The sequence below is a fragment of the Argentina silus genome, assembly GCF_951799395.1.
Source record: "Argentina silus genome assembly, chromosome: Y".
NCBI classification, from domain to species: domain Eukaryota; kingdom Metazoa; phylum Chordata; class Actinopteri; order Argentiniformes; family Argentinidae; genus Argentina; species Argentina silus.
In genome coordinates, this window is record NC_139654.1 from 26,780,046 (window position 1) to 26,852,134 (window position 72,089).

The 72,089-nt window shown below is 48.2% G+C and overlaps 1 protein-coding gene and 1 pseudogene across 2 annotated transcripts; both read right to left on the reverse strand.

Annotated features, from left to right (window-relative positions):
• Window positions 1–682: 682 nt before the first annotated feature.
• Window positions 683–4,409, reverse strand: LOC310824044 (leucine-rich glioma-inactivated protein 1-like; the record flags this gene model as incomplete). The annotated part of the gene is given in 8 exon segments (XM_083696935.1): window positions 683–912; window positions 915–1,445; window positions 1,633–1,797; window positions 2,049–2,218; window positions 2,743–2,814; window positions 3,826–3,897; window positions 3,990–4,061; window positions 4,405–4,409. Coding segments are annotated over 8 exon segments (1,317 nt in total).
• Window positions 4,410–14,352: 9,943 nt separating this feature from the next.
• Window positions 14,353–26,259, reverse strand: LOC310824045 (cone cGMP-specific 3',5'-cyclic phosphodiesterase subunit alpha'-like; annotated as a pseudogene). Its single transcript has 16 exons — window positions 26,209–26,259; window positions 25,807–25,960; window positions 25,181–25,270; window positions 24,909–24,979; window positions 24,298–24,376; window positions 23,863–23,937; window positions 23,667–23,735; window positions 23,265–23,360; window positions 23,158–23,206; window positions 22,876–23,025; window positions 22,384–22,527; window positions 21,517–21,582; window positions 15,448–15,569; window positions 15,236–15,257; window positions 14,873–14,980; window positions 14,353–14,452 (listed from the first exon to the last, which is right to left on the reverse strand). The product of its transcript is annotated as a cone cGMP-specific 3',5'-cyclic phosphodiesterase subunit alpha'-like (transcript).
• Window positions 26,260–72,089: the final 45,830 nt, after the last annotated feature.

A 72,089-nucleotide genomic window follows, 5' to 3' on the forward strand; every position in this document is an offset into this window, starting at 1 on the left:
GTATTTGAGGTTTTTGGCTAAATGCTCCTCTGGCGTATCCGAGGAGGAGTCCTCCGATGTATCCGAGGAGGTTGGTGATATTGGCGGGGGTGGTGGTGTAACCACCTTCTTTTCTCGAACCCCCTGGCTTTTAGTGGTCCTTCCGGGAGTTTTGCGACCCATACGTTTGTCCATCACAGCTCTCGGCCGATAGTAGGTGTGCCTGCTGGGCCTAGCATCCGGCCTATATTCAGAGGTATCAGAAGCGGACCCGGAGTCAGCCAACTCGGTGTCAGAATCAGTTGTAGAGGCCAGCCCACTGTGTCGTCGCGGTCCACCGGGTTGACGTGGCCTTAACTCGCGTTTAATGCTTACCGGTGCGGTATCTGTAGCCTCGTCCTTCATTGGTTTTGGCTCCATCTCCTGGGTGTTCAAGGGTAATTTCCCTTTCGCGGTGGATGTCCTCTTTTCACTAGGCCCGGCCTGTGCCTTCGTCTCCATCTCGAGTGGCCCTTTTTTAATAATGAAGGTGTTCCTTTCCTCCCCATCCTTCGGCATTTCCTCCAGAGTACACACCCATAGCATATACTCAGCGCGACCTGTAGCCTTACCCGTTGTGTTAGGACCCTTCTCAGGCTTTGGGCCTAGCCCGCTATAACCTTGGTAACTCTGGGAGTGATGTTCAGGCCGGGGAAAGGCCATACTAGACTCGCCCTCGGCGACACCGGTTGTCGATGGACACAGGCGAGAAGGCCCTGGGCGCCTGGATGTTGAGCTCCTGGAAGTGGACAAACTGGCCCTTCTTGGCATCCCAGCGGTACACCTGGGTGAAGGAGTAGTCGCTGCCCAGGATGGCGTACTGCCAGCTGCCCACGGTGAAGGGCTGGAACACCATGGAGCCACGTGACGGCATGGTCTGCAGCTCCCTGAAGAGGCACCATCCCACCGCATCACTTTGGAATCGCCGATGAAGCGCATCAGGCAGATGAAAAGCTCCCTTTTGACCTGGAAGTGCTTAACGGCGTACACGTCCTCCATTTCGGGGATGTCAGTGCGCCGGTCGAACAGCTTGGTTCCTTTATTCCACTGGTAGATGACGGGCCTCTGGGAGCTGCTAGAGAGGACCAGGTGGGTTTTAGAGGAGATCTCCATGTACTCCATGTCTGTGTCGCGGTTCCACGGGTGGAGGGACTGGTGGGAGTAGAACCCATTGCCGTTCCACTTATAGACGGTGGTGGAACCGGCCTTTGAGCTGTCTGCGATGACAAAGAACGTTTCCCCATCAATGCGGAATGTCTCCACGTCGTTGGGCTTGCGGATCTTGAGAATGTCAATGTCTTGGATCTTAATTAACTTGTTAGCGGAGATGTCGCGTTTGTAGATGTGGGAGCCGCCAAACAGCTGAGCCACGATGATGAACAGCTGATTGTCAATGACCAGGGGTTTGCAGATCACCGTGGAGGTGCCTAGAGAAAGAGAGATTGACGAGAGAGACGATGTCAGAGGGGGCATTGAGGAAAATGAAAATAAAGTCAGATGCCTTCATTTAGTGGTGAAAACGTAAGAAAATAACATCTCCTCCATCCTGCACTGTTTCAAAAGTATCTATGAATTAATTGATTTATATCACCATGACGGTGTCCTTTCACTTACTGCCGATGTCATCGTAATCCCGGAAAACCATCTCCACATGATCCCACTCCAGGAAGTTGCATTTGCCGATAAATGGCTGAGCAAACACCACATACTGGTCATTCCCAAATGTAAACGACTCCACTGATATAGACTCGAATTTTAGAGACTGGTAAGAGGCAAACTCTACAACAGAAACAATAACAAACACCACAGGAGTCATATTTGGCAGTTAAATACCTTGCTTAGTAGGTAGTGGTATTAAACAAAATAAATGAACATGCAATGGATCTTATGGACACATTTCCATTGACATACAATCTATGCCTTGCTCCATCTGAATTATTTGTTGCAGTAATCAGCTATATGACCACTTTGTTTCTTTCTAACCTCTTTGGTTACATTTTCACAAGTGATTTTCAATGATTATAGTTGACCTGTGGTAATGCAGTCGAAGGACTGGGGCACAAGGACGCTGATTTTCTTGTCCTGGTGGGAAGCGGGGCCTTTGCAGTAGATCTGATCCATGGTGGCGTTAGTGTGGAACATCCACTCCACCAACCACTTCAGCTTACAGTCACATGTGAACTGATTCCCCCTCAGGTCTCTGAAGAGAGTAGAGTAGAGTAGAGTAGGGTAGAATAGAATAGAATACAATAGGATCTATATTGTCAATTTCACAGCTGAAAATACTTTTGAGAGAGGTTAGCATTTAGCATTATAACATTGGAAACCAGTGTCGCTAATGACAGGATCACTCCAAAACCTCAGGGTTTGTGTTTAGTGCCTGGAACCACAGTAATTTCAATGCAGTCGTTGGAATTAATTTCCATTTCATGCCATCTGAGGTCGAAAACAGTGGACCATGACAGCCTTGGGCGCACAGTTAGCAGGGTGTTTCATTCGAAACACCAAGGGTGAGGAGAACTCTTGCTGTCTGTGGATAATACACTCTTATCTCTTGTTCAGAGCCAGGTCTCTTTTTTTTTACATAATGTACCAGCCACCCACGCATTAGTCCAAATACTTAGCTGCTATGGAATAATTATGAGCAGTATTCATGCCTCTTTGCTTTACTACAATACCCACTACCCACAGTGACTACATGTGTCCCAAGGAGTTGAGACTTACACTTTAGTCAAGGCCTCCAGGCCCTTGAATACATCTTTGGGCAGAGTCTCTAGATTGTTGTAGGCCAGGCTCCTATAGATCAGACAGAGAAAGAAAATAAGCCTACATCATTCGGAAATTATTCATATATTTACACAACTAACTTTACAACTAGACAACTTTCTATGATATGGCATATTTGCTGGGGGTTTTATATGCATCTTCATTTCTTTTGCAACATTTAACTGCTTAGTGTTATATGATGCCAGGAAAAGTGCTTCTTGACGCTATTGCTGTAGCAGAGTTTGAGGTAACTGCTTCTTGACGCAATTGCTATAGCGGAGTTTGAAGTAACAAAGTGGTTATTTTTAGTCCTGCCTCCTTTGCCATAATGTGGCATGCTCAGCTATACTGAGAAACCAGAGATATGAAGTTAATGGCCAGTGTAGTCAAAGCTTGTTTACAGTTAGGTGCTTGGATGGGTCAATTGTAAACTTAGGATAATTACAATTGCTAGCAGTACAGTATATGAGAGTGTGCTAAATTTCCCATATAAATGCAAGCATTATGTGCATTTTTATCACATTTGTTTGACCTTTTTTCTTTTTTTTTTCTTTTTTTTACAATTGATTGAAGTCAAGATATTTGTTTAACAAAAAAGATCTGGCCAATAATTAAATTTGAATCTGAGGGAGAGGTAGCTTTTGTCCCATTTGGAAGCAGTGAGATAGGAGCTCAACTGTAGGCTAATAACACCTGCTGGTGGTGGTGTTGTGAAATAAAGGCCTACGTGGGGGTAAATGTTCTGTAACAGAATTACTATTGTCTAAGCCAGCAATAAGACACAGCCACTGCACCTGTTCCCGGGGAACAATATTGACAAAGCACATACTTCTGGGAATATGTCATTAAACATGTCCACACAATGCCTTTACTGCATTTATTTTAAGACTGAATTTAAGACAGAACGTATTCAATTATTTGTTCTGTAAATATTAGTTTTAATAGTCTGGATTTTAGAAATGTATATATGTTTATATGCCTTTAATGCAACTGTATAGTAGTAATGAATTTAAAATAATAGGATAAAATTTGTATACTTACAGAGGTACTAAGGTTTTCAGCCCCCTGAAAGCATGTGGCGATATTGACTTGATTTGGTTGTTTTCAATGAATCTGAAAAAGGGTGTATAAATTCAGAAGTGTAAATTCAATTAACGAGATTTATGACAGACAGGATAAAACTCAGAGAAAAATAATGTACTCACAGGTACTCCAGGTGGGGAAGACCAAGGAAGGCATCCTTGTTTATCGAGTCAAAGGTGTTGGCTGTGAAAAGGCTGTGAAAACACAGTCGACAATGCTCAACAGTGGTCAAATTATAACATCAAAATCCTTTTATCTTATCCTTTATCCTTTCTTAATATACAGTACACAGAAATAAACTACAGTACACTGGCAATTCTAAACAGAAAGGAACAACTCACATAAAGCTTTTACAATACAGTGCTACCCTGTTCCAATTCAAGAAAAGCAATCCCTGTCATGAAGACCTTCGCAAAAGCTATATTTCAAATGGTTTCAAATATTTCAAAAACTTGAGGTGTGCTTGATTTAGCTTGCCTTGCACCTCTGAGACTATTCCAGTGCTTCCATTGTGCCTGACAAGGAAATCAAGCACACCTCATGTTTTTCTCATATTTTTCTAATATTCAAATATGTATTTTGCCCAGTTCTGTTGTCATCTGTGTGAGGTGTGTAGTGGACAATAAGCAGACCTCTCTCTCACACACCAGAGGCAGCCTTCATTTTCTGTCTGTCTGTATGTCTGTCTGTCTGTCCTTCAATCTTGACTGATATGCATTGACAATCAATAAAAATACTCTATGTAACAAACGGGACAAATAAGCTGCCTGTATGCCAGTCCATTCATATTATGCTGTAGCTATGAGACAAATAGGTTTGTGCTCAGGGGCATGGTGACTAAGTCAATACCCCACAAGAGGCTGAGCGATGGGGATTCCCCTTATCCAAAGAGGGATTCCCCCTAAATACAAGGAGGCTGAAATAAACATGGTCTCCAGATACCTAAGGTTTGTAGGCAAATTGTCTATAACAAAGACACATTTTTCGTGCCTACTGTTTAAGATTATCTGTCAGGTTTACAAAATATTACACATTCATGTATATCAATATATTGCAAAAATGTCTATCAACAATGATGTCCTTTTAACAAATGAACAAATAACAGATCAACCCAGATAGAGATAAATCAGCTTCAATGCACGCAGAGCATTGGCCATTCAATTTATAATAATTTCAGTTCAAATATAAAATATTATTGAGATTTCATGAATTGCATTATACATGGATTTATAATGTGTATTCAATGTAGCATGCATTGACTTACAGTGAGATGACATCGGATGGAAAGCTGCGAGGAATCAGTCTTGCGCTTTCACACAGTGCATTATCTTTGGTACATGTACATGAAGTGGGACAACGGGGCTGTCTCGCTCTCTTGCTGTCTACCGAAAGTGAAAGAGACACAAGCAAAAGTAAGACGGCGAATCTCTTGGAGATTGTGTTTGCATACTCCATCCTTCCGAACCGCTGTGGGCACTACCTGTGCGTCAAATAATCCTGAACATGAACCAGGGTCTCTGTTTATAGTCCTACTATCTGTTCCTGGAGGCCAAGCGACCGTTTTTTTCGTTCGTCCGACGTCCGATTCGTCTGGTGAGAACCCTGGATCAACGACAGCCAAAAGCAGTCCTTAGATAGGAAGAGGAGTAGATATGGAACATACGCTCAAATGAAAGCTCGGGAAGATACCAATTGGCACTGTCAAAAAATGCGGTCTGGAGGCAGGTGGGTATCCCAGCAGGAGACGAGAAAGCATCGCTGTCCAAAACCACGCCTTTATTCAGCCAACCAAGTGTCAGGCTCTGTACGATATTGCTTGATATGTCTATACATAGGCTATGGCATATCATCTTCCGTGAATCAGTGGAGTTGGTATGGAATGGAATCTTAACCAACATGTCCATTGCGCAGATGCATGCTGCTTGTCACAGTATGTGGAGTGGAGTGGAAACCAATGATTTTATTATTAGCATTATGTGTTGCCCAAAATCTACTATTAACATTATGTTGCTATTGAAAAGAGATCTGAGGCATCTTATAATGGCATCCGTTTTATTTCATTATACTCTCAAAAGCCTGAAAATAGAATGTGTTTACAACCAGAGAATCATACGCCTCGTCTCTGTGGTGGGGAAAATATGCATGATAGGCCAACAATGAATGTGAGATTGCCAAGTATTCTCCTTCATGGGGGCAGGGGTGTTGGGGGATAACCCATGGACAAATTGAAAGCGCTCCTTCTGTTCAGTGAGGCCCTTGAATACTCCTTTCAATGCAATGGTTTCCCCCCAAACAAAGGAAAGGGTATTTGGGATTGTAGCCTACCTTTGGCCCCCTGCCCTGTCTCTTGTGCCTGGATAAAGGGCAGGGACGTAGGAAGTATATTTTGCAAGGGGGTGCTGCCTAAAATGTTGTGACCCAGAGAAAATGTTGCATACCACCTGTTAAACAAGCAATTCTGGTGACTTTTCATGGGAGAATAACATAGTGGTTAGTGCGAGAGGAAAGCATAAAATGATCGGATCTCAGGTAAATGACACTCAGCCTACAGCTGATTTACCAGAGTGCACCCGTCTGGATCCAATAAACACCTCTGATCACGAGAGCGTTGCATATATTTGTCAGTACATCCCAACTCGTCCAAACCTGAGCTACAATCTAGCAGGCACCTACAGTGGGGGAAATAATTATTTGATCCCCTGCTGATTTTGTTAGTTTGCCCGATTACAAAGAAATGAGCGGTCTATAATTTTTATGGTACTTTTAGTTTAACAAATAGAGACAGAATATCAACAAAGAAGTCCAGAAAAAACACATTATATAAAGTTATAAATTCATTTGCATTTGATCGAAGGAAATAAGTATTTGATCCCCTACAAACCAGCAAGAATTCTGGCTCATACAGACTGGTTATATGCCCATGAGGCACACAGATTAGTCCTGTCACTTTAGGAAAAGTACTCCTAATCTCTGCTTGTTATGGGTATAAAAGACACCTATCAATAGAATCAATCTCTTCCATTCCAACCTCTCCACCACCATGGGCAAGACCAAAGAACATTCAAAGGACATCAGGGTAAGAGTTGTAGACCTGCACAAGGCTGGAATGGGCTACAAGACCATCAGCAAGAAGCTTGGTGAGAAGGAGACAACTGTTGGTGCAAGTTTTAGAAAATGGAAGAAATACAAAATAACCATCAATCGCCCTCGGCCTGGAGCTCCATGCAAGATCTTGCCTCGTGGGGTAAGGATGATCATGAGAAGGGTGAGGGATCAGCCCAGAACTACACGGGAGGAGCTTGGTAATGATCTCAAGTCAGCTGGGACCACAGTCACCAAGAAAACCATTGGTAACACACTACACCGTAACGGATTGAAATCCTCCAGTGCCTGCAAGGTCCCCCTGCTCAAGAAGGCACATGTACAGGCCCATCTGAAGTTTGCCAATGAACACTTAAATGATTCAGAGAAGGCTTGGGAGAAGGTGATGTGGTCAGATGAGACCAAAATTGAACTCTTTGGCATAAATTCGACTCTTCGTGTTTGGAGGGAGAGAAATGCTGAATGCTACAATCCCAAGAACACCATCCCCACCGTCAAACACGGAGGTGGAAACATTATGCTTTGGGGTTGTTTCTCTGCTAAGGGTACAGGACGACTTCACTGCATTGAGGGGCCAATGGACGGGGCCATGTACCATAAGATCTTGGACGAGAACCTCCTTCCCTCAGCCAGAGCACTGAGGATGGGTCGTGGATGGGACTTCCAGCATGACAATGACCCAAAACATACAGCCAAGGCAACAAAGGAGTGGCTCAAGAAGAAGCACACTAAGGTCATGGAGTGGCCTAGCTAGTCTCCAGACCTTAATCCTATAGAAAATGTGTGGAGGGAGCTGAAGCTTCGAGTTGCCAAGCAAAAGCCTTGAAACCTTCAGGATTTGGAGAGGATCTGTAAAGAGGAGTGGACCAAAATCCCTCCTGAGATGTGTGCAAACCTGGTGACCAACTATAAGAAACGTCTGACTTCTGTGCTTGCCAGCAAGGGTTTCTCCACCAAGTGCTAAGTCATGTTTTGCTTGGGGATCAAATACTTATTTCCTTCGATCAAATGCAAATGAATTTCTAACTTTATATAATGTGTTTTTTCTGGACTTCTTTGTTGATATTCTGTCTCTATTTGTTCAAATAAAAGTACCATAAAAATTATAGACCGCTCATTTCTTTGTAATCGGGCAAACTAACAAAATCAGCAGGGGATCAAATAATTATTTCCCCCACTGTATGTCAACACACACCACCACACAAAAGTGATCGCACCCCCCCGCCCCTTCCTACATGCTTGATAAAGAGTATTTGTATCATGAGGCCTTATCCTACCTGTTACTTGATCCTATTTGCCTGTGCCAAATTCCCAATCCTGAAGATCCCTTTTATTTCACAACCAAAAGCTCACATCACAGCACATTTCTGTGGGAATGACAAAGAGAGAAAGAGTGATTCTCTCTCAGGATTCTGCTGTCTGAATAATGGAAATGCTTTCCCACTGTGCCAGGCTTCGCTTATCTGCAGCTGAGCTAGCCAGGATCCTCTGGGAGCACTAAAGGTCCTGACCATCTAATTTCTGGTGCCTCTGGAGAGTTAAGATTAATATGTTACTCTGCCCACCAGAGACAGTTCTGGGAAGCCTGTAAAAGCACTCTGACCCATCTCTATAGTGTGTCTGTCTCTGACGAGATTAGAACATTTTACTGTATCTCTGGTGCAGCTGCTGTACAGCTGCTGATAATACAATACATGATGCTTGTTTTAACATTGCATTGATGGAGCATTGAGACTGTAAATGCCTACATGCATACAGCCAATGAATATTACATGAAACATGGTTAACATGAAACATGGTTCTTAGAGTAGAGAGATAAACTTCGGATGTTTGTCTCCTCTAGTAAGGAAAAAGAGAAAAGAGTAGAAGGATAGATCTTGAACATGACAGATAAAGTGAATTCATAGAAACATTGAAAGACAGAAAACATAGAAAACAAGACATAAAACGTAGAGAGGATGACAGGCAGTCAAAATGTTAATTAATATATTCTGCTGAGCCTAATATCTAAAGGACTGCATGGAGAACACTACCGTCATTTGTTTCTGTACATATGGGTGGCTACTGTGTCATAATAAATGGCATTATTCATTATTGGAGTAGAACACATTCTCAGTGTCCATTGCATTATATACGTATTCTACAACATATGGGAACATTGGAACATATGATGCATTTTCCTTATTCTCTCTTTATATTCTATCTCAGAAGACAATTAAGTATTTATAAAGAGTCAATCTTTTAGGGAAGTATTACATAGTTGTACCCCATAGCCATAGGTTCATGATTGAAATATGCACATGCTTTTTATTCACATACAAAACCCACCCCAAATGCATCTTATACAATGTGCCACAATTCTAATTGCTAGGCACAGTCACACATTTTATTTTTTTATTTAACCTTTATTTTAGCAGAGAGTCTCATTGAGACCAAGGTCTTGTTTACAAGAGAGCCCTGTTTACAGTTTACAGTAATAAATAATACACATACAAAATTACAACATAATAATACACAATCAAGAAATGTTTCAAGAAAGAGGTCCTTAATCAAAACGTTAAACTGCCCACTTGACCAATTGAAATGTTCTCTGCAGATTGTTCCAGCAGTGAGGTGCACCTCAAGTAAAAGCGGATTTACCCAATTCGGTGTAGACCCGAGGAACCTCAAGAGTTAACCAATTCTGAGAATGAGTTGGGTAATTGATGTATTCACATGAGAGGAAGTGAACTTCCAATTCAAGAATTGACATACGGTTCACTTTCTCTGTGAACTGTGGATGTTCACCTTTTCTCCACTAGAGAGAGGTATGGAACCAAGTTTAGTCTCAGTGAGAATTAGGTTGTTTTTGATTACCTGTAGGGTAGACCTGGGAGTCCTGTTGAGGTCCACACCATCCCCTGTCTTTGAATGTGCCAGATTATGGGGCATTTTGACTTTATTCTCTACATATCATGAATCTTCATAGACTCCATAATGTTCCACCATTCAGAGTGTGGGTTTCCATTAGGGTTGAGCTCAATTTAATTTGTAATTCATTTGAGTTAATTCAGAGAGATAACAGAATGTTTTGTTAAAAAAAATGTTAATTCAAGATAAATTAAGCTTTTCAGTTCTTGAATTGGAAGTTCACTTCCTCTCATGAGTTGAAATGGAATTGAACCCAAACCCTCATTTCCAGTTAACAGATCTGCCTCAGATGAAAGTAGACCACAGTTGATTTGACTGAGCCTTATTGGTGTTTGACACTGATGATCTGTGGTGTCAAGTTGTCCTGTGAGGCTGTAGCTAAGCCCCCTGGGACCCACCTGAGGGGCTTTAGGACACAGATACCCTCCCTCTCTCTCCCTCTGCTTCCTGTATGAACTATGAAGCGGACACGCTATCTGTCAACACTCATCTCCAGCCTGGCTCGTCATAGTTTAGCTGAGGGGACCTCTTCCCCTCCCCCCAACCGCTCCCCCAGCCTCTCTGCTCTCACCCCCCACCCATGAACCGCTCTGTTTCCCCCCACCGCCACACCCCCCACACAAGCCTATCTGCCCCCCCTTAACCCTAACCCCTCACCCATGAGCTTTTCTGCCATGAGCAGCTTTAAAGGTGATCAGTTACACCCTTACCTTCACCAGGTGAACAATATACAATGCTGCTCTCTCACTGTCCTCTCAAATACAAAATGGGCTGTTCCGTTGCGACACACGTCACATGCCACACACTCCAACCATGGTGCATAACATGACCTGACGAGCACGGTTCATCAAGTTCATCAAGTAATGCAGAAATACATTGTTTTGGATGAAAATTAAGCAAGATGTACTTTCTTTTTAACACCTCACCAGGTGTGCACATAGCCTTTCCCGTTGGTTTATTAAAAAAGAATACAATTGTCATTCTTACGGACTGCTCTAGCTACAGTAAACATTATGCTAAGAGAGGGTCTTTGAGAGAAAGGAGAGTGGTAGGATCTGTTCATATGATGCACCTCACCTGATGCACCTCACCGTCTCACCTCACACAATCTGGAGGATTATGAAACATCATGAGGGGTCATACGACAAACACACACAAACAAACACACGCAAGCATGTGCACACACACAGAATACACACTAAACACACACATACACACACACGTCAGAGAGCATAATATGTTCACATAACATTCTACAAAATCTAAAGCCCTCATAGCCATCATTCAGTAAATCACTTGTGACTGAGAGGCTCAGGTGAAGCCAGGAGCAAAAAGGAGCCCATGTAGGGTCGCACCAACTACATGCCGTTCATGCACACAATATCGATGAAGCCGCATCTTGGGTAGCTCCTCAACATGGTTCCTGTCCATCATTGGCTGAGGAGGAAGCAGGTAGTTTTATCAGGAGGCAGAATCATCACAACCATACACAGGTGAGACGAGAGTAATGGGGCTTACTTAGAATACGATACATTTTAATTTTTTTAATTTTTTTAAAAAAAAATTTAATATATGCAACATACACAAGAATGCCCATGTCCATGACAAGAGAAAAAGTTGAATATTATAATTCTATGAAATGGCCGTTGTGAGGCATATGGACATGTCAGCCCACCACCTAAAGCTCAACCTTGACAAGACTGAGCTGCTCTTCCTCCCAGGGAAAGCCTGCCCTCTCCAAGACTTCTCCATCACAGTAGAAAACTCTACTGTGACCTCCTCCCATACAGCCAAGAACCTTGGGGTGATCCTTGACAACCACTTATCCTGTGTGGCGAACATCACAGCGACAGCACGCTCCTGTAGATTCTTCCTCTACAACATCATTTTTATGATATATTATACTATATCATACTGCACTACTACTGATCATATATTGCACTACCTGTAAATACTGTTCATTGCACTTTCTGCTATTTTGCACTTCTGGTTAGACGCTAACTGCATTTCGTTGTCTCTGTACTTGTACTCTGCACAATGACAATAAAGTTGAATCTAATCTAATCTAATCTAATCAGAAGGATACGTCCATTCCTCACCAGAGAAGCAGCACAACTTTTGGTCCAAACACTCGCCTTGACTACTGCAATGCACTCTTGGCCGGACTCCCCACCTCCTCCATCAGGCCTCTGCAGCTCATCCAGAACGCTGCCGCTCATCTGGTGTTTAATCTCCCCAAATTCTCCCATGTCACGCCCCTCCTCCGCACCCTCCACTGGCTCCCGGTAGCAGCTCGCATCAAATTCAAGACCCTGGTGCTTGCCTACCGGGCGGCAAAGGGAACAGCCCCTCCCTACTTGCAAGCAATGGTTAGCCCCCAAACCCCTGCAAGATCACTCCGCTTGTCTACCTCGGCTGCCCGCCTGGCACCGCCGTCTCTACGTGGATGCAGTGGCCGCGCTACTCAGTCACAGCTTTTCACTGTCCTGGAGCCCCGCTGGTGGAATGAGCTTCCCAGTACTGTCAGGACTGCAGAGTCATTTCTGATCTTCCGCCGTAGATTGAAAACCCATCTCTTCAAGCTACATCTTAACAGTCCCTCCTAAAGACCGCTTCACCCTCACTACCCCCCCCCCCCCCCCGTATACTAACCCTAACCCCAACCCTGAGACCTCTTCTCCCCTGCTACCCCCCTGTACAAGTTCTCTCCTGTAATAAAATATATTTTAAAAAAAATAGCCTACTGGCATTACGACTGCCTATGGCCCCTGGTGTGAGCATTGATTACTTTGTCTTATGATGACTGTTGGATAGATGATTCACTTACTTAAACAAATGTATTGTTGTAAGTCGCTTTGGATAAAGGCGTCTGCTAAATGCCATAAATGTAAAATGTAAATGGATCTTTGGCGAAAGGCTACCTGGAGACTAAGACTCCGCCCTCTCAGTAGTTGGCATTGCCCATTACTGTCTGTGGTTGGGACTCTGTTAAAAGGCTTGCTGGAGGTTGAGTGGCGGCTTTACTTGGACGGGGAAGCGTGGGTCCTCGGTGGATCGAAGCCCCTCGGCTGAGGGCTCGGCTGAGGGCTCGGTGCTAGAGAAATCAGCTGGGCTGATAGAGGATACTCGGTGGTTGCAAATGCCGATGCTGGATGGAGCCTCTCTAAATTTAGATTAATTGAGACAGAGTAGGGACAGATAGGGTAAGATTTAATTTATTATATTATTACTTTTATATCTTTTATTTTCTCATAATTCTTAAATTACTTTAATGCATTATCGCATTGCTATGCTGTAACGCTTAAAGCTTAAATAAAGTACAAGCCTGCATTTGAAGATAAATAAGTATTTTTAGTTCTTGTTAGAAAGTTAGTTAGAATAATATCAGTCACCAAAAGTTATATTGTTCTCCTTGTAAATTGTAAAAGGATAGATTTACTGCACATATGACATCATAGGATCTAAATGGTTATTCTAGCCTCATTTTAAATATCTCCTTTGGATGAATTGTACTCATCTATAAATTAAATACCTGCAACCACACCAACTGGCACTCTCGTTAGAAGAGAGCCGTCGTTAACTATAGGGGCTTTCCTAAGCCTTGTTCCGTTGTGGGTTACTTACGGAGCATAGCTGAAAGCGGAAGCAGGGGAAACTATAGGAAGTAGACGGTTAACAGCAGGGTGAATCTATTCACCACTAGCCTAATATATATATCTTTAGGAATCCTATTAGGGTAAGACCCTTTCGGCTGAGGATCTAACCCGTTAGTCGGAGGGCTAGTCCAGGGCTCCTGTAAAGGGCCTATTGCCGGGAGACAATCATGAATTGAAAAAAGCCTACACAGAACTTATTGATCTTCCCTATAGCTCAGCTTACAGGGCTTCATACTGTCAACCGCAAGAGTTTTGAGACACAGTACACACACTGTTCACTCCTCTGCACTGACCTCAGTAGAAGTGAACCCGAAGGAGAGACATGCCTTGTCATATTTCCTGATCTTCGACTTTCTGGCTTTACCTGAAACACTTGGGGGGACGTCTGCCTTTCTTTTAGACACTGACAAGAATTTGTCCATGTTTTTCTCTGAGTGGATAGCTAGGCTAACAATTCATACAAAATAGCATGAGAGTCAGCGGGTCGTTTAAATTGTAACCTAGCAACAGTGACAGTGTTTGTTTACAGCTCTCGTGTGCAACATATTTCAACATATTTCCGCCAGGGCGTTTTTGTACAATCGGCGTTTGGGATTTTTTTCCCACTACAGTATACTTAATTTCTCTCTCCCATCCCATCTCCCTGCGCCCCCCCTGCAGTACTCCCCACACTTTGGGAAACACTGGCTTAGGCAATGGCCTTAGCTCTCGGTGCTAAGACAAGGCAAGGTTGATCATCATGGAAGCGTAGTTCACTGAACAACCTTCACTACACTGGTTATTCCAACTAAATAGAAACAGCTGACCTTAGAAGTTCTTACTTTGTCTGGTACAGATTGTTAGTTCCTCTGTGGTCAATATCATGACAGAATCCAGCAGGTCTCCAGGTCAGAATAGTACTTTTTCAATTTGCCTGTCTATGGGAGAGAAGAAAATGCTGTTACTAACATGTAATCAACATCTTCTGCAAGATGATTTTCACGCGTTATTGTCACAGATACATTAGATTTTTTTAAGATTAATTATTTTTTATGTTTTATTACCTCATTGTATTGATGATTTTAAGATGATGTTTCATTGTCACAGTAACACCTACACATGCACATCAGTGGAGGCTGGTGGAGGTAGAAATCGGAGGACGGGCTCATTGTAATGCATGGAATGGAATGAGGAATGGTGTTTTGATACACACGTGTTTGATACAATTCCTCATTCCATTCCATGCATTACAATGAGCACGTCCTCCAATTTCTACCTCCACCAGCCTCCCCTGATGCACATACACAAAACAGTAGACAGTATGGACAGGGTATAATAATAATAATAATTAGCCGCACCATTAGAAGTGTGAACATGGCCTGGCCCACGTTGAAGCCATGTCTCCAGTTGTGGTAGGTGATGTCATGGTAACCCTTCTGAACAGTGTACATCCATCTCGTCAGAGTCTGAGGGACAAAGGAATCAAGAAATATCAGTGCTGATGTCCTGCATGTTCCGATGACATGTTCCAATGACTTCCGAAACTATACGACCTTCCACATTGTTTTTACATCTCTTCAGTTCTCAGGCCAAGCAAGTTAAGAATCAGTGCACAGACTACAGTACACTTGAGGCAGTGTCACTAAATTCCTGTGTGATGAAAGTCCTTCCATTTCATCCGCTAGCCAGTGCAGACAGAGTCAGGCTATCTGATGTAAGACCCGGCTGTGCATCAGATTACTGCTGTTCACCACATGTAGCATTTATGTAAATTCAGCCATAATTAGAGGATAATATAAACATTACATCTGTACAGTATATACTTTGGTAGATATTGTGGCTCGTCTCACTGTATTCCTGACGAAGACCATATAGTCCAGACATTGCAATAAAGAATACTATAAAGGTATTTTCTTTTACTTTCTCAGCTCACTGTATTTTGAGCTCGAAGAAGCAGCGGATGCCACACTTGATGAGGTCAAACTCAGTGATGTGAAAGTCACTGAAGTGGAATTCCAGCAGATCAACTGCCTTGGCCTCAGGGATGTTGGCTCTCTGCACACAGACACAGACACAACACAGACACACAGACATAGGCACAGGCACAGCCACATACACACAGACACAGGCACATACACACAGACACAGGCACACATACACATAGACATAAACACAGTTAGTGTAGGCTGTGTAGGTTAAACAGGTAGTGTAGGTTTCACCTCAACGTTGGTCCAGGGTCACATGTTTTATAGCTACAGTATATCTACTGTACATTGTGGCGCCCGCCCCGTGCCTAAGCCCATGCGCGAGTGTGGGAAGGTGGTAAATGGAGTGTATATATCGCCTCGCTTTGTCTCTGCTGTTTCTGCTGTCCCTCTCTTGCCCCGTGTTGTCTTTGGCAGGACCATGTATGGAGTTCCTGCGCCCCAAGGGGCCACAGCTGCCACCCGTGGAGATAATCACCGTATGCCCATACATGGAGTTCCTGCTCGTCAAGGCACAGCTGAAGGGCATCAGCAGGAGCAGCAGAGACCGTACAAAAGGAGCCAACGGAGCACCCAGTGGGGGGGGGAGTTGCTATGGTGAACCAAGGAGCAGTTGATGAGAGCGAGAATAAGCCAAGTCACCATTGTCCAGTGTATGACCCCTGACCATAGGAGAGCCCCCTTTGAAGCCCGACCCCGAGAACGTCCGAGAGCCCGCTACGTTGCCAACCTTCGCCTGTCTGACTACCCCGCTGCCGCCCCGACCTGGAACGTAAGAGGACCACCCACCGTGTACCGAACCCCCCTGCTATCTTCACGACACGACGCCTTCTCACCCCCACCCTCTCTCTATCATTTCCCTCTCCCCGCTAACCGAATAAATATCTTTGATTATAATTCTGGTGTGGACCTCTCTGCTTACCCTCTGTTTGGGTCCGTGACGCGCCCGCACACCCCGGCGGCCGTCACATTTGGTGGAGAATGCGGGCATAGCGACCCGGGACCCAAACGCAGTGAACCGCAGAGACACCAGGGGGCCAAGCACCGGGAAACCAGTCCAGACCCCGCCATGGCCACTGGTACGGATTTCCAGGCGCTGATAGCGCAGCTCGTGGACCTCAATGTCAAGCAGCAAGCCCGCCATGAGGAGCTCGTCGCCGGCCTGCTGGCCAAGGGCCAGCACAAGTCCGCCACTCCGGCCCAATTCCTGGTCAAACAAACGGGGGACGACGACGTGGAGGCGTACCTCCAGATGTTCGAGAGGACAGCACAGAGGGAAGGCTGGGCCCCCGATCAATGGACAGGCCTGGTGGCGCCATTTCTGTCAGGCATGGCCCAAAGTTGCTATCAGGACCTCTGCGCGGACGGGCTTGTGCCATACCCAACCTTGAAGACGGAGATCGTCAAGCGGCTCGGCCACACCCTTTTGACCCGGGCCCAACAGCTCCACGAGTGGACCTTCGACCCGGCCGCTGTCCCCCGGGCCCAGATGCACGAACTGACTCGGGTGGCCAACAAGTGGTTGGTATCTGACCCCCCTTCCCTGGGGCCGGTGGAGAGGGTGGTCATGGACCGATACATGAGGGCACTGCCCCACGAGGCCCGGAGGTATGCGTGCCAGAACAACCCCCAGAGCGCCGAGCAGCTGGTATCCCTGGTGGAAGGCTACCAGGCCGCCCAGGGCGTGATGAGGGTGGCTCGGACCCCGAAAAGAATCCCGCCCCTGTTACCGACAAGTCGCCCGGAGGCGACGGCCGACCGGAGACGCTGTTTCTCCTGTGGTGAGGTGGGTCATCTGTCCTGGGCCTGCCCCCACGCCCAGGAGGCGTCCATGCACTCGGCGAGCTACCCCGGACGGCCCTGCGGGCTCCTGACGGCCTGTTGGGCTCAGCCGACGGGAACACCCCCGATCACCCCGGTGCGCATCAACGGGCAGGACGCCACGGCGCTCCTGGACTCGGGTAGCGCGGTGACGCTCGCCCGGCCCCAGTACACCCAACGGCCCTACCTACCCGACACCCTCGCCGTAACCTGTATCCATGGGGAGACCCGGCATTACCCCACTGCCCACGTCCGGCTCCAAACCACCCGGGGCGTCTTCCAGGGGACGGTCGGAGTTGTCCCGGAGCTGCCCGTGGAGGTGCTGATCGGGAGGGACACTCCCCTATTCCAGGAACTGTGGAGCCACATGACCCGAGAAGACCCGGCCCGGGGGGCCCACCGAGGGAAGAGAACCCCACGACCGCCCAAACTGTGCGCCGTGAACGAGGAGGGAGCGGGAGACTCCACGGACCCCATCTCCGAGGGCGCCGGCAGCGCCGCCGCAGAACGGGCCTTCGCGGAGACCCAAGTCGTCGTCACGGACAGCGACTCACCCTCCCCTGACGATGGCGCTGACTTAATGGGGATGTTCCTGGAGGATTCCGACGCCGCCCCACTGCCTGCCCGCCTGAAGGGGAGGTTCGGGACAGCTCAGATGGAGGACCGCAACCTAGCCAGCGTGCTGCAGCAGGTGAGCGTGGTTGATGGGCAGCGGATGGACGGGGTAAGGGACTTGCCAAACCCACATTTTGCCATTAAGAACAGTCTAATGTATCGTATGAACATGACTAACGGGGCCAGACAGGAACAGCTAGTGGTGCCCAAAGCCTATATTCCCTCAGTTCTCCAGATGGCCCACACCCACCTCCTGGGAGCGCACCTGGGGGTAGCGAAAACCCTGGATCGGATTCAGGCACGGTTCTACTGGCCCGGAGTGAAGAAAGCGGTGGAGACTCACTGTCGGCAGTGCCCCGAGTGCCAAATGGTGGCGCCCCGTCCCCATGTACGAAGCCCCTTAATCCCCCTCCCTATTATCTCTGTTCCTTTCAGCCGCATTGCGATGGACCTGGTCGGGCCCCTCCCCAAGAGCAGCAGTGGGTACCAGTACATCTTGGTGATAGTGGACTACGCAACCCGGTACCCCGAGGCCATTCCCCTCCGCACCATGGCCACCAAGGGTATTGCCAAGGAGCTGGTGGTAATGTTCACGCGGGTCGGCATCCCCGACGAGATCTTAACTGACCAGGGCACCCCATTTATGTCCAAGATTATGAAGGATGTGTGTCGACTCCTGCGCATAACGCAAATTCGCACGTCAGTATACAACCCCCAAACAGACGGCTTAGTGGAAAGGTTCAATCAGACACTAAAACAGATGGTAAAAAAGGTGATGGAGTTGGATGGGAGGAATTGGGACCAGCTCCTCCCATTCCTGATGTTTTCCATACGGGAGGTGCCCCAGGCTTCCACGGGGTTCTCACCCTTCGAGCTGCTGTACGGGAGACGGCCCCGCGGACTGCTAGACCTGGCTAAGGAGGCCTGGGAGCGCCAGCCATCCCCCCACCGCACGATGGTCGAGCACGTGGAGGAGCTCCGGGAACGGATGGCCACCCTGTGGCCCCTGGTAAGGGAACACATGGAGGCGGCCCAGACCGCACAGGCCCGAACCTACAACAGGGGGACGCAGCCGAGGGAGTTTGTGACGGGAGACAAGGTCCTTGTCCTGGTACCTACCTCCGAGTGCAAGTTCCTGGCAAAGTGGAACGGGCCGTACGAGGTGATGGAGAAGGTAGGACCAGTCAACTACCGGGTAAGACAGCCGGGAAGGCGGCAGCCCACCAAGATTTATCATGTGAATTTATTAAAGAAATGGGTGGCCCCCGCCGCCATGCTGTCTGTGTCCAACCCCCTCTCCACACAGAAACCCAAGTCGGAGGACGTGCCATTCGGGGAGCAGCTGACCGAACGACAACGACACGACCTGACCGAGGTGGTCGCCAGGCACCGCGACGTCTTCTCCTCCACCGCCGGAGGCACCACCCTGATCACCCACCCCATCATAACAACCCCAGGGAAAACGGTAAAACTCAGGCCCTACCGTATCCCCGAGGCCCGAAGGACGGCCATAAACCAGGAGGTGCAGGCGATGCTGGAGGCTGGCATCATAGAGCGGTCGCGGAGCGCCTGGAGCAGCCCCATCGTGCTGGTGCCCAAGCCCGACGGGAGCATTCGGTTCTGTAATGACTTTCGCCAGCTCAACGCGATCTCACAGTTTGATGCCTACCCAATGCCATGGGTCGACGAGCTGATCGAGAGGCTGGGCAGGGCCCGGTACATCACCACCCTGGACCTCACTAAAGGGTATTGGCAGGTGCCCTCACACCTGAGGCAAGAGAGAAAACGGCGTTCTCCACCCCGGACGGACTATTTCAGTTCGTGCAGCTACCGTTCGGGCTTCACGGGGCGCCGGCCACGTTCCAGAGGCTCATGGATCACGTGCTCCGTCCCCACCGCGAATATGCGGCCGCCTACATCGACGACATCATCATCCACGGAGAGGAGTGGGGGGCCCACCTGAAACAGATGGAGGCTGTGCTGCAAGCCCTACGAGAGGCGGGGCTCACCGCAAACCCAGCCAAGTGTCGGCTCGGCCTCCAAGAAGCAAACTACCTGGGGTTCACGATCGGGAGAGGGTGTGTCAAGCCCCAGGTAGGGAAAGTCGAGGCGATCCGCGGGTGGCCCCGCCCCCAGACAAAGAAACAGGTACGGGTTTTCGTAGGGCTTGCCAGCTATTATCGGCGCTTTGTTCCCCACTTCTCTTCCCTGGCAGGACCCCTCACCGACCTCACCCGCGCGCGCATGCCGGATCGGGTCAAATGGACGCCGGAGGCGGAACAGGCGTTCGCAGGGCTGAAGGAGGCACTCTGCACGGACCCAGTGTTGGTGACCCCGGACTTCCAACAACCGTTAGTGGTACAGACGGACGCATCGGAGACCGGGGTGGGTGCCGTCCTTTCCCAGCTAAGAGAAGGCGAGGAACATCCCATCATGTATATCAGCCGTAAATTGTTCCCAAGAGAGAAAAATTACTCAACTATAGAGAAAGAATGCCTGGCCATTAAATGGGCACTGGAGTCCCTCCGGTATTACCTACTGGGGCGGCAGTTCACCCTGGTCACCGATCACGCACCACTGGTCTGGATGGCGAGGAACAGAGACAGCAACGCCCGGGTCACCCGCTGGTTCCTCTCCCTTCAGCCCTACTCCTTCGACGTGGTCCACCGAGCCGGGGCCGCGCATGGGAACGCCGACGCCCTCTCACGGCGGGACGCACTAGGAGGCTGGGCCGCCCCTCCCGTGAGGTCGGAGCTCAGGAGGGGGATATGTGGCGCCCGCCCCGTGCCTAAGCCCATGCGCGAGTGTGGGAAGGTGGTAAATGGAGTGTATATATCGCCTCGCTTTGTCTCTGCTGTTTCTGCTGTCCCTCTCTTGCCCCGTGTTGTCTTTGGCAGGACCATGTATGGAGTTCCTGCGCCCCAAGGGGCCACAGCTGCCACCCGTGGAGATAATCACCGTATGCCCATACATGGAGTTCCTGCTCGTCAAGGCACAGCTGAAGGGCATCAGCAGGAGCAGCAGAGACCGTACAAAAGGAGCCAACGGAGCACCCAGTGGGGGGGAGTTGCTATGGTGAACCAAGGAGCAGTTGATGAGAGAGCGAGAATAAGCCAAGTCTCCAGTGTATGACCCCTGACCATAGGAGAGCCCCCTTTGAAGCCCGACCCCGAGAACGTCCGAGAGCCCGCTACGTTGCCAACCTTCGCCTGTCTGACTACCCCGCTGCCGCCCCGACCTGGAACGTAAGAGGACCACCCACTGTGTACCGAACCCCCCTGCTATCTTCACGACACGACGCCTTCTCACCCCCACCCTCTCTCTATCATTTCCCTCTCCCCGCTAACCGAATAAATATCTTTGATTATAATTCTGGTGTGGACCTCTCTGCTTACCCTGTGTTTGGGTCCGTGACGCGCCCGCACACCCCGGCGGCCGTCACAACATGTATATCTGTCTTTAGCTCTATTGATACATCCATATACAGTATCTGCATATTTTCACATTGCATTGCCATTTAAGTTTATCACTTAAAAGGGTATCACCCATGTTGTGGTGTCACCATAGTATGGGAGTCTTACCAGAAGCTTTAACATCTCCTTCTGGTCGCAGTCCTCAGGTGCATTTTGCAGCTTCTCCTGAGTGTTCTGCCGGAAAAAGAGTTTAAAAGACACTCAAAATAACTCTTTCAACACATCTGTCTATATATACCAACAGTTCATACATACTGTGTACCTCTTTGCATTGTGTATACACTCACTGAACTTTATTAGGAACACCTGTACACCATCTCATGGTGGAGGTGGTGTAATGGTATGGGGAATGTTTTCTTGGCACACTTTGGGCCCGTTAATACCAATCAATCATCGTTTGAATGCCACAGCCTATTTGAGTATTGTTGCTGACCATGTGCATCCCTTCATGGCCACAATTTACCCATCTTCTAATGGCTACTTCCAGCATGACAATGCACCATGTCACAAAGCAAAAGTCGTCTCAAACTGGTTTCATGAACATGACAATGAGTTCAGTGTTCTTCAGTGGCCTTCCCAGTCACCGGATCTGAAGCCATTAGAACACCTTTGGGATGTGGTAGAACGGGAAATTCACAGCTTGAAAGTGCACCTGAAAAATCTGCAGGAATTGCGTGATGCAATCATGTCATCATGGCCCAGAATCTCAAAGGAATGTTTCCAACATCTTGTGGAAACAATGCCACAGAGAATTGAGGCTGTTTTGAGAGCAAAGGGAGGCTCTACCCAGTATTAGCATAGTGTTTCTAATAAAGTATATTGTGATGATTATTGTACTGTAACTATGTGAGGATGCTTGTGATGCTGCCTCTCGGCCAGGGCTCCCTCAAAACACATTTCTATCTCCATGTGACTGATTAGATAAATGAATAAGAAAGGTCAGGAAATGTGTAAAGGTGGTGGGTGTAGACTCACCAGAATGCTCTGGATGTCAGTGGGCATGGTCGTGAACTGGTACATGAGCATCTCCTGGGCGATGTCCTTCCTGTTTTCCATCTTGTTCAGCTTGTCGTAGGTGTCACAGGCCAGCGTGGACCAGCCCAGGAACTGTGTCAGGGCCTGGAAAAACACAAACAAAAGAGTTAAAGGGCCTTTACACACAACAGGGTAGAACCAAACCGTACTGTCTTTCCTCTCAAATTATAATTTCTAGCACTGTTACAGCAACTATGGTGGATTCAGAAACCAGGCCAGTATGGCTCAGCTCGGTGTAGCTCTGTAGTGTAATAATCTGTAAAGTATAATGTGTACTGTACCTACTCTATTTCTTGTGGAAGAATAAGGACAGTTGGAGGTGGAATAAATGTAAAATACTTGACTTGAAATTCTCTGAAACAGTTCTTGAAGAAACTGTAGTAAGTAGTAATAATTGAGGCAGTGGTCAGAGGCAAAATTTCTTTTACATACCTCAGTGATTTGTTCATCGTTCTCGTCGAATGGTCTGCCATCTGTCCTGTTGAAAAAAGTGGTGATGCCAACGATTTCTTCCTTATTGTTGACAATGGGGAGAGACAGGACGTTCTTCATCATCCAACCGGTCTCATCCACTGGCCCTTTCTTCGAGAGACATTCCAACAAACATCAAGATGATTAGACCCACTCATTTATAACTGAAAGACATCCTCGCAGACTTAGTTACTGAACTTGTGTGAATGCTTTGCTATCAAAAAGGCAATATCATAATTTCACCTGAAATGAAAAGTATTCATCTGCAAGTCTATGAGGGACAAAAAAAAGTCTGCATAAAACACGAGTCATGAGTGACTCTTGCTTTTTTGACACACACACACACACACACACAGAGGAAAGAAAGAGAGGAACTTACCATGCCATTCTCAGCCACATATGTTAGGAGACCACTGACCAGGGCCCAGTGATCAGCAGGAGGACCCCTGTGAGGAGAGAGAGGAGAGGGTTAGTTATTGTGGAAACACCTCTTACCAGCGCCTGTACTCTGCTGTCTACCTATCTGTTTTGCAGAGGTATTTGGTTGGATTTTAATTGATCCTACAAGTATTTTTGATTGCAATGTGTTCCTGGCAGCATCTAGAAATGATGTCCCCATTTATTTTAACATTTGAGTCATTTAGCAGACGCTCTTATCCAGAGTGACTTACAATAAGTACATTTGTCTAAATTAAGTGAATCAACTATACATCACAGTGATCGCAAGTAAAATGTTCTATAAGAACACTCACAGGATGTCCTCCTCTGGTCTCCTCTTTCCCTTCCAACAGATAATCAATGATCTTGTAGAAGTTCACGTCCTAAACAGGGATGGGAAACACATTGAAAAAGTTGCCTTTCTCAACCTACAATACTGGTGGTCTTTGAAATAATGTGTGTACTGTGTTATTAAGACATTGACATAAAGAAAAGCAGTGGTGTGCGTACCCTGTCGTCATGTGTCTTTGGCCCCTTGTACGGCTCCTGAACTCCCAGTTTGATTGGCCACTCGTCATAGAATTCCTGTGGTAAAAAGTCTCAGACTCACACTCACAAAACACTGCCATACTTCACAAAACATAATGTCCATAATTCTGTTGAATTAATCATTCTGTCCTACTGTATGTAGGAATGTATCAGTGAAATGTATTGTCTGTATGTGTTGTGATGGAGTACACATTTGTGCACTTTTCATTGAAATGTCCTTGGTAAGTTGGTAACTTCTCTTTAGAGTTTAACTGAGTACAGTTTTTTAAAAGGCAGTTAGCACTACCGCATATAGGTCTACTGGATGTGAAATCTGCATACAATAAGCCTAAAGATTTCTGAATATTGTGTGTTAAGTAGGGTATACTTTCGAAAACATTTAGAAAGTATACCCACCTTTTCTTTAGTCATGTCCAGGAGGCCTACAGAGTATCTCTCACACTTGAAGTAAGTCCTCACTGTGTAACGTCCCGTCCTGTGCGTTAGTGTTGTTTGTCTTTGTTTTTGTTATTCTTTTAATTCCTGTGTTACTCATATTGTTTTTCGTTTCTGTCACTTTGTTATCTGCTCTTGTGTATTTTCCCGCTTGTGTAATTGTCTACCCCGCCTTGGTTGATTTCACCTGTTCCTCATCATCATTCCCTGTGTATTTAGTCTGTGTGTTTCCCCTGTCTCATTGCTAGTTCGTCTTTGTACCCTGAGTCAAGCGTTCCAGCGATCTTTTCTAGTGTTTTGTATTCCTGACTTTTTGATCTTTGATATTATTCCGACTTTGCCTTTTGCCTGCCCCTTTTTGGATTATCTGCCTGTATTTTTTTAACTGCCTACCCGTGTACCGAACCCAACTTTGCCTACTCCCTTTCTGGATTATCTGTCTCCCCACTATTGTCTACCTGTGTACCGAACTCTTTGCTGAATTAAAAGGATTACTCTTTTGGATTAATCTTTTGTCCTGAGTTGTGCGATTGAGTCCTTTGCCTTGGTCTACTTCATTTTACACTGTCTACAAAGCTTTATGGAACTGTCTCTCAATATCCGTCAGCTCCTCAAAGACTTTGCTGGCCGACCACAGCAAGACCTAGGATGGAGAAGGGCTGGAAATCATGACTGAGGGCTTTAGTTTTCTTTTGGTCACAGTTTTGTTCATTTTACAAAGCATCATGACTGGGGTTCATCATTGAGAGGTAAATATTTGTATTGTGTTGAACGTTCAGGGTTGACAAGAGGGTTACATCTGACACCTGACACAAGAAGAGATGTCTTTGCTTCATCCCTTTACCTGACTTCTTCTGGACTCCACATCCCACATGTACGTAGAATGGGCCTGCAGTGCAAGCACACTGGCAAAGTTCAAATACTTATTGAAGAGATATGAAAAAAGAAACCAGTGGTTATAATGTAATATTCACTTGCTGATTGCTGATAAACTGCTCATGTCAATGCAATTACGTTATATATAAAAGAATGACAGACAGGTAAACATTAAATCAATATTGAGGGCAAATGTGTCAATGATTATGCAAGACCTCATTGCAACTGGGACCACAGAGTCTGTCTAAAAAGCCTATAGAGTGAGAGGGAAATCCTGGCTTATGAGCCATAAGAGTCCCAGTTATTGTCTCCAGTTTGGCCCTTCACTTATTGGGTCAGGGACCGGAAGCTAATGAACATGAGATGAGACCATACTGGGTCTGTTCCATACAGCAGATTTTACTATGTTAGAACCAGTGCAAAGTGTTGTGTCCAGAGGGGAATAAAAGTGTTTTGGCTTGAGATCTGAATAGCGCATTATCTTAACTTTTATTTCACCTTTAAGTATCCCTTTCATAATCATCTCCTATTGAACAGGTGCAAACTTTGCAACCGCAAAAGTGTTTGGTCCAAAGTCCAAAGTCTCCCACTCACATTCTCATCGCTCTTTGAGAACTCTTCGGCCACCTTGTTTGTTCAGTGCCATGACCACGCCTATGGGCTCTTTATTACACAACATGGGGGTGGTGAGCATGCTCTTGGTGGTGTATTTGGTCTGCTTGTCCACAAAATCACTGAATTTAGAGTTCTGAAGATGGTAACAAAAAACACAAAGATGATTATTAGAATGAGAAACTACAAAAAGTTAACAACAAAAGACAATGTTTTGGTAACAGTAACAATACAGTACATCTAACTTGATGACTTATGAAATCTGCATCAGATTTACCATGGTTAAACAGCACACATCAGCAGTGAACGAACACTTTGACCTTGGGTACCTCCACTGCACCTCAGTCAGTTTTCTCTGGGCTGTGTCGACCTGCTCCCTCTGACCTCCAGCTCTGTCTTGGCAGTCAGTAACAGTTTATCATAGTGCTCCTGCATCTGGACTGACCTTCTCTCTAGGGGCAGGGTTCAGGGTGAGAGTCTCTCCAACTGTATCTAGCAAACACCACCCAACACCCCATGTTTAGTCTACACTCTCTGTTATTATGCAGTTATGAAGGGTTTTTGCAAATGCTGAACAAAGGGTTGGTAAGACCAGTCACAGCCAGCCCACTGCCCACTAAAGGGACTTTGACCGCTAAAAACCCTTGTTTTGAGTGTCCCCTGCCCACAGCCCTGTCTCACCATCTGAATCGGCTTCACTGTGCTGCTGCGTGAGAGCCTGCTTGGCCTGGTTCAGCTGCTGCTCCAGCCCAAATACCCGGGCCAGAACCACCTTCACGTAGCCCACTCTCTGCTAGTCGTACGCCAGCCACAGTTCTTCTCCAGCATCTTAAAGACACACACAGAGGCTTGAGATACGCACAATAGAAAGATGTTTTGAACACACATATGCACATAAACGCATGCACACGCATGCGCGCACGCACGCACACAGCCAAACAGGTTCTTGTCTGAATGCAGGGTGCTCCAGGGTGTAATCACCTCATTTAGGACTAGTTTAAGATCACAAAGGAGTGGCCTGATTTAGAAATAGAGGAAAAGAGTTTAGATTGGAGGAAACTCTTTCAGCTCTAGTGGATCACTGCAGCAGTGCTGGAGGACATTTGATGGGCAGCTCTACGAGACAACAGACAACCACTCAAAACATCAATCAGCATCATCATTTCAGATTATATATTTGTGCCTATGAGAATAAAAGGCATCCAGAAGAGAAACCAACACCAATCAACCCGTTTTTTTAAAATGGTTTGGTAGTTGGTACAGTTTTCAATCAATGATTGTCAATGAGACATCCAGCGTTTACCAATGACAAACTGTTGGATGATTGCTCTCATGTTCAGTGACCAAAACAGCTGAATACTGAATAGGTAGTGCACCAACAGGCCAGGCTATGAGAGATCTGTCCTCAAGTTCAGGAAAAACATTCTCCTTGCAACAGTCTCTTACTAGTTCACATGGGTGTCTCTAGTGCATATTTAATGTCTAAAATGTCCTATCTTCCGCCCTAGACTAAAGACCCATCTCTTCAGGCTACATATTAACTGTCCCTCCTAAAGACCTCTTCATCCCCACTACCCCCCTGTACAGTTTCTCTACTGTAAAAAAATAAAATAAAGTAATTCTTTATTCCTCTAGCATTGTGACTGCCAATGGCCCCTGGTCCTAGCAGAGATTTGGTTTTCTTATGATGACTGACATAGAGATGATTCACTTACTGAAACAAATGTACTTGTTGTAAGTCGCTTTGGATAAAGGCGTCTGCTAAAGTAAATGTAATGTACAGTACCAGTCAAAAGTTTGGACACACCTTGCCAAGAGTGTGCAAAGCTGTCGTCAAAGCAAAAGGTGGCTACTTTGAAGAATCTAAAATATAGATTAGATTAGATTAGATTAGATTAGATTAGATTCAACTTTATTGTCATTGTGCAGAGTCAGAGTCAGAGTCAAGTACAGAGACAACGAAATGCAGTTAGCGTCTAACCAGAAGTGCAAAATAGCAGAAAGTGCAATGAACAGTATTTACAGGTAGTGCAATATATGATCAGTAAGTAGTGCAGTATAATATAAGCAGTGCAGTATAGCAGTATATGAGTAGCAGTAGCATTATAGCAGAATAAATAAGTTACAGTATGAGCAGTGTAGCAGCATATGAGCTGTATGGGTAATGCAGTCTAGCAGTATATATGTATTAACAGTAACATGAGGTAGATAGCAGAATAAATATAAATATGGAATGCCGTATAAACAGTATAAACAGGTATGTACAGTATGTGCAGTAGTATTAAAGAAAATATAAGGATATGTGCATTATGTGCATTATGAACAGTATGAACAGTATGGACAGGTATGTACAGAAGAGCAGTGGTATTGAGTAAGGGCAGGGGAGGGGAGTAATAGTGCAATTGTCCGGGTGGGGGGGGGGGTGGGGGTTGCAAGGGTTGGTAGGTTGTCAGGTCGGTGCAGTGTTCAAGTTCAGTAGGGTGACAGCCGCAGGGAAGAAGCTGCCTCTGAACCTACTGGTTCGGGTGCGGAGAGACCTGTAGCGCCTCCCGGAGGGGAGTGGGGTGAAAAGTCTATGGTTGGGGTGAGAAATGTCCTTGACGATGCTGCGTGCCTTACGCAAGCATCGTTTGCCCTGGACAGCCTCGATGGAGGGGAGTGAGGAACCGGTGATGCGTTGGGCAGTTTTCACCACCCTCTGCAGTGCTTTCCGGTCCGATGCCGAGCAGTTGCCATACCATACTGTGACACAGTTGGTAAGGATACTCTCGATGGTGCAGCGGTAGAAGTTCACCAGGATCTGAGGAGACAGGTGGACCTTCTTTAGTCTCCTCAGGAAGAAGAGACGCTGGTGAGCCTTCTTTATCAGGGTGGAGGTGTTGAGGGTCCAACATGTTGAGGGGTAAAACATATTCTGGTTTGTTTAACACTTTTCTGTTTACTACTGTGGCGCCCGCCCCGTGCCTAAGCCCATGCGCGTGTGGGACGGTGGTAAATGGAGTATATATCTCGCCTCGCTTTGTCTCTGCTGTTTCTGCTGTCCCTCTCTTGCCCCGTGTTGTCTTTGGCAGGACCATGTATGGAGTTCCTGCGCCCCAAGGGGCCACAGCTGCAACCCGTGGAGATAATCACCGTATGCCCATACATGGAGTTCCTGATAATCAAGGCACAGCTGAAGGGCATCAGCAGGAGCAGCAGAGACCGTACAAAAGGAGCCAACGGAGCACCCAGTGGAGAGGAGTTGCTATGGCGAACCACGGAGCAGTTGATGAGAGAAAGAGTAAGCCAAGTCACCGTTGTCCTGTGTTTGATCCCTGACCATAGGAGAGCCCCCTTTGAAGCCCGACCCCGAGAACGACTGAGAGCCCGCTACGTTGCCAACCTTCGCCTGTCTGACTACCCCGCTGCCGCCCCGACCTGGAACGTAAGAGGACCACCCACCGTGTACCGAACCCCCTGCTATCTTCCCGACGACGGATCTCCTGCGAGGCCCTTGAACGACACGACGCCTTCTCACCCCCACCCTCTCTCTATCATTTCCCTCTCCCCGCTAATCGAATAAATATTGTTGACTGTAATTCTGGTGTGGACCTCTCTGATTACACTGTGTTTGGGTCCGTGACGCGCCCGCACACCCCGGCGGTCGTCACACTACATAATTCCATATGTGTTCCTTCATAGTTTTGATGACTTCAATATCAATCTACAATGTAGAAAATAATAAAAAATAAAGAAAAACCATTGAATGAGAAGGTGTGTCCAAACTTTTGACTGGTACTGTAAATGCTGCCATCTAGTGTGCAGCCCAGCATCACTCTCCAGCTCTTGGTACTTAGCAGACATTGCTACCAGCTTGTCCTTGACGTCCTCAGTCTTGACTTGGAGTGACTGGAAGAGTCTCTCTCTGCTCTGCCTCCCTGAGGTAATGCTCTATCTGGGCCTGGAGACTCGTCACAGTCTTCCCTCTGCCTGCACGAAGCTGCTGTCTCAGGGAAGCTATCTCCTGGTCCCTCTCCATCAGCTCCTGCGAGCTCTTCTCCCGCAGAGTCTCAAGTGACAGGATTCTCTGAGGAAATAACAAATAACAGGAACTACTCGAAAATAGTTTTTCTTACAGGGTTTTTTACAGGCTTCATCTAAGCCTTGTGTGGCGCTACTTTATTTTTGTACATTTTTCGCGAGTACACAATAAGAAAATAGACAATTAGTCATGTAGGGGACAAAAATATTTTTCACATCCCTAACGTTAATAACACAGTAGGAGTAGGTGACGTAGTTGATGCAGTTTTCACCAAAGTTCCTACTGACACGAACAGCCTAAAACTAGATATCTGCATACATGACAAAACATCGAGAACATACAACTTACCTCTAATAAGAGCTTGCTATTTTCAGATTCAGAATCAGGCTCTCCTTTCTGATGAGCCAGTTCATCCAGTGACTATTTCAATGTTAGTTTTTGAGCAACAGCACAACCTTCCACCCATCATGTTGTTCTTTTTGGATGCCATAGATCTTATCAGCCAGCTGTCAACTGTCACCTGAATGGGAAGTGGGAAGATTCCATATTTCAAATGTATCTTCTCCTGTCAAAGCTATTTGAAGAAGATTTTGGCTGAATTATCTATGGTTATGTACAGTAGTTTGAATAATAGAGAGATAACAACTTAGCTGGCGAGCTCACACACACACACACACACACCCACACAGGGGTCACAGCTGCTGGTAAGCAACTACGAACTAGCTATCTGCCTGCGACAGATAAACAGATGCATTGGGGAAACTTACGGAAAAGTGGCTTGTCACAATCTGTCGTCACAATTTACGTCACAATGTAAGACGTCAAAATTTGGGTACCAAATCAAAGATTAGAAATCTACTCTGCATATTTCTCCCCATCACCACTTTGTGGCGCCAGAATATTCATGTTAAAAAAATTATGCTAGTTATATCAGTCATAACTATTGTAGGATTAGCATTATAGCCAAGTGTACAAATAGTCACTTATAGCCACAACAATGTTGCCGAATTGACCAAGAAGTGAGTGCACTTAAGTAGCCTAGTTTATTACTTATGCAAGGTAGTTTTCATTTCAAAGAACAAGCCATAATGACAGATTTTCTCTTGATGTCATGGCAGGAGGGTGGAAATGCTGAGTAGCCACTCTCCCCACCCCAACTCTCCGAGTGTTTCCTCTTTTCGCAGTTACCACTGGTGTTGATCAGGTGATGATACACTGGCTGGAGTATGCTGTGAATCTCACAGGAGTAAAAGGGACACACCATTTCTACAAAAATGTTGCGGGTCGCTAAAGGCATCCCTAAAAAGAAATTTGGGAGCCCAGATCCAATAACAGCGGTAGTGTTTAAAGGTTTTCTGTATGTTGCTCAGTGGGATTATAGTAACTCTAGAACATCTGGATAAACGTTTTGGTAAGCAGATTAGCCCAGGCATACTGTAAAGATCATATTTACTGTACCAACCACCCTCAATATCTTTTATTGCCACTGCATCAATCTACTATTCTATCAATCTCACACCCTTTCTTGTTTGCACAAAGTCCACTAACATAATAGGTAACAGTCAAACTTATTTGAAGCCCAGGTGAATTTAGTCCATTCATTTAGACCTTAAACACAGGCTTACAGCATGTTTAATAAATACTTTGCATACTTCTTTGTTATTTCAAGTTTACATTGGCTACTGAGGGTGAACAAGGGTACTGTGCATTTAATTCCCAATCCTCAATTTGCCTACTAGGGGTATGATTCATACTGCTGCCTCTATTGTTTTATACAGAGGGAAAACACATTTCCTTATAAGGGGCTGGAATGACCCATTCTCCCTCTATCATGAACAGCAATGCAGCTGCCAGCTGCAGAGTTATTCCTCTTTTTACATTTACATTTTACATTTTTGACATTTACCACGTTGTTCTTTCAGTCAACCGCTTTATAGTTTCAAATAGGTTACCTCCCTCCTATGCAAATCATTCATACTTCCCAGCTGGGAAGCACAGCCTGGTTTCCCCTCCCATTCCTAAAGATCTCACGTTACCTGACCTACCAATCGCAGTGTTTATTAGGGTTTTAATAAATCTTCACACTCTCTCTCCCTTATCCTATTTTTCTCACAGAATAAGTGTATCTTGTTTCCATATTCTGCTGTCAGCTTGTTTGTCCTGTCCACTTGGAATGTTCACAACTGGTCAAATTTATATCCGCTTCTCTTTTCTGTTTACCATATCCTGCTTTCCCATGCCCTGGTCATCTGTTTTCTCCAACCTTTGCTCCCTCCTGTAACCTTTAAAACATCTCCACTACTTTCCCCTCACAAATCAACCACTGGCCATCCTGGTCTTAATTCTCTCTCTACCTTTCCTTTGTGGAATTAGGAATCTTTATTTTCTATAGAAATTTACCATACTACCAGGAGCCAGTGAAGGGTGCGAAGGAGGGGAGTGACACAGGAGAACTTGGGGAGATTGAACACCAGACAAAGACTGTTTATTGGCCATGCAATCAATTCTTATCAATTGTTGGAATGTGGTAAAATCTCGCGGGCCTCGGAGGGCCTCCGTGACAGCAAGGAGAGCAGACTCAGTAGAGTGCCCAGCCTTAAAGCCGGATTGGTGAGGGTCAAGGAGGTTGTTCTGAAGGAGATAGTGAGACAGTTGGTTAGAGACAGCATGTTCAAGGGTTTTAGATAAGAAGAAGAGAAGGTCTGTAGTTATGGACAGCAGATGGGTCGAGGGTTGGTTTCTTGAGAAGGGGCTTAACTCTGGCTGTCTTGAAGGCAGCTGGGACAGATCCTGTGGATAGAGAGGAATTGATTATGGTGGTACGGAAAGGAAGGAGGTCTTTGGAAATAGATTAGAGAAGAGGGGATGGGATAGGATTGAGAGGGCAGGTGGTTGCCGCTTGGATGTGACCAGTTTTAGAATATCATCAGGGGAGAGGGAGGAAACTATTTTCAAAGTATGTGACAAAGTCACCTGCAGACAGGGAGGAGCGAGGAGGGGAAGGAGGTGGGTTGAGGAGTGAGGAAAATGTGGAGAACAGTTTTCTTGGGTCAGAGGCAGAGGATTGAATTTTGGAATGGTAGTAAGAAGCTTTAGCAGCTGATGCAGAGGAGGTGTAGTTGAGGAGGAGAGAGAGATAAGGTTTTAGGTCATCAGGGAGGCCGGTTATTCTCCATTTCCTTTCAGCTGCCCGGAGCCCTATTCTACAAGCTTGCAGGGTTTCAGACAGCGAAGGAGCACGTGGAGAGTATCATGCTGGCCTTGAGGTCAGTGGACAGAGAGAGTCGAAGGATGAGGAAAGAGTGGACAGGAGGGTGGAGGTGCATCAGTGGATAGAAGGGAGAAGGATTCAACAGAGGTAAGGAGGATAAGACAGAGGAAGAGAGAGGTGAGGGAGAGGGTACGCAGGTTGCGACGAGAGGATACAGTGTGGGTAGAGTCTGACTGGGAGGGGGTGGATTTGAGGGGAAGGGAGAAGGATACAAAATGATGATCAGAAACTGGGAATGGGGTAACAGTAAAGTTGCTTCCTTGATAATGTGGCGGGGTGGTACTCATAACATTACTGGTTTCAGAAAGTTGTTTCGACAACGCCACTCTCACATATGAGAGACCCTCTAGTGGGCGCACTATACTTAAGGCTGGGTTCCCTACACACGTCCTGTTCAATTCAATGAACTACAGCAGAGGCAGTGGTATCAGAAAAGTAGATATACAAAGTTTATTCAAGTACAACATTAAAAGACATACAAATGGATATCCTAGTAGCAGCTTCACTAATAATTTACATGTTCATATAAAAACAGCTTAACAAGAAAAATAATAAACACTAAGGGCAGGGGCGGGGTGTGATTGTGGGCCTGTATAGAATTGGGGCCTTGACCTAGAATGGCATGGTTTGGTGAGCTCTTAACCTGAAGGGCATGCTATAGCACACGTGCCTTAGATGACACCACACTTGTGTAAAGATTAGATAGACACACTTAATACTGTGTAGCAGTAGTGCTCAACTACGTACTAACAACATCTAGCATCAGCGCGAGTACCACGCATGCTTAAACCCCAATGCATACTGGGAACTGGAGTCCTATAATGTTATTAACACATGACACCACAGATGGAACGCTCAGCAGCAACAATCGCCTCCTGCACTGCTAGCATAGTACAAGCCCGTTAGCAAACACTACCTTGAATTATCGCGGGGCCTGATAATGGAAGTGGCACGTTCACAATGGGCTGCCTAAAAGCTCCTGGGTCCTAAGGCTACAATAATAAGGAGGAAGACTGACTGTGACAAGTTCCCTATAAGCAACTTTATATTTGAACTCATCAACACTGACCCATTTCCCTCCCAGACTAGCTCAATCAGCAATAATAACCAACTTTACACAGCCTACACTCAGTCATGCCACACACTCATAGTACTCTGAACTGTGTGTGGATAGCAGGTTCTCTTCCAAAAGACATAGGCCTACACAATGTGAAATGAAAGGGCAACAAATATATAACCATATTATGGTCATAAAACATTCAACTGCTATTTTACACTGGGCATACTGCAGATTGTGCATCTTTCATTTGTCCATAGCTGTAAAATCTTCTGTGTCTTCAGGATTGGTTGAGTAGAATTTCTTTTGTATTTGAGTTAAGTGTGATTTGGTAGTGATTTTGTCTGTTTTTGGTTAAAGAAGTCGGATTTGAAGGTCTTGACTGGTAGTTTGTGTGCTAATTACTGTCTGTATGACTGCTGATAGGTGGGAGGGGCTTACACCTCTGCGAGGCAATCAGCAATTAGTGAAATACACGTTTAAGCCTCTGACGTCATCTTCTGTAGTGTCAGCCTCATTTTCATCTTCTTAGCCTTTGCGCATGAAGACAAGGAGTCTTCATGTGAGTCAGAGATTCGGGCGCACAAAGACAAGGGAGTCTATCTGTGGGAGTCAGAGATCTGGGCACACAAAGACTCATAAGGCAGGCAATCCTGAAATCCATCCCCTCCCATTCAAACTTTACCCATACTGTTACTACCCACCACAACCTGCGGACCCTCTCTCCCACCTCTCTCTCTTCCTCTGTTCTATCATCCCTACCCTTGATTGAATCCTTCTCCCTTCTGTCTACTGATGCTGCCCCCTCCATCCTCATAACCACTCTCTCCTCATCTTTTGACTCTCTCTGTCCACTCTCCTCTAGGCCAGCAAGATCCTCTCCTCCCGCACCATGGCTGCCTGAATCCCTGCAAGCTAGTAGTGGTCCTCTGTGGCTCAGTTGGTAGAGCATGGCGCTAACAACGCTTAGGGTGTGGGTTTGTTTCCCGCTGGGACCATATATACTGAAAAATGCATGCACTCACCGCAATGTAAGTCGCTTTGGATAAAAGTGTCAGCTAAATGGCATGTAGAACAGGCTTTCGAGCAGCTGAGAGAAATTGGAGGAAAACTGAACATCCTGATGACCTAGCCTCTTATCACTTTCTCCTCCTGAATTTCTCCTCTGTGTCTGCTGCCAAAGCTTCGTTCTACCATTCTAATTCAATTGTCTGCCTCTGACCCAAGGAAACTGTTTGCCGCATTCTCCTCACTCCTCAACCCATCTTTCCCTTCCCCTCCCCCTTCCTCATCCCTCTCTGCAGATGACTTTGTCACCTACTTTGTAAAGATGGTTGATGATACTAGCAGCTATTTCATTCAATCTCTTGCTATCACTACTACCACGAGTAGATTTGGCTGTGGTTTATCATCTCTTTCCCCTCTCTCCCCTGATGATGTCCTAAAATGTGTCATACAATTGGGCAACCACCTGCCCTCTTGATCCCATCCCCTCACCCCTTCTCCAATCCATCTCGAACGACATCCTTCCTTTTCTTACCACCCTCATCAATTCTTCCCTGACCACTGGCTCTGTCCCAGCTGCCTTTAAGACAGCCAGAGTCAAATCTCTTGTCAAGAAGCCATCACTTGACATCCCTTCTTTCATTCTTATCTACAACTCTTGAACGTGCTGTTTGTAACCAAGTCTTGCATTATCTCTTTCAGAACAATTTCCTTGACCCACATCAATCCAGCTTCAAGGCTGCTCACTCTACCGAGGCTGCTGCATTTGACACAGTAAACCACCAGATCCTTCTCGCCACCCTCTCAGAGCTGGGCAGCTCAGGCTCTGCACTCTCCTGGTTTGTATCCTACCTGGCTGAACAATCTTCTTGACCCACATCAATCCAGCTTCAAGGCTGCTCACTCTACTGAGACTGCTCTCCTTGCTGTCACAGAGGCCCTCCACACTGCCAGAGCTTCATCCCTCCCCTCTGTTCTCATTCTTCTGGACTTATCTGCTGCGTTTGAAACAGTAAACCACCAGATCCTTCTCTCCACCTTCTCTCCACCCAAGGTTTGTATTCTACCTGGCTGATCGCTGTTACCAGGTAACGTGGAGGGTCACTGTCCACATCACGCACCCTCACCACTGGTCTCCCCCAGGGCTCTGTCCTAGGATCCTTATTGTTCTCTCTGTATACCAAATCTCTTGGCTCTGTAATTTCCTCACATGGTCAGTCCCCAAACCCCAGCCCGATCTCTCCGTTATTCCACCTCTGCTGGCCGCTTGGCACCGCAATCTCTACGAGGACGTAGTGGTCGCTCTGCTCAGTCACGGCTCTTCTCTGTCTTGGCGCACCAGTTGTGGAATGAGCTTCCCTCCACAATCAGGATGGCAGTCAGTACAATGCAGTTATTTGGAGTCAGTACCGATCTTCCGCCGTAGACTAAAGACCCATCTCTTTAGGGTACACCTGGGCTCCTCCTTCTCAGACCTCTCCACCCCCTAACACCCTACATTGCCAGAGAAACTTCCTTTTTCTGGCACTGTGACTGCCGATGGCACTTGTTCTTATCAAAGGTTTTACTTATGGTGACTGATATACAGCGAGTGAAATAAGTATTGAACACGTCACCATTTTTCTCAGTAAATATATTTCCAAAGGTACTATTGACATGACATTTTCACCAGATGTTGGTAACAACCCAAGTAATCCATACATACAAAGAAACCAAAACAAATAAGTTCAGAAATTAAGTTATGTGTAATAATGTGAAATGACACAGGGAAAAAGTATTGAACACGCTTACTGATTGTAACACAGTCCGTGACACAGAGGCGGAGTCGAGGTTGTTGGTGTGGGAATCAACCCGTTTATTATTCACTATTATTATTATTATTATTATTTGGTCTTCTTCTCGGCGACTTTCCAGTCCCCCTCGCTGCTCTCCCGGCCCACCTACTGAAAGCAGAGGCACACACATCTAACACCATTCGTTAACGAGGCTTCATTCGCAACAGGTGTGCGACAAAGCCTCGCTCCCGCACCCTGGCCACGGTCATGTAGCACCCTCTACAGGCCGAACGCTGCATGTCCCCCCACATACCCCCACCGCCCGACACAGGCCGGGGACACGACGGCCGACAACCTACTCCCCCCTGCACGGGAGAGGAAGTCTGCCACGACCATCTGCGCCCCTGGTCTGTGCACGACCGAAAAGTTGAAGGGCTGCAACGCGAGATACCACCGGGTGATCCTCGCATTCACATCCTTCATGTGGTGGAGCCACTGGAGGGGAGCATGGTCAGAATAGAGGGTGAAAGCGCGACCCAGCAGGTAGTAGCGGAGGGCGCCGACCGCCCACTTGATGGCAAGGCACTCCTTCTCCACCGTGCTGTACCGGCCCTCCCTCTCTGATAGTTTGCGGCTCAGGTACAGCACCGGCCGGTCAGCCCCCTCCACCCGCTGGGTTAGCACTGCTCCCAGGCCTCTATCCGACGCGTCCGTCTGTAGGGAGAAAGGGAGGTTAAAATCAGGCACATACAGGACCGTTTCTCCACAAAGAGCTCCCTTAAGGGCCTCGAACGACCCCTGGCACTGGCCCGACCATTGGACCGGATCCGGGGGAAACCCTTCCGGGTGAGGTCCGTCAAGGGACTGGCCAGCTCGGAGAAACCCGGCACGAACTGCCGGTAATAGCCAGCCAGCCACAGGAACGCCCTCACCTCCTTCTTAGTCCTGGGCCGCGGAAAGGCGGCGATGGCCGCAGTCTTTTCAACCTGCGGCCGCACCTCCCCTCGACCCAAGTGGTACCCCAGATACCGGATCTCCCTCCGCTTGATCACGCACTTTTTCGGGGTGGCCGTCAGCCCCGCCTGCCTTAGGGACCGCAGAACAGCAGCCACACTCTGCACATGCTGCGCCCAGGTGTCATTGTGAAGGACAATGTCATCCAGGTAGGCAGCAGCATAGGCAGAATGCGGTCCATGAGGAGCTGAAAAGTGGCTGGGGCTCCAAACAACCCGAAAGGGAGCACCGTGAACTGGTATAACCCGAGCGGAGTGGAGAATGCAGTCTTTTCCCGGGATACCGGCGAGAGTGGAATCTGCCAGTATCCCTTCGTACAATCCAATGTCGTGAAAAATTTGGCCGTGCCAAGCCGGTCCAAGAGCTCATCAACCCGGGGCATCGGGTAGGCACCGAATTTGGAGACCGCATTAACCCTCCTATAATCCACACAGAACCGTATAGACCCATCCGGCTTGTTGACAAGCACGATGGGGCTACACCAGTCACTGCGGGACTCCTCGACCACACCCAGCTCCAGCATGGCTTCCAATTCCCTGCCCACAATGTCTCGTTTTTGTACCGGTAACCTATAGGGCTTCTGCGTTTCTATATGGTGGTCGATAAGCGTTGTCCAACCGGGCAGGGGAGAGAACAAATCTGCAACGTCCTTGCAAATCTGCAACGTCCGTGGCCTGGCTAGCAGAGAGATGGTTATCAATACCGACCGGAGTGCTAACTTTTGATTTTGGGACTTCCGGACCGAACTTGTCTCTCTCTGGAATTATTGTAGCCAGAGCAACAGTGACCACGTCGTTCCATTTTTTTAGGAGATTGACGTGATACACCTGCAAGCTATCCCCCCGGTCCGAGCGTACTACCTCATAATCCACGTCCCCCATGTGACGTGTGACCACAAACGGCCCTTGCCACTTCGCGAGTAATTTCGTGCTGGAGGTGGGTAACAGTACGAGCACCTTGTCTCCCGGTGTAAATTCTCACAGGTTAGTTCCCCTGTCGTATAGGCGCTTTTGACGCTCCTGGGCTTGCTGCAAATGCTCGCGTGAGATAACCCCTAGGGCGTGGAGTTTTGTTCGCAAGTCCAGGACGAATTGAATCTCACTTTTACTGTCGCTAGACCCTTCCTCCCAATTTTCTTTAAGAAGGTCTAGGACACCCCGGGGCTTACGCCCGTAGAGTAATTCAAACGGGGAAAACCTGGTGGAAGCTTTGGGGACTTCCCGTACCGCAAACAGCAGGGGATCTAGCCATTTATGCCAATTCCGACTATCCTCATGTAAAAACTTCCGGATCATTGATTTCAAGGTTCGATTGAACCGCTCACAAAGGCTATCCGTGGCCGGGTGGTACACACTGGTTCGAATCGCCTTGATGTTCAACAACCCGTATAGTTTCCTGAGAGTGCGTGACATAAAATTGGTGCCCTGGTCGGTGAGAATCTCTTTCGGGATTCCCACGCGGGAGATCACTTGAAACAATGCCTGCGCTACACTCCTGGCAGAAATATTGCGCAGCGGTATTGCCTCGGGGTATCGGGTTGCGTAATCTATCAAGACCAACACAAATTGATACCCCTGTGTACACCGATCAAATGGCCCGATAATGTCCATGGCAATGCGGTCGAATGGGTTCTCGACCAATGGAACGGGGACCTGGGAATGGCTGGGGGATTTACCAATTGACATTTGCGACAGGAAGCGCACCACCTACGCACCTCTGCCCGATTTCCCGGCCAATAAAATTGAGCCATTATATGGTTTAGTGTTTTATCATAACCTAAATGGCCCGCCATGGGGTTGAAATGAGCCGCCTGGAAGACCATTTCCCGGCGGCTACGGGGAACCAACAACTGGGTTACTTCCTCCTGACTATGTGAGTCACAACTTACTTGGTATAACATGTCGCTGATAATCGCAAAAAAAGGGTGGGCGCGCACTGTGTCTGGCCGTACCCAAGTACCATCAATCGATATCACTTGGTCATAGGCCGATCGTAGGGTCTCGTCACGAGACTGCTCGAGGGGGAAGTCACCTAGCAGCGGATAGTTCGGTGGGGAAATCTCGGGTTGAGACCCCCCCGCCGGCTCCGGCTCCTCGGCAGTGTCGCAAGGCACCGCCTCAGCACAGAGCACATTACACGCCTCACACCTCCCTCTCTGTCGTGCATGCACCCCGGTAGCCCGCTTTACTGCTTGAGGAAACCCCTCCCAATCTACACCCAGAATCAGGGGATGCGTGAGGCGCGGGCTAACCGCCGCCTGTACACTATGTTTTTTTCCCTCATAATGAATTTGATAGCGACCACAGGGTATTCGTGGATGTCCCCATGCACACACTTCACCAACACCCTCGATGCCTTTAACAATGCCCCCGGTCGAACCAGGCGCTCCTGGATCATGGACTGCATGCAGCCCGAATCCAAGAACGCCTGGTGCGTATCATGTTGTATCCTTACCGGAACACAATACGCCGCTCCTGGTCCGGGGGGAGGGCCCGGTATGTCGCCAATGCGGACGACCTGCCCCACCTCCATCACTGGGCACTCCGCCTGAACATGGCCCGGCCGTCCGCATCGCCAACACACCCCCCCTGTCGCTCGGGGAGCTTCCTGTGGGGCCAGGGCTGGCTCTCGATATGCGCGCCCCCTGCCATCTCGTCCTCGGAGCGGGCGCCGGCCTCTCTCCTTCCGGTCCCACGGCTCCTTCCGGGCGCCACGGCTCCGACCGGGTTGGTCGTCGGGGCTCCCGCGGTGGGAGCAAGAGATGGTCCTCTGCCAAGCTCACGGCGGCCGCGAGATCCTGGGGCCGGTGGTACTGGACCCAGGCGGCGGTCCGGGCCGGGAGCCCCGTGATGAACTGCTCCAACACCACCCAGTCCCCGACCTCCTCCGCCGAGCTGTTCCCTGGGTCCAGCAACCGCTGCGCGCTGTCCCGCAGCCGCTGGGCATAGGCAAAGGGCCGGCTCCCCTCCTCCATCGTCAGGGCCCGGAACCGGCGTTCCTCCGGGGTGAGGCCCAGGCGGTCTCGAATCGCCCGGGCTAGGAAGGGATAATCCCGCTGGGCGGCCGTTGGCAGGCTGTGGGCAGCGAGCTGGAGCAGCAGGAGGGGCAGCAGATGATACGCCCACTCGCCGTCCGGCCACCCCGAGATCCTCGCCATCCCCTCGAACACCGCCAGGAACGCCTCCGGGTCGTCCAGGTCCCCCATCTTCTGGAGGTGTACCTTGGGGGGACCTTGTGGCGACCCGGGGGCCTGTCCCGCTTTGATGACCTCGACGAGCTCCCGGAGAAGGGCACGGTCCTCAGCCCTCGCCGTCGCCATCTCTCCCCTCGCGGACTGCTGCTCCTGCTGGATTTGGGCCTGCCGCTCCAGCATGAGGGCCATCCTTCCGATGGCCGCGCTTAACGCCTCCATTTTCTGTGTCCCTCGTTCGGCGCCACTGTAACGAGTCCCTTGTTCACAGAGAGGCGGACGCAGTGTGTTGGTGAGGGAATGTCCCGTTTATTAACACAATACTTATAATTCCTCTTAGAGTCTCTGGCTTTCCAGCCCTTCAAAACCCTCGGCGACTTTTCAGTCGTCCTTCTTCCCCCTTGAAAGCAGAGGCACACACATCTTAAACCCTTTCATTAGCGAGGCTTCATTCGCAACAGGTGCGCAACAAAACCTCGCCTCCGTAACCCTGGCCACGGTCCTGTATCTACTTCTACAGGCCGAACGCTGCATGTCCCTCCACACACAGATTTTAAATTGCAAACGCAAATCAAATGAAACAATGTCTGTTGCAACACGATTTCAAAAGACTTGGAAGGAAGACGCAAAGTTAGAAATAACTGACGAGGAAGATACGTTTTTCATAAGTATGTTTTTAAACGGGATGGATGCTGAATCTGCCCACACCAGACGTATACTCATTGAAACCAGTGAAATTACTGAAGAAAATAAGAGAATTAGAAGCTGTGGGATTATTTGTGACTCAGAAACCTCTCTCAAAATATGAGAGAAACTCCTACAAATTTGTTGTGGAAACCATGGCGGTTTGAGTCGGACATGACAGAAACTAAATGTATCATTAATGCTCCACAATATCATATTACAGATAAACCATCTGAGATTCCACAATTAAGTTTCAATGTAGATGGGAAAAGGATTACATTTTTAGTAGACACGGGAGCCACTCTGTCATGCCTGAGACAGAAAGATTTAAATTGTCCTTTGAGTAACCAAAATGTACAGTCTATAGGAATTGGGGGAACTGTGCATACTGATCCTATGTCTATTCCGTTACAAATTGATTTAGATGATATTAAAATGCAACATTCATTCCTAGTTAGCTCAACGACACCATTGTCATTGTTAGGAAGCGATTTGTTGAGTAAATTGAATGTGAGTATTTTCTGTTCACCGGAGGGTATAGAAATTCAAATACCATCGAGTAGAGCATATCAATTATTTTCAAATAGTAATCTGAATTCCTACAAGATTATAACGACACCAACAGAGACGGATTTTGTACAGAAAATGTTTACAATAGAGGGTATCAAGAGATTGGCTTCCTGTAGTGCAGCAGCAGCAACAAGGATGTTGAATTTGAAATCTGTAAATATGCCTTTTTCTGATAAAGTGATTGATCAGGAGAAGATGCAGGAAACTCCTCAGAATATGTTTATATCACCATACGGATTGTTGTCCATTTGGAAGAGCATTTCAAATGATATTGAAACGTGTTTGTACAGTTAGAAATGACTTATTATATATTGACACTCTGATTAATGATTTCAATCAATATGTGTTTTTACCGCCAGAACAGGAAGAGAAGAATAAGAATTCTGTTGTATGGTCGTATGGTACTGAGCCAACACATTTCTTTATAAAGGATTTACAGAATAATCAGAAACCAAAAATAGAGACAGGGAAGGAGAGCAAGGTTGAACTATGCTCTCCCTGTGTGTTGAGCGAAGTGCCGTCAACATTATGGGCATTGCATGCGAATCATGTAGGGCTAATGAATGTCAAACCGTATGAAGCAAAGATTGATCCCACCGCCTGACTTGGAGTAGTGGAAAAGTGGTAATCTTTATAATCAGTGTATTAATGTCGTAACTATGATTTATTTTTTTATAAGGAAAGGTTGGAGAAGCCGACTAAGGGATGCAATCTCCAAGAGAATGATGGAGATATATAACAGAAAAAGATGTGATGCTATGGTTTGACTAACTATGATTGTAAGCTTTTATAAGGACTGTGAAGAAAGTGGTGATGCTCCAACTCAATGCATGAGGATCTTGACTACATTCAGAGTCAGACAGCGCCCTTTGCTACCAAGGAGACGCATTTGGGCTTTTGGGATATTGTGTTTGGCGAACTTGAAACGTGTTATTCAATTATGTAATCTACCTCTAGTTATTTCTATGCGGGATTTTGCCCTCTATATATACACAAGGTTTTGCCCAAGCAGACATACAGTTGTGGTCAGAAGTTTACATACACTTGTAAAGAACATGTATGTCATGGCAGTCGAGAACATGTGGAGTGTGCTGAAGAAACAAGTCCGTGTCAGAAAGCCAACGAATTTAGTTGAACTGCACCCATTCTGTCAAGAGGAGTGGTCAAAGATTCAACCAGAAGCTTGCCAGAAGCTGTTACGGTTCCCCCTCCTAACCAACCCTCTGGCACCACCTCGAGGCCGCGGCGGTCATCACTGAAGCGTCTTCCCAGTCGACAGCGCACCTGGACCCGATCCCCAATCAACACATCTGCGACACATCCCCAATCAGCACCCTACATAAACCCTGCCTGATTTTCACTCCAGTGCCAGATCGTACTGTGTCCCACGGTAACCCTTCGAGTATTCCTTTACGCTTCTAGCCCCAGATTACCTCGCTCTCTCTCGAGTATCCTGTGTTTGTTTGTGTTGTCACCGCGTTCCCTTGTGTCCACATCCAGATACCCCGTCCTCCCTGGTGTTTCCCCTCGTCGACCCTTCCACGGACCTAGCCCCCTCCCCGACTACTGGACCTCCCGGCTTCCCGACCATCTGGTCGTCTGTCTACCCGCCTGCCTGCCGAACCCCTGCTCGTCCGACTACCCGCCTGCCTGCCGAACCCTGGACCGACCCACGACTACTCTGTTGGATTATCCTCCTCTCCCCTACCCCTTTTTCCCCCTCTATTATTAAATACACCTTCGGGCTAAACCCCCACCATCTCTGAGCGCCGTCATTTGGTTCCGCTGACATTCTAGTGTACCAGAAGCTTGTGGATGGCTACCAAAAGCGCCTAATTGAGGTGAAAATGGCCAAGGGACATTTAACCAAATATTAGCATTGCTGTATGTATATTTTTGACCCAGCAGATTTTGTCACATTTTCAGAAGAACCAAACTTCATGAATGTTTTTTGTGACAAAGAAGCATGTGCTCCAATCAATCCATCACAGAAAAATAAGAGTTGTAGAAATGATTGGAAACTCAAGACTGCCATGACATACATGTTCTTTACAAGTGTATGTAAACTTCTGACCACAACTGTATATCTGTGTTCTATATTAGTTAGGTATATCATGATCATGATTACCTGTGGAGTTACAAGCAAGAAACAACCCACCTGGCCACCCGACCTCCTGGAGGCAACACCCGGCCAAGAGAAGGCGGCGAGCCGGGGTCCGCGCCAAGTTCAGGAAGCACCCGTTCCGCCCACCTCTACCGGCCCTGCTGCTGAGTAACGTGAGATCTATCAGGAATAAAGTCGACGAGCTATTTCTCCTACTCCAAACCAATAAGGATTACAAGGACTGCTCTGCCATCTGCCTGAAGGACACCTGGCTAGACCACACTGTGCCAGACCTGGCTGTAACACCGCCTGGGTTCTCGCTACATCCCGCCGACAGGTCAGTCGAGTTATCCAAAAAATCCAAAGGTGGTGGCATATGCTTTATGGTCAACCAACGCTGGTGCAGCAACACTACGGTGCTAAAAACACACTGCTCCCCTTACTTAGAATATATAAGCATCAAATGCAGACCATCCTATCAAATGCAGACGTCCTGGACTTGCGCACAAAGCTCCACGCCCTAGGGGCTATCTCACGTGAGCATTTGCTGCAAGCCCAGGAGCGTCAGAAACGCCTGTATGACAGGGGGACTACCCTACGAGAGTTTACACCGGGAGACAAGGTGCTCGTACTGTTACCCACCTCCAGCACGAAATTACTCGCGAAGTGGCAAGGGCCGTTTGTGGTCACACGTCGCATGGGGGACGTGGATTATGAGGTTGTACGCTCGGACCGGGGGGAAAGCTTACAGGTGTATCACGTCAATCTCCTAAAAAAATGGAACGACGTGGTCACTGTTGCTCTGGCTACGTTAATTCCAGAGAGAGAGGAGTTCGGTCCGGAAGTCCCAAAATCGAAAGTTAGCACTCCGGTCGATATTGATAACCATCTCTCTGCTAGCCAGGCCGCGGACGTTGCAGATTTGCAGGTTAAGTTCGCCGACATGTTCTCTCCCCTGCCCGGTCGGACTACGCTCATCGACCACCATATAGAAACGCAGCCGGGTTTAACGGTGCACACGCGTCCCTATAGGTTGCCGGTGCACAAACGAGACGTTGTGTGCAGGGAGTTGGAAGCCATGCTGGAGCTGGGGGTGGTCGAGGAGTCCCGCAGTGATTGGTGTAGCCCCATCGTGCTTGTCAACAAGCCAGATGGGGCTATACGGTTCTGTGTGGATTATAGACGGGTTAATGCGGTCTCCAAGTTCGATGCGTATCCGATGCCCCGGGTGGACGAGCTCTTGGACCGGCTTGGTACGGCCAGGTACTTCACGACGTTGGATTGCACGAAGGGATACTGGCAGATTCCACTCTCGCCGGTGTCCCGCGAGAAAACGGCATTCTCCACTCCGCTCGGGTTATTCCAGTTCACCGTGCTGTTCGGAGCCCCAGCCACTTTTCAGCGCCTCATGGACCGTATTCTGCGGCCGCACTCTGCCTATGCTGCGGCCTACCTAGATGACATTGTCATTCACAGTGACACCTGGCCGCAGCATGTGCGGAGTGTGGCTGCTGTTCTGCGGTCCCTGAGGCAGGCGGGGCTGACGGCCAACCCGAAAAAGTGCGTGATCGGGCGGAGGGAGATCCGGTATCTGGGGTACCACTTGGGACGGGGGGAGGTGCGACCGCAGATTGAAAAGACTGCGGCCATCGCCGCCTCTCCCCGGCCCAAGACGAAGAAGGAGGTGAGGGCCTTCCTGGGGCTGGCTGGATATTACCGGCAGTTCGTACCAGGGTTTTCAGAGCTGGCCAGTCCCTTGACGAACCTCACCCGGAAGGGTGCCCCGGATCCGGTCCAATGGTCGGGCCAGTGCCAGGGGTCGTTCGAGGCCCTTAAGGAGAAACGGTCCTGTATGCGCCTGATTTTAACCTCCCTTTCTCCCTACAGACGGACGCGTCGGATAGAGGGCTGGGAGCAGTGCTGACCCAGCGTGTGGAGTGGGCCGACCGACCGGTGCTGTACCTGAGCCGCAAGCTGTCGGAGAGGGAGGGCCGGTACAGCACCGTGGAGAAGGAGTGCCTGGCCATCAAGTGGGCGGTCGGCACCCTCCGCTACTACCTGCTGGGTCGCGCTTTCACCCTCTACTCCGACCATGCCCCCCTCCAGTGGCTCCACCGCATGAAGGATGTGAACGCGAGGATCACCCGGTGGTACCTCGCGTTGCAGCCCTTCAACTTTTCCGTCGTGCACAGACCGGGGGCGCAGATGGTCGTGGCAGACTTCCTCTCCCGTGCAGGGGGGGGGGGAGTAGGTCGTCGGCCGTCGGGTCCCCGGCCTGTGTCGGGCGGTGGGGGTATGTGGGGGGACATGCAGCGTTCGGCCTGTAGAGGGAGCTACAGGACCGTGGCCTGGGTTGTGTCGGCGAGACTTTGTTGCACACCTGCTGCAATTGAAGTCTCGTTGGCGAATGTTTAAGATGTGTGTGCTTCTGCCATTTCAGTAGGCGAGGAGAGCTGGGAACGGCGAGTCGTGAGAGAGAGACGGGCTGACGAGGCTGGAAAGCCCAGAGAGTGTGACATTGAACTTGATGAATGAACGGGAGAGTTTTTCCCTTACCGTAACGCTGCGTCTGCCTCTGTGTATAAACGGACTTTGTTACAACGGGCTACATAAATATGGACTATTTTTAAAGTGCATTTAGTCCAGGCTGGTGGAGGGAGGTAGGGGCTGTGTATGAGGCCTAGCATAGCCAGTATACATTGTAGTTAATGAGGTGAAACAGTGACATGATACATGATAGTGATGTGATACAGAGGGTGGAGGTTATGCAGAGAAGTCAATTTCTTTGCCCTTGATTGACATATTGTAAAGTTGTATGGCTCTGGGGACAAATGATTTAGTCAGTCTGTCAGTTTTGCTTGTCAGTGCTCGTAGCCTCCAGCTGATCAAGCTCTTCTGCTGGATGATGGTGTGGTACAGTGGGTGACCTTCATTGTCCATGATGGTGAGCAGTTTGCTCAGAGTTCTTTTTTCCATTACTGAAGTGATGCTCTCCAGTTCAGCTCCCACAACAGAGCCAGCTTTCCTTACCAGCCTGTCCAGTCGCCCGGCACCCTTCTTCTTAGTGCTTCCTCCCCAGCACACCACTGCATAGAAGAGAACGCTGGCGACCACAGACTGGTAAAACATCCCTAGGAGTTTGCTGCAGACATTGAAGGACCGCAGCCTCCTCAGGAAGTACAGCCGGCTCTGTCCTTTCTTGTAAATCGCATCAGTGTTGGCTGACCAGTCCAGTTTATTGTCCAGGTGGACCCCCAGATACTTATATGTGCTGACCATCTCCACATTGACTCCCTCAATGGAGACTGGTAGCAGAGCGGGCTTAGACCTACGGAAATCCACCACCATCTCCTTGGTCTTTGTAGTGTTGAGTTGTAGGTGGTTGAGTTTGCACCATTGCACAAAGTCCTCCACCAGGCTCCTGTACTCCCCCTCCTGCCCATCTCTGATACACCCCACAATTGCAGTATCGTCCGAAAACTTCTGCATGTGGCATGACTCTTTGTTGTAGCAGATGTCAGACGTGTACAGGGTGAACAGGACAGGAGAGAGCACAGTTCCCTGTGGTGCTCCGGTGTTGCATACCACAGTGTCCGAGAGGCAGTCCTTCAGTCTGACGAACTGTGGCCGCCCTGTCAGGTAGTCAGTGATCCAGGATACCAGGTGGGCGTCCACACCCATCTGCAGGAGCGTGTCTCCCAATCTGAGGGGTTGGATGGTGTTGAAAGCACTGGAAAAATCTAAGAACATGATTCTCACAGCGCTTTTCCCTTTGTCCAGGTGAGAATGCGTCCTGTGCAGTAGATATGTGATGGCATCGTCTACTCCAACCTTCTCCTGGTATGCAAACTGTAGTGGGTCCAGTGCATGTCTCATTTCTGAGTTTCACAGTATTGTTCTCTTCACGCCCTATCACCATGTCAACAGGCACTTAAGGAGCTGTTCTGATTACAGAAGCATGTTAATGATCATTAGGACACTTTCATGGAAAACTAACCATAGGTGATATGGGTGAGGCAGAACAGCAGCACTATGTACTACAATTAAAGCTTTCATGCAGGTCACAAAACAATTCTTAGAAACATCAAATACAGTATGTTATAGAGCCAGCCGTAGCGTAGGCCAATATTAGCAGGTAACAAGCAACAGGTGTGAGAAGCTGAGCTCAATACACACCAACTCCTTGCTCATGCTGTAGTTTGGTAAGAACTGCAAATATATTGTAAATAACTCTAACCTGTTAGTGGTATGGTATGGGGTATAACCCTGAGGTATTGTCTTACTCATTCATGTATTTATCTTCTATCTAGAATCAAATGTACTGATGTAGAGCAATTATATTAATATCAGTTTCCACACAAAGGTTTGGCAGAGACTTTTAGCTTTATTTTGTTAATAGCAAAGCATATCTAATATTGATAATCTGACTCCAATGTAATTATCACGATGTGCAAAGAATTGTTGAGTCTGTGTTTATTTAGTGCAAGAATGGTCAAATAGAATGAATCAAATGAGGCTTGAATAATACTGTAATTAATTAGGTTTAATAATACAATTTAATAATACATCTATTACAAGGAAAAATGTTACATTCTAACAGAGAGAGTAGAGAGAGAGATGACCACAGGTCATCCCAAAACAGTGCTACTCACAACATGATGAGAACCTCACAACAGGACACAGCAAATAATGTATCCCTTTGCTCCTGTTATATAGACTTAAGTATTTAAATTAGGAGCTGTTTTGCAAGGAAACCAATCAGAATTCAGTTTGACACTTCAGAGCTCATAGTCATTTGTTATAATCGGGGGAAGAACAACTGAAGAAGATATGGGCAGAATTTAAGCTCTCTCACTTCAGTCCACCCAATGTATATGTAACCAGCAGAACCGCTGCCATATGAGGTTTGTCCTTTTGTGAGTGCCGTAGCCCAAGTTCCCTCTGACACGCCCCTCAGCTAGCCAGTCAGCGGCTAATCATCTATTAGCGGCAAAGCCACTCTATAAAACAAGCTCACAAGTAGGCTATTGGACATTCCTGGGTTCTGTATACGTTGCAGCTCTTATCTGTTTTCACAGCGCTCGTCAGTCAAAAGGTATGTGCCATTGCCTCCTCTGTTACGCTGTACCACTGCATATGTTTAACGTTCTGTCTAAATGCTAAATTGTGGGCTACAGGCGTTCTACTGTCACCAGACGCTTCCGAGTAGTCGGCTACGTTAGCACTACTGAAGGTATTTACATCTACATTTGTATTACTGGTTGGTTAACATCAGGCTGCCTTGTTTAGAGGTTTCTGCGTACATTTAATAGCATGTCTTAACGTAGGTCTCGGGTGAAAAGACGCTCAGCGACCGTACTGTAGTGTTGCCTTGGAGACAGTCAACAAAGGTAACCTTATCCATACAAATGTTGTCTGTTAACTATGGAATTGGTATTCTGTCTTAAGCTGAAGCACGGCCTTTTGGTTATTGAACAGCTCTTGTGAGCTTACCATGTCATTAGCCTGTTATTTAAGTGTATAGTAGGATAATGCCTAGTGCACCTTGTAATTAATATTGTTAATTATGTTCATGCTGTGTATTCATGTATGGCTCACTCTGTCTGTTTGTGTCCTCAGGTAGCAGTTGCCACTGCTGTTTTGCCTACCATAAGTTTACGATGTAATAGTAGCTTTTGCCCCTTTTGGTTTTGTTTCTTTCTCTGGTTGTTTAGTTTTGTATTATCTGAATCGGCCGTCTACCTAGTTGCCTCTTTTTGGCTCCCTCCCCCACGGCATTGAGATACATGGGGTATTGGCTGTCCCGGTAGTCTGCTGCATTTAAGACAACATCTAACGTCCAGCTTTCCTTGTCCCTTCTCCCTTCCAGAGCTAGTGAAGCTGTTCATGGGACAGGTCGCCGGAGTCAAGTCTTCCCCCTGCACTGCGCACCGTGTTTTTGTAGTGGTAATCTGCACTTATTCACCATATCTGTGATCACCTACATTTTGCAGTGTCTTGTGCCTGTGTGTGTGTGTTTGTGTGGATAGGCACTGGAAACGAGAGCACGAGTGGTGTGTCATCTACTTCTCATGGACAGGTAACCGCCCCTTCCCCAACAGCTCTACTATATCTTTGCTGTGTTGTAACAGTTACCTACCTGGTGGCAGCCATTACCCCCCCTCTCTTTGCTAAGGCATAACTAAACAAATGACAGAGTGGCCTTTTACTGTTATTTATAAATAAATCTTGTTTATTTTTATAATTGAGATCACGTCTCTGTCCTTACTTTGTTTCGTATCTGTGTGGGAACCCGCTTGTCTCAAGCAAGGTGTGTAACAGCTTACCTCTGTAATATCCTGGTGGGAAAGGCCCCAGGTGGCGTTGTCGTGCACTCTAGAGCCAAGACCTTATAAACTACCAGTTGGTCACATTTTGGCGTTGTCGGCAGGATCAAAAGCAGAGACGTGAATTTCATTTATTTATTTCCTTGTTTTTTTGTTATCTTTATTTTGACGGGCAATAAGCTTCATAGGTATTCAAGGCAAAACAGCAGTTGGCACGTCGTGGGACCAAGAGGAGTCACCTGAAAGGCTGTTGTGCTTCCGGCACATGTTCGGAAGTAACTGACATTGTTCTGTTTCAGCTATGTCTGAAGAGCTGGAGCAACTGAGAGAGCAGGTCCGTCAGCTCCAAGCAGACAAGGAGCGCCTACTGCAACGGGCCAACCCGGATGATGCCCCTAACCCTGTACCTGTACCTGTACCTTTACCGGTAGAACGATTGGTGTATCTGCCTAGGGAACGGAAATGTCCTGTTTTTAGGGGGAGGGCAGGTATTGCTATTGATGAATGGGTAAATGAGGTAGATGCTTGTGTGCGTGCTAGACACTTGGGTTCGCTTGACAAAGCCTATTTTATGTTTGATCACTTGGATGGGGAGGCTTGGGATGAGATACGATATAGGCCAAGGGCTGACAGGGAAGACCCAGAGAAAATTATAACTATTCTCATGGAGATCTATGGATGCTCAAAATCTTATGTGGCCTTGCAGGAGACTTTTTTTTCTAGAAAACAGCTAGATGGGGAGTCCCTACAGGAGTTTTCCCATGCCCTTTTCTCCTTAATGGACAAAATTAAGCAAGTTTCTCCTGAGTCAGTACCCCATTCTGATAAGCTCATGCGTGACCAGTTCTCAGAACATGTTATTGATTCTGATCTCCGCAGAGAGTTGAAGAGGCTTGCTCGTCAGACTCCAGGTCTGTCCATGTTGGAGGTGCGTGCCGCAGCCATCCGGTGGGAGCGCGAAAGTAGGCCCAGTGACTTCACCCGAGGTAGGAGCTATTCAGTCCCCTCCCTCTGTGCCATGCAAGGTTCAAGGACCCAGCCCAATATTCCCTCCTCCCCAGCTAGCTCAGAAATGGCAGAGTTGCGTACCATGTTGTTAAAGCAGCAAGAACAGATTAATCAGTTAACTGGCGCCTTATCCACTCTACAGGGGCCAGCGCACCAAGTGAGGCCCCGACACCCCTCCTCTGTTATTTGCAGGCGATGCCAGAAACCAGGTCACTATGCCAGGGAATGTAACAATGAGCGATTTGTTCCGGCACCGAACACTGCGCCCCCGTCCCAAGCTCAGGCTAGCTCATTTGCCATTTCCCAGGTGGCGGAAACTCCCTCCAGCGTGCAGAGCCACACGTTGGGAGGGGACCTGAATGGCTCTCAGGATGAGAACCCAGCCAGTCATACTGTAACCTCCCTTGTTGCACAGTGCCCTAAGGTAGCTGTCAGAGTAGGAGGAGTTGTTGTTAATTGTCTGCTGGACACAGGGTCCATGGTATCCACGATTGTGGAAAGTTTCTTTTTCCAGAATTTTAAAGATAAACTCCAACATTGTCATTGGTTGCAGCTTCGCGCTGCAAATGGGTTAGACATACCCTACACAGGTTATGCTGAGTTTACAGTTGAAGTATTGGGTAAGATAATCCCTCAGCGTGGTTGGCTCATGGTCAAAGATCCCCCAGGTCAGGCTTCACCCCCCGTAGTGCCTGGTGTGCTAGGGATGAATATAATTCGTGAGTGTTATGAGGAACTATTTGGACAGCATGGTCCATCACTGTTCGACCTCCCACCGGTGGTTCATGCATCTCCCCCCTGGCGGCACGCTTTACAGCACTGCCACCAAGTCCAGCTCAGGTCGCCTCGAGCTAAAACAGGGGTCGCCAAAGTTAGAGGCCGCAGGCCTATCCACATACCTGGAGGTACTGTGAAGTTGGTAGCTGCTACCTGCTCCTCCCACTTTTGTAATGCCCCTGCTGTTCTGCTCGAGCCAGCTAGCAATTCATTACCTGAGGGTCTTCTTGTCTCACCTGCCCTAATTCATGTGGAGCGAGGTACAGCCTTTATCCCTGTTGTCAATGTGGGGTTCACCCGTGCCACACTCTACCCCCGCAGTACAATAGGTTTGTTGGTCCATGCTGCGGTTGAGGGTCTTCCAGCAGGGATTTCTGAGCTCCCCCGGGAGTCTGACACTGTTACAGCCACCGTTCAGGCCCATACTGGGCAGGTTAGCTCTGTAAAACAGCACATTCAGGCCCTTGATCTATCAGTGTTGGCAGAGTCCGAGCAAGAACGAGTAAGGGAATTTTTGCTTAAACACGAGTCTGTTTTCTCTGCGTTTGAGGGTGACCTTGGTTGCACTAACCTTATATCACATGACATCCCGTTGCTTGATGAGAAGCCTGTTAGGCAGAGATACAGGCGCCTACCCCCCTCTGATTATGAGGCAGTGAAGGCCCACTTGCGACAGCTATTAGACGGCCAAATCATCCGGGAGAGTAGTAGCCCCTATGCCTCTCCCATTGTCCTAGTAAGAAAGAAGGATGGCAGCCTTCGCATGTGTGTCGATTACAGACAGCTCAATAGCAAGACTCGGAAGGATGCCTTCCCCCTTCCCCGCATCGAGGAGTCCTTGGATGCACTGTCTGGAGCTCAGTGGTTCTCCACGCTAGATCTAGCTAGCGGTTACAACCAGGTACCTGTAAGCGACCAAGACCGCCCAAAGACTGCCTTCTGCACGCCCTTTGGGCTGTTTGAGTTCAACCGTATGCCCTTTGGGCTGTGTAACGCTCCAGGTACCTTCCAAAGGTTGATGGAAAGAATGTTTGGGGCGCAACACTGTCAGTCCCTTCTACTGTACTTAGATGACATCATTGTGTTTTCTTCCAATGTGGATGATCAGATAAAGCGTCTGGACCTGGTGTTGACCCGCCTCCAGAAAGAAGGGCTGAAGGCAAAGCTGGAGAAATGCTGCTTCTTCAGGAAGGAAGTTCAGTACCTTGGTCACCTTGTCTCCCGTGAAGGGGTGTCCACAGATCCAGCCAAAGTGTCTGCCGTGGCCAACTGGCCCCATCCCGCCAACGTCTCAGAACTGCGGTCCTTTCTGGGGTTTGCTGGTTACTATAGACGATTTGTGGAGGGGTTCACTAAACTAGCTGCCCCGTTGCACCGCCTGGTTGCTGAACACGTCGGAACTAGGACACGGAAGGGCCAAGGCACACGACTGGAGGGGGCTTGGTCGGATGGTTGTGAGACCAGTTTTCAGGAGCTGAAGAGGAGATTGGTGAGTGCACCCACCCTTGCATTTGCTAACTTTAATCTCCCTTTTCTGCTTGAGGTGGACGCCAGTCATACTGGTCTTGGAGCGGTGTTGTCCCAGGAACAGGAGGGCAAGGTCCGACCAATTGCCTACGCCAGTCGAAGTCTCAACCCGGCAGAAAGGAACTACAGCTCCATGAAGTTGGAATTTCTCGGGATGAAATGGGCAATGACTGAGAAGTTCCGGGAATACCTGTGGGGCCAGCACTGCACTGTCTGGACCGATAATAATCCCCTGAGTCACTTGCAGACCGCCAAGCTGGGCGCTACTGAGCAACGATGGGTAGCCGAACTGTCGGCGTTCAACTACATTATCAGGTATCGGCCCGGCCGCTCCAACAAAAACGCGGATTCCCTGTCCAGGCAGCCTCCTATAGAGGTTCAAGGACCTAGCATAGGTCCAGCTGTGGTAGGAACCGCCATACCTGTGCCAGTGCAGCAAGCTGCCAGGATGCAAGAACAGCTCCAGGTAACCCAAACAGCCATTGTTGTCTTTCCCTCCCGTGACCCTGATGACCTGAGGATGCTTCAAGAGGCAGACCCTACCATTGGTGCCTTCCTCCCTTTCTGGCGGGCCCAGAAGCCACCGAGCTTAACCATTCGGGAAGGATTGTCGGGACCAACCCGGGTGCTGTTACGACAGTGGGACCGGATAGTGGGAACCACCGGTCTAATCTACCGCCGGATGCACAGGCCTGATGGGGGTGAAGAAATTCTTCAACTCCTATTGCCAGCATGTCTTCGGGATGAAGTCCTGCAGCAGCTCCATAATGATCACGGCCATCAGGGCATTGAACGTACCACAGAGCTAGTACGGCAGAGGTGTTATTGGCCCGGGATGGGAGCAGACATTAAGCAGTGGTGTCAGAGCTGTGCACGGTGTACCCTTGCAAAATCCTCCCAGCCCAAGCGCCATGCACCTATGGGACATCTTCTGGCCTCCCGTCCAAATCAGATACTGGCTGTGGATTTTACCTTCTTAGAGCCTGCGACGGATGGTAGGGAGCAGGTCCTGGTTATGACTGACGTGTTTTCTAAATTCACACAGGCAGTGCCCACTCGAGACCAGAAGGCAACGACTGTGGCTAGCGTGCTTGTCCGGGAGTGGTTCTTTCGGTTTGGCGTCCCCGCTCGCCTCCACTCTGACCAGGGCCGCAGCTTTGAAAATGCTATTGTCCACCAGCTGTGCAATCTGTATGGAGTTCAGAAGACCCGAACGACGCCCTACCACCCGCAGGGCAATGGCCAGTGCGAGCGGTTTAACCGCACAATGCATGACCTGTTACGCTCTTTGCCGAGGGAGCAGAAGAGCCGCTGGCCTGAGTACTTACCCCAGTTGGTGTTTAGTTACAACACAACTATGCATCAGTCAACAGGTGAGTCACCGTACTACTTGATGTTTGGTCAAGAACCACAGTTACCTGTTGATTTTCTTCTAGGCAGGGTACGAGAGCCAGAAGATGGACGGGTAAACGAATGGGTGCAAGAACACCAGCGGCGCCTCGACGTGGCCTTTCACAATGCCAGGGAACGCTTGCAAGCAGCTGCCTTAAAGAGGAAAGAACGGCATGACCAGGGGGCCCAGAGTGACATATGGCCAGAAGGACAGCTCGTCTATTTGAGAGATTGCACCGTGAGGGGGCGCACGAAGATCCAGGATGCCTGGAGTCCCATTGTACATCAAGTGGTCCGTGCACCCGCCCCTGGTGGGGTTGTCTACTCTGTTGCGCCGGTGCATGATCTCAACAAGATTCGACAAGTACATCAGACCATGTTGAAGCCTGCTCGCCCTGACCTAGGCCCAGAGCCCCCCTCCATTCCATCGGAACCGCAGGCTGCCGTGAGTGAATCTACGGAAGATGACGATCATGGCCAGTGGGTCCTTGTTCACCCCCCCCGAGGTCAGGCACGGCCGGTCCAGGTGCCTGTTGCCCCTCGTCCTGGACGTCCGGATACATCCAGACCCCAAGTGGAGGTGGCTCTTCCTGGCCCACCTGCCCCCCCTGCTCCGCCGGGCCCGCCTCTAGTTTCCCCCAATGGGGTCGACCAGGTTACCAGTCCAGTAGCTCCACGAAGGACTGCCCGGGCCACAGCGGGGACACACATGAACCCTCATCATCTCCCAGCATCAGTGGTGAGTAGGGCAGATGGGGCTATTAACTCCCGGGTGGTTGGCTCTAATAATAGGGTGACCGTAGTTTTCCGACCCTGGTGTTAAAAGTTGACCCTGTGTTTTGTTTGTTTTGTTTTTCGTTTTTGGGGGCATTTTCTTTTACTTTATCTGCGGGACGCCGATAACAAATGGGGGGGAAGAATGTAACCAGCAGAACCGCTGCCATATGAGGTTTGTCCTTTTGTGAGTGCCGTAGCCCAAGTTCCCTCTGACACGCCCCTCAGCTAGCCAGTCAGCGGCTAATCATCTATTAGCGGCAAAGCCACTCTATAAAACAAGCTCACAAGTAGGCTATTGGACATTCCTGGGTTCTGTATACGTTGCAGCTCTTATCTGTTTTCACAGCGCTCGTCAGTCAAAAGGTATGTGCCATTGCCTCCTCTGTTACGCTGTACCACTGCATATGTTTAACGTTCTGTCTAAATGCTAAATTGTGGGCTACAGGCGTTCTACTGTCACCAGACGCTTCCGAGTAGTCGGCTACGTTAGCACTACTGAAGGTATTTACATCTACATTTGTATTACTGGTTGGTTAACATCAGGCTGCCTTGTTTAGAGGTTTCTGCGTACATTTAATAGCATGTCTTAACGTAGGTCTCGGGTGAAAAGACGCTCAGCGACCGTACTGTAGTGTTGCCTTGGAGACAGTCAACAAAGGTAACCTTATCCATACAAATGTTGTCTGTTAACTATGGAATTGGTATTCTGTCTTAAGCTGAAGCACGGCCTTTTGGTTATTGAACAGCTCTTGTGAGCTTACCATGTCATTAGCCTGTTATTTAAGTGTATAGTAGGATAATGCCTAGTGCACCTTGTAATTAATATTGTTAATTATGTTCATGCTGTGTATTCATGTATGGCTCACTCTGTCTGTTTGTGTCCTCAGGTAGCAGTTGCCACTGCTGTTTTGCCTACCATAAGTTTACGATGTAATAGTAGCTTTTGCCCCTTTTGGTTTTGTTTCTTTCTCTGGTTGTTTAGTTTTGTATTATCTGAATCGGCCGTCTACCTAGTTGCCTCTTTTTGGCTCCCTCCCCCACGGCATTGAGATACATGGGGTATTGGCTGTCCCGGTAGTCTGCTGCATTTAAGACAACATCTAACGTCCAGCTTTCCTTGTCCCTTCTCCCTTCCAGAGCTAGTGAAGCTGTTCATGGGACAGGTCGCCGGAGTCAAGTCTTCCCCCTGCACTGCGCACCGTGTTTTTGTAGTGGTAATCTGCACTTATTCACCATATCTGTGATCACCTACATTTTGCAGTGTCTTGTGCCTGTGTGTGTGTGTTTGTGTGGATAGGCACTGGAAACGAGAGCACGAGTGGTGTGTCATCTACTTCTCATGGACAGGTAACCGCCCCTTCCCCAACAGCTCTACTATATCTTTGCTGTGTTGTAACAGTTACCTACCTGGTGGCAGCCATTACCCCCCCTCTCTTTGCTAAGGCATAACTAAACAAATGACAGAGTGGCCTTTTACTGTTATTTATAAATAAATCTTGTTTATTTTTATAATTGAGATCACGTCTCTGTCCTTACTTTGTTTCGTATCTGTGTGGGAACCCGCTTGTCTCAAGCAAGGTGTGTAACAGCTTACCTCTGTAATATCCTGGTGGGAAAGGCCCCAGGTGGCGTTGTCGTGCACTCTAGAGCCAAGACCTTATAAACTACCAGTTGGTCACATATACAACAGAGGCGAAAGGCATCGAGAGTGTACAAGAGAAAAGTCTTTGAGAGAACTGCTCCCCAGGATAGAGGTGAGTGGTCAGCAATGGCATCACCCTTCCGGTCCAGTGTGTGGTTAGAATCCTGGTCATAATGGTTATCCACTGTGCTTGTTCATATTGCAGGGAGGAGGCACTGTTCTTGACAAGCAAATATCCCCAGGGAAACAACTTTCTGCAACATCAACACAGGCAAGTCACATACACACACCATCAGTGGACGAACATAATATCGATCGAGATGTTTGGAATGGTCTGATAAGATTGGCTCCTTACAACAGCTCATGGTCAAATTCAAATACTATTAAGTCATCAAAATGGACAAAAGAGAAGCAAAGGGAACAGATCCTTCCTAAAAACATATGTAATCAAAGATTTGCATTCCAATAATAGTGGATTTAATTTCCCATAGGAAAGGAGAAACATGTCACTGCATACTAAAAATGAGCTACCCCCTTCCTGAGAGAAGGACCTTGTAAAGCGAAAAAACAAATGAGTTTGGACAGCTAGCCTGTCCTTACAATTAGATACCAAATCAGCCATATGTGACTGCAATCATTTAAATGTTTTATTATCAGCAATGTTGCAGTGAGTAGTGTAGGCTGAAAGAACAACTGAAATGTTATAACACATGGACCCGGATCAGGTTCACGTCATGCAGGAGGGTCTTATTAAAGTTCCTTTAATAAAGCCTCCCTCGGGGACAGGATATGATTTTTGACACTGTGTTGGTTTGTGGTGCCACGATTGGTAAGATTTAAAACAATGCTTACTGGTCCAAGAAGATTGTGGACACGTCCAGATTGTTGGACTAGCAGCACACGAACCAACACAGTACATACCTTCCCTTTGTCCAAAGAAATGGTTTGGATTGAAGTACACCTGGTGGTGAAGTAAGATTAAAAGGTTGAATGATAAACCATCAACAATGTTGAAACAATATAGCACCTAGGAACAATTCCGTAGGCATAGCGTTGTAGCTTTCAAAGTATCAAAGAATAATCCGAATCAAAAGACTGTAATCGTAAATAATAATTTGAGATAAACAACATAGAACTGTGCTGTAGAAAGTACAATTAAAACTTAGATGAAATCAGAATTCGACAAAATCGAATATGTGCATCTGAGTTATGTAGAACTTACATGAAATCAGAATTCAGAAAACTAATATGTACATCTGAGTTATGTGTTGTTTAGTTACATAAACATATATGTTTGCTAAATTGATTTGCCATGTTCATTGCAGATAGGGTTAGGTTAACTACAAATTGTGTTGCAGAAATTTAGTCCTGGCTTTACTCCAGGCAGGCCATGCAAATGTTAAGTTTAACATTAGGCCGTCACCCCACTCGCCCTTTTGTTGCGGTGGAACATGGTCAAATATAGCTGCAGTGACACAGGGTCACCACTGGTCTGTCTGAAGAGACAGATAACAAGCTGCAACAGAATTTAATGTCTATGCAGGTTATACTCCCGGGTGTCCGTCTCCATGGCGGGCCACCAGAATCGCCTCCGGATGAAAGCCAGCGTGCGTGCGCCCCCCCCCCCCCGGGTGACACGCGAACTTGCTCCCATGCCCCCATTCCAGGACTCGAGAGCGGGCTGACAGGGGGACGAAGACCCGTCCGGGGGGTCCGCCTCCAGGGCTGGGGTGAGTTCGCTGGGCCGCCCGGACCACGGAGTCAATGGCCCAGGTGACTACGCCAACCACTCGGGAGGGGGGAAGGATGGTACCGGGGGTTGACGAAGCCACCTCCTCCGGGGTCAGGCGGGAGAGTGCGTCGGCCTTGGTGTTCATGGAGTCTGGCTTCAAATCGAGTAAAGAAGAGGGCCCAGCGTGCCTGGCGGGAGTTGAGTCTCTTGGCCAACCGGATGTAGGTTAGATTTTTGTGGTCGGATCATACCACAAAAGGCTGCTGGGCCCCCTCGAGCCAGTGTCTCCACTCCACCAAGGCCGCATACACCGCCAGGCAACTCCCGGTTGCCCACGTCATCGTTCCTCTCCGCTGGAGTCAGCCGCTGGGAGAAGTACGCACAGGGGTGGAGTCTCTGGTCCTCCACGGACACCTGGGACAGGACGGCCCTGAGGCCGGTGTCGGAAGCATCCACCTCCACGAAGAACTGACGGGTGGGGTCGGGGTGGATGAGCACCGGGGCCGCCGTGAACAGACTCTTGAGGGTCGAGAAGGCGGCCTCCGCCTCCGTGGTCCAGGAGTACGGGCGGAGGGTGGAAGTGAGGGCGGTCAGTGGAGCGGCCACCTGGCTGAAACCCCGGATGAACCGCCGGTAAAATCCTGCGAAGCCCAGAAAGCGTCGTAGCTGCAGACGGTTCAGGAGTTGAGGCCACTCCTCCACCGCCTGGATCTTCCTCCCATCCGCCCGCAGGTGACCCCTCTCCACGATGTGACTCAAGTACTCCACAGAGGCGGCGTGGAACTGGCACTTCTCGGCCTTCACAAAGAGTCTGTTCTCCAGGAGTCGTTGGAGAACCACCTGGACGTGCTGCTGGTGTTCCCCCTCCGTTCTAGAGAACACCAGGATATCATCCAGGTAAACTACCACGAAGACGTTCAGCATGTCACGCAGCACGTCGTTCACCAAGGCCTGGAAGACGGCCGGGGCATTAGTGAGCATCACTAAATATTCAAAATGCCCCAGGTGGGTGTTAAAGGCCGTCTTCCATTCGTCCCCCTCCTTTATGCGCACCAGATGGTACGCACTCCGGAGGTCCAGCTTGGTGAAGACAGCCGAGTGACAAAGGGGCTCGAAAGTCGAGCTCAGGAGAGGGAGGGGCGAGAGAGATAATCTAGGGCTAGAAGCGTAAAGGAATACTCGCAGGGTTACTGTGGGACACAGTACGATCTGGCACTGGAGTCAAGATCAGGCAGGGTTTATGTAGGGTGTAGATTGGGGATGGGTCGCAGGTGTGCTGATTGGCGATCGGGTCCAGGTGCGCTGTTGACTGGGGAGACGTTCCAGTGATGACCGCCGCGGCCTCGAGGTGGTGCCAGAGGGTCGGTTGGGAGGGGGAACCGTAACACCATCCTGGTTATCAAGTCAATCAAGACTAAAACCTCGCGCCACCTGAACAGTTTCTTCCCCATGGCAGTGGAGCTCACAAACAAGCTCCCTGCCTCTCACTGACTCTGGGACTTCCACCCCCCACCCCAGCCTGTCACACACACACACACACACGCACTGACAGTGTAATTTATAATTATTTAAAATTATTCTAATTTATTGTGTACATGCCCCATACCCATTCCACAGCCTCTAGCCTCATTGCCACTTAGCCTCGCACAGCCTACAAAATGTATTGTTTTATTGTTCTATTTTGTTAATTTCTTGTGAATATTTGCTATTGTTTTTTATGTCCCATGCACCAACCTCACCAAGTCAATTTCCTGTATGTGCAAATATACTTGGCAAAATAAAGGAATTCTTATTCTGATTCTGATGAAATTGCATCCAGAGAGGATTACAATACCATAAAACACCAAACTTTGTATTGAGGGATCTGAAGGTAATGTCCTACCTTTTTCCTCTATATCCGCTCTTCCCTGGAAATTGCATTTCTTTCTGCCATGTACAGTATTGCGGAAGTGAAAGGTGATACCATGACAAAACAAGGGGAATGTCTGTAACACAGGCAAACAGGCCCAAATAAACTGTTTACAGTTGTGTGTGTGTGTGTGTGTCTTTTGGTCTATATGCCCAGAGCAAAAGAAAAAGATGGCTCAAGTTGTGGGTTTAAAAAAACCATAATTTTCATCCATTGGTGTTAAAGTTAAGATGTGAATTGAATAGGATAAATTAAGAAACTAAGAGGACAGGAAGTAAAGAGTAATAAATACTGCTAAAGAATGCTTGCATGTACGACTAAAAGTTACTGACATTTTATCTCAAAATACTTCTTAATTCTCACAAAACGTTAGTTTTATGAACTTGTCAATCTTGGAACTTGGAAAATTGAGAATGTAATTAGCGTGTTGGTGATCAAGATCCATTCAGAAATGCCTTTGCTGTGTGTGATATTTTTAACTTGTATCACAACAATCACAACACCATGACAGATCCATTGATATAAATGATGGTGTGATGGTCATAGTGGAAAAAGGTAGACATAGAGGGCAGGCAGGTGGGTGGATATGAGGTTGGAACATGCAGTCCCCTCTCCTAGAGCAGTGAACCAGAACCAAGTGGAGTGGAGCTGGCAGCCCACAAGAGCACCATTGTTCCCACATTAATCAAACAGAGGAAGGCCAAGTAGCATTTCCAAAGCCCACCACACACACACACCCTGCCAGCCTCTATGAATGGACTGCTTTTATAGCTGGCAGCGATTGGCCATCGGACCATAGAAAGGATGTGTGTCTGCATAAACAAGTCCTAAACACAGAGGCGGAGTCGGTGTCGGTAATAGGGAAATCTCCCGTTTATTCAGAATGTTTGTTTTCAATGTTTGTTTTCAATGTTCGTTGGGACTTTCCAGTCCCCGCTTTCCAGCCCTCCTCCTGAAAAAGCAGAGGCACACACTACTTAAGCACTAGTCAACGAGACTTATTTGCAACAGGTGTGCAACGAAGCCTCGCCGACATAACCCTGGCCACGGTCCTGTAGCTCCCTCTACAGGCCGAACGCTGCATGTCCCCCCACATACCCCCACCGCCCGACACAGGCCGGGGACACAACGGCCGACAACCTACTCCCCCCCCCCTGCACGGGAGAGGAAGTCTGCCACAACCATCTGCGCCCCCGGTCTATGCACGACCGAAAAGTTGAAGGGCTGCAACGCGAGATACCACCGGGTGATCCTCGCGTTCACATCCTTCATGCGGTGGAGCCACTGGAGGGGAGCATGGTCGGAGTAGAGGGTGAAAGCGCGACTGTTACGACTCCAGATTTCAACTCGTCTACGTCTAGGGGCGGTAGAGGAGTCGCAACAAAAAGGTAGTGCATCGGACTTATTGTAGGAATTAAACAGGCACAAACCACAATGTAAACTATATACAATTATTTATTTCCTCTGGGAAAACACAACACAGACACACGCCAAGGAGAAAAGGGAACTATGAGCGGTGCCAAAGCAAAGAAATCATAAACAAAGGTGATGTCCTAAACTAGTGCAATAGTAAGCTATACTACCGGGGCTATGCTAAAGGGCTATGCTACACTAGGCTAGAACATACATGGGGCGGCACCCACTCCTAACCTGGTGAATCGTAACAGAGATGAGCCTACGTGTTGGAAATGTAAACCCATGGGTCTCTTACCTATTCACCTTACCCCTATGGCGTACATTTAATAGACAGACAAATATTGAGAAAAAAACTATACGTAAACAATGACGTAAGTATACCAAAATAAAACTAAATGTAAACAAGTACGTCGGAGGTTTGGAACAACTACGCAACAGCGAATCGACAGCAAACATAAGCTACGGTACAACTGGGTCGACTCCCGAGGGGAAGTCCAGCGGAGCTTTTAAATGACACGGACAGCCCTCTGATTGGTCAGGAATGGTGATGACTGATGGGGACGAATGGCCAATTGCTGACGGACACCTGAATGTAGAATGACAGGTCAAGGGAAAAAACAGAAGGAAACACAAAACACAACAAGGAAACGCACATGTAGGAGTGGGAACGTAACACCCCCACACATAAAAGAACAAGCATCTATCGGCTTGTGACAACTCGGCTAATAATTCGCATAATGAAAAAAAACATATATATAACAAAAACTCGGTGCAAACACAGAGGTGAGCTCAACAGTACACACGCGAAAGGGCATCAGCACAAACATTTTCGGAGCCTTTCTTATGATGAATTTCTAAATTATAAGCTTGTACAATTAGCGCCCAACGCATGAGCCGTTGGTTCTGATTGTACATCCTACTGAGGAATACTAATGGATTGTGATCCGTAAAAACGATGATGGGGTTAGCACTGGAGCCGAGATAAACCTCAAAGAACTGAAGAGCAAATAATAAAGCTAATGTTTCTTGCTCTATGGTCGAGTAACGAGCCTGGCACTTGTTAAACTTCCGCGAGAAGTAACAAACTGGATGGTCCAGACCATTCGAATCTTCCTGTATCAGAACAGCTCCAGCACCTACTCCACTTGCGTCGACCTCCATTTTGAACGGTTTCTCAAAATCCGGGGCCGTAAGAACAGGGGTACTGCACAGCAAAGCTTTCGCACAATCAAAAGCATGCTGGCAGTCCTTAGACCACGCAAATGAGACATGGGGGCTCAGCAGGTTAGTCAGTGGGGCAACAACAGAGGAAAAGTTCCGGCAAAATCCACGATAATAACCAGCCATACCTAAAAAGCGACGCAGCTCACGGCGGGTGGTTGGCACTGGGAAGGTAGTGATAGCGGCCACTTTAGCTTCCACGGGGCGCACTTCACCTCTCCCAACCTGTTTACCAAGGTAAATTACAGTAGCCTTACCGAACTCACATTTAGCTAAATTCAGCGTTAGGGAAGCCTCCGCTAAACGCTGAAACACAGTTCTTAACGTGGTGACATGGGCAGCCCAATCTGGGGAATACACCACCACATCATCCAGGTATGCAGTACAGTGTGGGACATCTGCTAAAACAATATTCACCAAGCGCTGGAATGTGGCAGGTGCGTTGCGCATTCCAAACGCCATAACAGAATATTGCTTAAAATGATCAGGGGTAACAAATGCAGAAATATTTGAAGCACGAGCGGTAAGAGGGACTTGCCAGTAGCCCTTTAATAAATCCAACTTGGATACAAAACGGGCAGACCCGATGGTGTCTACACAATCATCCAGACGTGGTAATGGATATGAGTCTGAAACTGTAACATTGTTCACTTTCCGGTAATCGGTGCAAAAACGAAACGTGCCATCTGGTTTTGGAACCAAGAGGCAGGGTGAACTCCAAGGACTAGAGCTGGAGGTAGCCAGATTATTACCAACTAAATAAGCAACTTCCTGCTTCATGACTGATCTTTTAGTCGAATTAGCACGGTATGGATGCTGCTTAATAGGACGGGCATCTCCCACATCTATATCATGTTCAAGAACGGTGGTCCGAGTAGGAACATCACCGAACAGACAAGGGAACGCTTGTATCAAGGTTATGATGCTGACTTTCTGATCACTATCCAGATAAGACAAGTGCAAGTCAAGAGCTAACAGCATTTCAGAGTTTAGTAACCGAGGGTTCTGTTGGGGAGCATTACGCACCTCCAAGCCATCCTCGTCACCCACAAGAACATTACCTGGAACCAATACAGCAGGAACAGCAGACTTGACGGCGGGCCCTGCAGTCTCATCTGGGGTTTCCTTCTGAGTTTGGCCTCTGGCATGATATAATTTTAGCATGTTAATGTGGCAAACTCGAGACTTGCGTCTCCGATCGGGAGTCTGGATTACGTAATCGGTGTTACTCAACTTCCGTTCTACAGAGTATGGACCTGAGAAACGGGCAGAGAGAGAGGAACCTGGAATAGGTAACAGAACTAAAACCTGGTCACCTGGTTGCAACGAACGTGGGACTGCCTTCTCATCAAAGCGACGCTTCATCCGTTTCTGGGAGGAGGAGAGAGCGTCTTTAGCTAGAGCGCAGGCACTGTGTAACCGCTCACGAAACCTGCTCACATAAGCCAACACGTTTTGTGATGAAGCACTACCCGAGCATAGCTGATCTTTTAGAACTCCGAGAGGTCCGCGTACCGTATGTCCGAAGACAAGGTCAGCTGGACTAAATCCTAGAGACTCCTGAACAATCTCACGAACAGCAAACAAAGCAAAAGGAACACCCTCATCCCAGTCGTTTCCAGTTTCAAAACAGTATTTCCGCAGCATGGATTTAAAAGTTTGATGCCATCGTTCGAGTGCACCCTGCGACTCAGGATGGTAGGCACTAGAAACTCGGTGTGTAATCGATAACGACGTTAACACTTGCTTAAAAACATTTGAAAGAAAATTGGAACCCTGATCCGTTTGTAGAACTTTCGGGAGTCCAAATGTCGAAAAAAACTTAATCAAGGCCTTGACCACTGACTGAGCAGTGATTTTCCTTAGAGGAATAGCTTCTGGATAGCGCGTAGCCACGCACATAATTGTCAATAAAAACTGGTTACCAGTCTTAGACTTAGGTAACGGGCCAACACAATCTACCAGCACATGCTCAAAAGGCTCACCCAGCACAGGTATTGGACAGAGGGGAGCAGGAGGGATGACTTGATTTGGTTTCCCTGTGATCTGACAGGTGTGGCAGGTACGACAGAACTGAGCTACATCTTGTTTTAGACCTGGCCAAAAGAAATGCCTAAGAATTCTATCGTAGGTCTTCGTGATACCTAAATGGCCAGACCATAGGTGATCATGAGCCAAAGATAAAACATGCTGTCGGTATGCCATGGGTACAACAATCTGATAGATGACACTCCAGTCCTGTTCTGAATCACGACGGGAAGTCCACTTTCGCATGAGAAGGTCCTTGACTATGAAGTACGCTACATTCGTTTTGTTAACTCCCTCCGGAGAAACAGCGTTCACATAGCACTTCCTAAGAGTAGCATCTATCTTCTGTGCAGCTACCAGCTTATCACGAGTGATAGGCAATTTCAATGTGTCAGAACTGGGGCCAGCGCACTCTCTGGCGGGGTCTTTATCAGGGTGTGGAGGAGGTTCAAGGGTAGAACTAACAAATTCATCCGTTGCCAATTCTGTGCCAAGAACGGAGTCAGATAAGTCAACCGCGTCACTCAACTTTCGGGACTGAGCTCGCGTGACAGCGCACGTTGGAAAAACCTCCGGGAAACCCACGGCTAAGTCATCGGTCTGAGCTTCTGCTGGGCATTCCAACAGCTCTAAAACAGGCAGCACTTTACCCCCAGCAATATCATTACCCAGAATAAAATGAATGCCTTTCACCGGTAGGGTAGGACGTACACCAACTCTAAAAACTCCACTGACCAAGTCACATTGTAAATGTATTTGATGTAATGGGACTGGCACAAACCCCATTTCTATGCCCTGAACCAAGACGCTAGTACCACAGAACGAATCATTTGACCATGGTAGCACGTCAGACAGGATAAATGACTGCGCCGCACCAGTGTCTCGAAGAATCCTAATTTCTCGCTGGTCCTTCAGATCGCCGTTGGTTAGTGACACTAGACCATTAAGAAGGAATGGGTGGTAGCAGGGATCGGGAGAGTCAAAATCACTAACAGTAGGCCTACTAGGGACGACTGTCACAGGGGGAGACACTGCTCGAATCAATCCAACCCCTTTGGGTTGCTTAAAGGGCCTTGGCTGTTTATTCTTAAGAGCTAAACAATCAGCAATGACATGGCCAACCTTATGACAATAAAAACATTCCCGTTCCTCCTTAGAACGTAAGGGAAGCCCTATTGACTGACCAGACTGAGCAGTGGGAGAGGACGTATCAGTCACAGTCCTACCCCCAGTACGGGAAAACGAATGAACAGGCTTGTGAGTTAATACAAACTCGTCTGCTAGTACAGCTGCCTGAGACAGTGACTCTACTTTCTGTTCATTTAAATATGTGACCAAACGTTCTGGCAAACTATTCTTGAACTCTTCAAGTAAAATTAACTCACGGAGAGAAGAAACGTCCGTAGCCTTGCTAGCAGTGCACCACCGATCAAACAGGGTTTCCTTCTCTCGAGCAAATTCCATAAATGTCCGGTGAGGTGACTTTCTATGATTTCTAAATTTCTGCCTATAGGCCTCTGGCACAAGCTCATAGGCACGAAGAACGGTAGCTTTAACAATACTATAATCCATACTTTCTTCAATAGAAAGGGAAGACAACACTTCCTGGGCTTTACCAGACAATTTACACTGAAGTAAGAGAGCCCACACCTCCTTAGGCCACCGCAGAGAAACTGCGATGCGTTCAAAAGCACCAAAATACGAATCAATTTCCGATTCACGGAACTGAGGAACCAAAGCAATATTTTTCCCCACATCAAATGTGTCCGATGAGCGAGCTGGTGGAAAAGGTGAGGTGAAGGTGGCGGGCAAAGAACGCCCCGCACTTAGAGCTTCAAGTTCTAGCTTCCGTAGACTCACCTCCTTGTCTGCCTCAATTTCCAGTCTGCGGACCTCCAACTGGTGATTGTATTTAGCCTGCCTCTCTTTTTCCTGCCTTTCTATCTGCAGGCGGGCCAGGCGTACCTTGAGACGGGCACCATTACCTGATGTAGAGTACATACTAGCAGGGGAAAAGGGCTCGAAACGTGGTAAGGTGGCTGGTGGTTTAGCCTCTACGTCGGACTCCCCGTCCGCTCCGGCATTAATCTCCACCACCACCGAATGTCCGGCCGTCACTATGGGCGAAGACGAAGGAGGGAGCGGATCTGCAATCGCAGCCTCACTCGCCCCAATCACCTTCCTATCCACCAGCATACCCACGACAAGTTCTTTTAGTTTGGCCTTTACTAAGGACCTCGGAACCGCAAACCCGAAATGATCCGCTATGGCATATAAATCAATCTTCCTACACTGGTTAAGAAGATCTATAGACGGATCCACCAAAAATACATCCAAATCAAAAGAAGCCATAGCTACCTAACACAAACAAGTAAGCACACGCCTACACAAATCCAAATCTAACTGCAACTAGAAAAACCTAACAAAATACCTAACAAAATTTCCTACAATAAGCCCGATGTACTGGGCCATAAAAATCCCGGACGAGCCCCCACTTTTATGTTACGACTCCAGATTTCAACTCGTCTACGTCTAGGGGCGGTAGAGGAGTCGCAACAAAAAGGTAGTGCATCGGACTTATTGTAGGAATTAAACAGGCACAAACCACAATGTAAACTATATACAATTATTTATTTCCTCTGGGAAAACACAACACAGACACACGCCAAGGAGAAAAGGGAACTATGAGCGGTGCCAAAGCAAAGAAATCATAAACAAAGGTGATGTCCTAAACTAGTGCAATAGTAAGCTATACTACCGGGGCTATGCTAAAGGGCTATGCTACACTAGGCTAGAACATACATGGGGCGGCACCCACTCCTAACCTGGTGAATCGTAACAGAGATGAGCCTACGTGTTGGAAATGTAAACCCATGGGTCTCTTACCTATTCACCTTACCCCTATGGCGTACATTTAATAGACAGACAAATATTGAGAAAAAAACTATACGTAAACAATGACGTAAGTATACCAAAATAAAACTAAATGTAAACAAGTACGTCGGAGGTTTGGAACAACTACGCAACAGCGAATCGACAGCAAACATAAGCTACGGTACAACTGGGTCGACTCCCGAGGGGAAGTCCAGCGGAGCTTTTAAATGACACGGACAGCCCTCTGATTGGTCAGGAATGGTGATGACTGATGGGGACGAATGGCCAATTGCTGACGGACACCTGAATGTAGAATGACAGGTCAAGGGAAAAAACAGAAGGAAACACAAAACACAACAAGGAAACGCACATGTAGGAGTGGGAACGTAACAGCGACCCAGCAGGTAGTAGCGGAGGGCGCCGACCGCCCACTTGATGGCCAGGCACTCCTTCTCCACCGTGCTGTACCGGCACAGCACCGGCCGGTCAGCCCCCTCCACGCGCTGGGTCAGCACTGCTCCCAGCCCTCTATCCGACGCGTCCGTCTGTAGGGAGAAAGGGAGGTTAAAATCAGGCGCATACAGGACCGTTTCTCCACAAAGAGCTCCCTTAAGGGCCTCGAACGACCCCTGGCACTGGCCCGACCATTGGACCGGATCTGGGGCACCCTTCCGGGTGAGGTCCGTCAAGGGACTGGCCAGCTCTGAAAACCCCGGCACGAACTGCCGGTAATAGCCAGCCAGCCCCAGGAAGGCCCTCACCTCCTTCTTCGTCTTCGGCCGCGGAGAGGGGGCGATGGCCGCAGTCTTTTCAATCTGTGGCCGCACCTCCCCCCGACCCAAGTGGTACCCCAGATACCGGATCTCCCTCCGCCCAATCACGCACTTTTTCGGGTTGGCCGTCAGCCCCGCCTGCCTCAGGGACCGCAGAACAGCAGCCACACTCTGCACATGCTGCGCCCAGGTGTCACTGTGAATGACAATGTCATCCAGGTAGGCCGCAGCATAGGCAGAGTGCGGCAGCAGAATACGGTCCATGAGGCGCTGAAAAGTGGCTGGGGCTCCGAACAACCCGAAAGGGAGCACTGTGAACTGGAATAGAGAGTGGAGTGGAGAATGCAGTTTTCTCCCGGGATACCGGCGAGAGTGGAATCTGCCAGTATCCCTTCGTGCAATCCAATGTCGTGAAATACTTGGCCGTACCAAGCCGGTCCAAGAGCTCGTCAACCCGGGGCATCGGATAAACATCGAACTTGGAGACCGCATTAACCCGTCTATAATCCAAACAGAACCGTATAGCCCCATCCGGCTTGTTGACAAGCACAATGGGGCTACACCAGTCACTGCGGGACTCCTCGACCACACCCAGCTCCAGCATGGCTTCCAACTCCCTGCACACAATGTCTCGTTTGTGCACCGGCAACCTATAGGGACGCGTGCGCACCGTTAAACCCGGCTGCGTTTCTATATGGTGGTCGATGAGCGTAGTCCGACCGGGCAGGGGAGAGAACACGTCGGCGAACTTAGCTTGCAAATCTGCAACGTCCGTGGCCTGGCTAGCAGAGAGATGGTTATCAATACCGACCGGAGTGCTAACTTTTGATTTTGGGACTTCCGGACCGAACTCATCTCTCTCTGGAATTATTGTAGCCAGAGCAACAGTGACCACGTCGTTCCATTTTTTTAGGAGATTGACGTGATACACCTGCAAGCTATCCCCCCGGTCCGAGCGTACTACCTCATAATCCATGTCCCCCATGCGACGTGTGACCACAAACGGCCCTTGCCACTTCGCGAGTAATTTCGTGCTGGAGGTGGGTGACAGTACGAGCACCTTGTCTCCCGGTGCAAATTCTCGTAGGGTAGTTCCCCTGTCGTATAGGCGCTTTTGACGCTCCTGGGCTTGCAGCAAATGCTCGTGTGAGATGACCCCTAGGGCGTGGAGCTTTGTGCGCAAGTCCAGGACGTATTGAATCTCACTTTTACTGTCGCTAGACCCTTCCTCCCAAGGTGTCTAGGACACCCCGGGGCTTACGCCCGTAGAGTAATTCAAACGGGGAAAACCCGGTGGAAGCTTGGGGGACTTCCCGTACCGCAAACAACAGGGGATCTAGCCATTTATGCCAATTCCAACTATCCTCATGTACAAACTTCCGGATCATTGACTTCAAGGTCCGATTGAAGCTCTCACAAAGGCCATCAGTGGCCGGGTGGTAGACACTGGTTCGAACCGCCTTGATGTTCAACAAGCCATACAGTTCTTTGAGGGTGCGTGACATAAAATTAGTGCCCTGATCGGTGAGAATCTCTTTCGGGATTCCCACGCGGGAGATTACTTGAAACAATGCCTGCGCTACACTCCTGGCAGAGATATTGCGCAGCGGTATTGCCTCGGGGTATCGGGTTGCGTAATCTATCAAGACCAACACAAATCGATATCCCTGTGTACACCGATCAAATGGCCCGATAATATCCATCGCAATGCGGTCGAATGGGTTCTCGACCAATGGTAAGGGCCGCAAGGGGGCCCGTGGAATGGCCGGGGGATTTACCAACTGACATTCGCGACAAGAAGCGCACCACCTACGCACCTCTGCCCGAATTCCCGGCCAATAAAATCGAGCCATTATACGGTTCAGTGTCTTATCATACCCTAAATGGCCCGCCATGGGGTTGAAATGAGCCGCCTGGAAGACCATTTCCCGGCGGCTGCGGGGAACCAACAACTGGGTTACTTCCTCCTGACCATGTGAGTCACGACTTACTCTATATAACCTGTCGCTGATAATCGCAAAATAGGGGTGGGCGCGCACTGTGTCTGGCCGTACCAAAGTACCATCAATTGCTATCACTTGGTCATAGGCCGATCGTAGGGTCTCGTCACGAGACTGCTCGAGGGAGAAGTCGCCTAGCAGCGGATAGTTCGACGGGGAAATCTCGGGTTGA